Source organism: Thermobia domestica, chromosome 5, assembly GCF_964235325.1.
Source record: "Thermobia domestica chromosome 5, izTheDome1.hap1.1, whole genome shotgun sequence".
NCBI lineage: Eukaryota > Metazoa > Arthropoda > Insecta > Zygentoma > Lepismatidae > Thermobia > Thermobia domestica.
The window spans coordinates 274,900,212-274,972,300 of record NC_137458.1 but is presented as its reverse complement, the minus strand read 5'-3'; the positions used below and the strand labels follow the sequence as shown (position 1 = coordinate 274,972,300).

The following is a 72,089-nucleotide window of genomic DNA, read 5'->3' as shown; positions in this document are numbered from 1 at the left end:
TTACCCCTGTGTTTTGGTTGGTACTTAAATTAAAGATATGACATTAACTTTCCATAAAATAGTTCGGTTTTCGACATGTATTAACAATTATTTTTTGTATCGAAATCTGTCTACGGGTACTTAATTATATGTGAACGTAAACACGTTTACGATACTAGTAGTTGACGGATTTCCTAGCCTAGCTCCAAAGACTACTGAGTTTTCACATTCTACTGAAATTTACAGAAAACTACGGTAGAAGAATATGTTTTACAAATAAATAAATAAATAAATAAATAATAAGACAACAAGATTGGTACACGTATGTTGAAACTGCGTGATCACACATACACAATTATAATATACATCTGCCAATCATTCATGAGTTTCGTGGTATAGCTCCATGATCGCGGTGACTCTGTGATTCAGAGCTCACCTCTGGCACATGGACCTCTAGTTTGATTCCAGCTCCAGGCAAGTGAGCTGTGCAGCGGACAAATACAGTGTAACTAAGTGTTTTTTTTTTTCCTCAGGATCCTAGCATTACTCCTACTTTCTTCATTCGGCATTATTAACCATCTCATCATGCCCGCATCCATTAGCATTGGCACATAAATCGTAGAACGGTAAGCTTAATCGTGAAACGTAGAATGATACGAGCATATTCGAATGGTAAACTTCCGAGACTATGGTTATCTTCTTCTAACGAAATTTACGTGTAACCCAGGCCCACACTCAAAAATTTTGTTGGAGCGCGTCCAAGCTTTTGGAGGCTTCAATACTACAAGCCACTACGTCCATGTATAATTGAACAGGTATTATTGTACACCAAGGAAGATGATAAATAATTGTAAAATACTTTCACCTATATTTTCAGACAAAAATGCTAGATAATCATCATCATCATAGTTATTCAGCCAATATTGGCAGGTCGTTTGCCGCAGCTGAGAAGCTTGTATTCACGTACGACTTTTCTGTTCTGATTTAGTCCATTAACTGCAGCCTCCTTCGCCTTTTATGGCATTTCATTACATGGTATACTACTTAAAATGTTGATTTGCTCATTTTAAACCCTTTCCTCTTACACATGCAGTGCATATACTCAAATTTTTTACAACACATTAAGGTCTTGTAAACCGCAATTAATTAATCAATTGAAAGTTACTTGTACCGGTAGTTTATAATCAATTGGAACGTTCTCTTCTGTCTAGGAACAATTATAATTTCTTTAAAATAAGGAAACAATCACTTAATCATCAACGTTTAATTAACACAAATTGATATTTTATTGGTAAAGAAAGAAGAAATGTATATTAAAACGTTGAAAAGTGCTCCAAACATTTATTTACGTGTAAGTAAAGACTAAACACAACACACATTTGAAAATTGAGCAGCAATATCGTTAGAAGCCTAAGAAAGAGTTGAGTTGAGTTGATTTTTGTTTAGCGTCCCTTTCAGCAGCGAGGCTATATGAGACGTGGACCTACCGATTAACGTGGAATCCGAACCACATGAGCTCCCGAAGCCTAAGAAAGAATAGAAAACTATTTCGAAAAGAGAAAGTTAGTTAAAGGATCCTCTATAGTATAGAAAACGAAGTATAAGAAGTGGTTTACATTGCTGTATAGTCCTTCTACCGTTGACTAAAAATTTAACTTATTTAGGGGCTAATACGGCAAAAAGTATCCACGTTTTATCTTGGTTATGTTTTCGAGTGTACAGTGAAATATTAGTATTAAATTACCTTCTATAGTAGACAACTTCTACAAATTACTTAACTTTACTTCTATATAATAAACCTATCTTAATTGGAACGTAATAGCTTAAAGCAATAGAACCAAAGGAAATTGTAGCTACAGTATTTATATGGAACTATTTTTCTTTATCTTCAACAGGAGGAGCAACCGTTGCGACGTGCTACGAAATCCATTGAGCAGAGTACATCTCAATCGGGAGGATCTCAAGGAATACCCGTTCAAAGTCTACCTCGGATACCTGAATTTGTTTACCCCCAGGAGCTTATGTGGAATAGTGTGGAACAATTCTGGGAGGCTATGTCCAGAGCACAGAACGTCTTTGGAAATGTGGTGGAACGAAACGTTCGATTGTCGGTTCCTTTAATGGCTCCTCGAGGATAAATTAGCTTACAATGAGTCTGGATTCAAACGTTTAATTTATTCAGTTATCAACCAAAGTTCTTTCTTTTTATGTAAAATATACTTCCAAACATTTGTAGGGTCAAAACCTAAAAGTTTAAAAAGAGCAATAGAATTTCTGTTTGTCTTTCGTTACTAAAACGTTAATTTTCTGGATAACACAAAATTATGATTCCTATTAGAAAAAAAACACTAAAATTATAACTAAGAATGTTATAAAATAGTCTATGTAATTTTAATAATGTAGAATTACTTGAAAGATCAAATTATTCCTGCTGACCTTATACAAAAATGTATTTTCATAAATTACTATTATTATACATAGGTAATAAATATTACTGTAACCAATTTACACCTTCTGTTAATACGTTAATACGAAACCACTACTGATACCAATAAAAATTAAATATGCTCGAAAGTAGTTTAATGGCGCTCAACTGAAATGCTCGTTCGTCGCACGGGGAGAATAAGGTTTATGCAAAATAATTTAAAATAAGGAAATGAGTGAAATAAATACATAAATATTAAAGGACAGCGCCATGGACATTGACCCTGTCAATATGAGTGAAATAAATAAATAAGATTGCTGGGCCAGGTGAGAGCAGTTTCTTGCTTAAATTTGTTTCAAAATCATCGTGACTGTCAACAATCAGCTTACTAACCCCGGAAACTATAGATTCGACACAGATCTAAGTAATTTTGTACATTTTTTTTTCATTTCTTCTTACCACTAAGCCTATGGCGATGGTGGTTAAACGTGAACTCAAATGGAATCAGGATAGTCACTATTCATCTCAGAGATAATATATTAGTGTGATTGCCAAAGGATATCATCCTTCATACGTAACGAGATAAAATAACCACAGGTAGCAAAGGGCCAGAAATATAATTGATAATCCTAATTCTAATCTCTTGAATGTATGCTCAGGAATTATAACGAAAGAAACAAGTAATAATCAATTACAAGGCGAGTCAAAAGTCCTATTGCCCCATTTTACGTTTCAAATATAGATCTTGATGTGTCAAGTGAATAGGGAGCTTATAGTATCAGAAGAGTTCATAACTAGTTTATTACAGTATCTGTATATACATCAACATTTTCACAAAAGAGGAATATTCATCTCCAAGAATGATATGAAATTTTCTGCAGCATTACAGGAGAAATCGCAGTAAATTCATTTTAAAGCACTTTTTATATTTGTCAGTTTCGTAGCAGCAAATTAGACAACTTTCTGTTTTATATAGTCCTAGAATTTATTTACAAACCATGATAAATCGGGATTTCTTGGAGGCTAGTACGGAGATGCTGGTAACTGAGAAAATCCCGCCCAATCCTTGTCCTGGTAAACACTTTGTTGTTGTACAATTCAATGGTAGTTGGTCTTATTATGTATAGATTAACGGCCTAAACGCCAAATTTCTTATCAACGAAACATCTCTTCTGTGCTTATTTAAACCTTTTCTGAATTACGTATTTTGGAAATGAAATGAAATGGGATTTCTACTTTTACACTCAACGATTATACTCTCTTGGTTAAAGGAGACTGGTGAATAATGGATCTAAATGATTATGGTGCAATTTGTGGAATGAGAATATGGGAGGAAATGCGGAGAATTCAAGAGAACTGGCGAACATGATGTTGCTCACCACAAGCTCATATAATCTGGGATCGAACCAGAAACACCTCACTCCTAAGGAATCTACCACTAAGCAAGGGAACCGATCCTGGGGGCCGAGGGGACCTGGGCCCCCCAATGCTCATGTAGGCCCCTCACATTGTATTTATGAATATACAATATTTGCTAAATTTGAATTCAATTTGTCTTAAAATCCTCATATATCCCTTCTGCATCTGGATGGGCTCCCCCCAAATTTACAGAGAAATCAGAGCCCTTGACACTAAGTCATGTTTCCTCTCAAGTATTATGGAGTAAAGTTAATTAAAATATCAACAATTCATTTACTGAAGATCTAAGAAACTGATGATAAATAAACGTAAGAATAGGAAAGACGAAGGATTTACTTTAAAAGAAGAATATTTTGATTACGAGCTCCAAAGAAGAATTATCAAAATATGAGTGGTATTTTACATGATGAAGGAATGTGCCAGTTACCAAAATGTATTAAAATGTGAAAACTGTGCAAATATACATATGAAGAACATTTCAAAAAGCAGAGAGATAGAACTGAAAAAACAACATGGAAGAGTGGAAGAAAGGCCAGCAATACCAAAAACACTGTGATAGAAGCACGTCCAGCGCATAGTACATGTATAAACGAGTGAAATTTATTCTTTTTCTCCAAAATGAGGAGAAATCATCCCTGTACCCTTGGTCAACATTAAATTCCAACAATTGGGTAATTCTTAAGCCTAACAGTGAGATATGCCATGTTGAATGAAAATCCAATCCCTCTTCCCAAATAGTTAACCGAAATATTTCGTAACAAGAATTTTAGGAATGATCAAGGAAATGGATCCAAAGATTCTGATCTTGTCCAAGAATTTTAGGAATGATCCAAAAGATGCATCAAAAGATTACGATCTTGGATCAGGGTCCGCACTTGGCTACACTATATGTAATACTCCAGATATAAGGGCACAAGAAAATGTTTGATTGAATGAAACATATAGGATTTTTTGGATAAGGGACCACAAAATGTTCCATCGGCCCGTAAATCGAATTTTCATATTTTTTTCATGGAATATGCACGTGATATTGAGCAAATTGTTAGTTTCGGTTTGGCTACACTATCTGTAGTTCTCAAAATATGGAACGTCCAAGAAAATGTTTGATTGTATGAAATGTTTTGAATTTTGTGGATCAGGGGCCACAAATTTTTGAACTGTCCCTAAATCGAATTTTCGTATTTTTTACGAATGAAATAAGCACATCATACTGAGTAAATTATTAGTTTTGGTTTCGCTACACTATATGTAGTTCTCATAATATGGGGCATACAAGAAAATGTTTGATTGTATGAAATATATTGAATTTTGTGGATCAATGGCCATAAATTTTTTGAAAGGTCCCTTAATCGAGTGTTCGTATTTTTTTTACTGAATAAGCACATCATACTGAGTAAACTGTTGGTTTTGGTTTGGATACACTGTATTTGGTTTTCGAGATATAGGCCTACCAGAAAATTTTTGCCTGAAATATATTGGATTTTTTGATCCAAAAAGGGTGGAGCAGATTCGGATTGTATGACTGATAGACTTCAATCCCAAACATTTTCGATTAAGGAGTTTCTCATGAGTAACACGTCACGCTTACAAAACTATCTTTAAACATATTTCATAAAGATAGTGTGACTTCATTTTTATCTCTGACTGATTTTCATTCTCAGTAATGCACTAAATTGCAAAGCTTCAGCTAAAGTACATTTATTAAAACAGAGCCATCTATAGATGAATTATCATTAACTATTGTGTCTGTTTTAAAGGTAGGGTGAATTCATTCTCTTTTACTTGATTGTTTTCTAGGTCTAACTTTTTAAAAGTTCACATGATGTGAAAGTAAGTAAGTGCATATGGTGTGTAAGTAATAGGGATGTGTATGAGACAAGATTTGTGGCTGTCTCGTCTCGAAAATGTGCTGTAAAAGTGATGTCTCGACTCGAAAAATGTATATTTTACTATTGGAAGAGCCTTGTCTCGACTCGAATTTTGTCAGGAAAATCCTGTCTCGACTCGTCTCGTGCGCATCCCTAGTAAGTAAGAAGAATTTTTACCTTAAGTTTCAAAAAAATTCAGGCCCAAAATGTTTCACTAATACCTGTATCGAAGAATGTTTACAAAATTTGTTGCGAAATAAATTTTTATATACAGAGTGGTTAATTCGTTTCCTTATGCTTGACCAATTGCAGCCTCAGCTAATAGGGCGCAGAAAGCTTACGACTTATGTACTGTAATATTTGTCTTATTCTAGTTCTTATTCTACAAAAGAAATTCCGAAAATTACAACTACTAGACACATGAATATGTTTACAGCTATTATATCGTTGACATCTATTACAGAATGTAACGACATATGTAGGGTAACTGGGGCAATAGCGTACACCAGGACAAAAATTGAATACGACATTTTCTCCGATGTGGCAACGCTGACTTCAGATGAGTTATTGTCAGATTCAACGCACTTGTATGTAGGAGTATTTAATAATGTAACCAGCAGGGACGAAAGTGAATGTGAAGTTATTGCAGAAAATGTGTTTTTAGTGCCTTGGAGGAAAGATTTACAAGGTAGGTAATTTAGTTCATGCGTATAATATATGTATTATACGTAGATACATTATTGACAGTGAACGGAATTAGCTATATTATTATACGTTTCTGTTGGATTAAAAATGATAGTGAACTCTAAACCACTTTGTTATGACTGCGAAATGGTTGCCAACTGGTGCAAGAATGCAGGGATAAAAGAAACAGTCATTAAAGATAGTAATGTTCGTCCTTCTGAGATGTATCATACTATTACAACCCTAATATTTTCCAGATGATAATTTCGTAAATCTTGAGGGAGCTCCTTCTCTGATTTCGTCTTAAATGCTGGGAGGCGAAAAACAGGACTTGATGAATGATAAACAACAAGTTATCAGTTATTCTAATTTAACTTAAACCTCAAGTGTCAATATTTGTTCAATATCTGCTCAAGTATCTGCTTCCATTTATTATTTCATATGTCCACCAACTTTAGCTGAGCGTGTATGTAAAGAACCATTATAATACCGAATGCAGCTATTGAAAGAGTATTTGATTGATCAAATGTTAAAATGATGACATTTATGATATCTGTTTCAGGTCCATCTTTCTCCAATCTTTCTATAACATTACTTTCCCCACTTTCTTCCTTTAAACAAAACACGAATTCAAGGAGTGAATCATCAATCATATTCACGGCATCTCACATGTTAGAAACAAACTGTTAACAAAGAAGGTTGTTGGAAAATCATCAACACGTACCGTAACCTTTAGTATCTGGAGAGGACAACACTAAAATCCGAAAATAAAACTGAGACAAAAACTCATATATTGGTAAGGACATTCAGAAGGATGAGAGCTCGTGTGAATGTTATTTTCTTCTTGTGTCGAAAAGTTTATTGATTCTGCACAAGACGAACTGGATCCAGTGGAGGGTTTTCGCGCAATTTGGCACACGATGACTATACCAATATGGAGAAGAGAGATTTACATGTTTGCGATGTTTGATACTCGAGGTCTTAATATATATATATATATATATATTGTGCTGAATGTTAAATGAATATTTCATAGTTAAAGTGAGGAAAATTCGTTTCATACAATGGTATTCTTATGCAACAGTATTTTTTTTAATTCCGGTCTTGATTTGCTAAAAATTAGAAAGTAGAAACGAAATATAAAAATAAAATTCTCTACTTAATAACACTTTCATGCAAACGGAACTGTTCGAAAACTCATTTTAACCTCTTTTTGAGGTCTCCAAAAATGAAAATTTTGAAGATAATATCTTACATAATTTCATTAGCATTATATGTGTTTATTTCTTTAAATCGCAGTTACCGGCATATTCTATGTAAATCAGTAGTTAACAGTGGTGTTCAATTTTGTACCATTGCATTCACACTTATCTCATACAATAGGGTAAGAGTGAATTTTCGAACTTTTGTCCTAAATGTGCTATACTTATGTACTGGATAAAATAATAATACTTTAACAGGAAAATGTATTATAAGAATAAACAATCTTCTGCAAGATACTATCTATATTTTTCCATTTTCTACTCTTATTGTTCACGAGATATAGTACCACAAAAAAATGTGTATATTCTATATTAAAAAGAATCATTACACATATCTTGTATTTTTGTTTATGTTTCATTAGTTTATATCTAGTTGAAAACTGCTTCGTAACGTTCCATTTATAAAATAATGTGCGTGAATAATATACATAAACATATTGATTGGTTAACTAGGAATTTAACATTCCGTTCTGCAAAGGGGCTATATGAGTGGTTGAATTACAATTTACCGTACAAACCGAAACACATTAGTCCCAACTAGAAATCGAAGGCAAGATTCCCAAAACGGTAATTCCTGGAACCATTTGCAATAAGTCCCATTGTAAAACACGAATATTTATAGAGCACATAATATTTTCTCTGTAATTTCTTGAACCATTTGTGATAGGTCCCATTGTAAAACATGAATATTTAGATAGAACACATATTTCCTCTGTAATTCGTTGAACCATTGTGATAGGTCCCATTGTAAAACACGAATATTTAGGTAGCGCACATATTTCCTCTGTAATTTCTTGAACTATTTGCGATAAGTTCAATTGTAAAACATAAATATTTAGATAGAGTACATACATTTCCTCTGTAACTCCCTGATCCACTTGCGATAAGTTCCATTGTAAAACGCGAATAGTTAGATAGAACACATAATATTTCCTCTATAATTCCTTGAACCACTTGCGATGTGTCCCATAATTTTTAAGCCATAAAGCTTTATTGTGATATTTCGCATTTCCTGCAGTTTATAGCTCTAAAAGAGGCATTTCTCGATATATGTTCATTACAACTCTTTTCTTCTAATTCTATTCTTTGATATACTTAATCATCTCATTGTTTGCAAAAATGTGTCATCACCTTTTTCTCAGTGTTTGACAAGAAGAATTTTAAATACTTCCTACTGAAACACTATTTTCAGAAATAACTCGTTTCGGATATACGCAGAACACTTTTTGAATTTCATTTTCTCCTCAAAATCTGTTACAAAAGTGTTTCAATACTACTTTATTTTTAAAATGTATGGCAATTTGAATCAATGTTAAGAGCCATTTTAGAATTTATTTTACTAATAGAACATTTCAGGGTATTTTTGGACTTTTTAAACAACTCAACGGCCAAAAGTTGTTTTAAAAATTTACTAAATCATGTTCAAACACTGATTTATTTATTTTTTGTAGTGCACTGCCTACTAAGACGTTGGAAGTTAAATTACTTTTTATCAATTATAGGGAAATTTGTTGATTCATGGTCTATATCAAGCAAGATCTTCCAATTTAAGGATAAATTTATTTTTCGTTCTGAATTTACTTGAACAGTAACCTATATATTTGCCTATAAAGCCTCAAAAGAATCCCATACCAAGTTTTAAAACAATGAATTAAAATTTACAGAAATCATTGCTGAAAAAATGAAATGAAATCTTTGAGTTTTACGTCCCACGATCATGCCGGTTAGGCTAAAAGAGACGGTGATGATGAATAATGAATGAAATTTTGGAATGAAGAAAATGGGAGGAAACGGGAGAACCCCGAGAAACCCACGCAAACGGTGTTTGTCTACCACAAAATTAACTTGACGGGGGCTGGGATCGAACCCCGGACCCCATGCACCAATGGTGAACGCTCTACCGATGAGCCACCGCGGCCCCAGAATTCATTGCTGAATAGACAGACATACGTTAATGAATGTAATATTCAGTATTTAATCACAGTTAAATAATGTTTATCAATTATAGGGGAAAATTGTTGAGTCATGGCCTCTATTGTACAACTTTAAAGTATATATATAAGTAAAGCTTACTCAACCTCGCTTACAAAAGGAAAGACATTACTAACATAAGATTATTACAAGAATTCTTATTAAGTTTGTGAAGACACTTACATGAGAGCGAAATCAGGAGAAAAAACGAAGATAGAACTGAAAAAGGTGTAACGGTGATGATAAATAAATAACATTAAGAAAGAAATTGTGTAGAACATTTGTATCACGTTTGGTCACGTAATGAACATTTAAACCGGGATATTTTGAGCATCCCAATTATTTTCGAAGATTATTTTGAACTTTTATGGTGCTCCGTCTATTTCACGCACATTTTTTTTACCATACAATGAATTTTCCTTCCTTAAATTCGAATCCTATATATATATTCGTATATTGGTTCATCTGTAGGCTATTGTCGAATTGGATCTGGATGAACCGGTACGACGTACCGGTAGTAAATTAAGATATCAGAAATCATACTGAGAGTAAATATCTAAAAACAAGCACTGACGTGATAGCATAATGAACTATGTATTTCCCTATAGTGTACACTCGTACTGTATCCCGTTTTACTGCACTTCGATGGGAGACACACTGGTTCTATCTCTGGCCACATGTGTTTATGAAGGACAACATCGTGTGCGAGGGTTTTTATCGAGGTTTTTCTGTTTCCTTCCACATTCTTATTCCACCAATTCCTTTATAATCATTCATTTTCATTAATCATACATTTTCTTAGTTTACAATCACATACAATCAGAAATTTTATTTTAACACAGTTCAATCCCAGGACAAGCAGATCTGAATATAGTAACATAAAGTCGTTTACCGAACGTTTTAACAAGGTCAATTCTCATATTTTACGGTGTCGTTCATTTACTATTTACCATGGATACAAAATTACAGTAAATTAGAAACAAAAGTACTGTGTTGTTAATTTCCGTGCAAACTTAACATAATAAAGCCCAGATAAATACCCCTATTAAAATAAATAAGCGTACTTTACGCAGCCTGACTTTATGCTTGCCAGAAAGTATTTTAAAAGTGAGCTAACTTCGTGAGAAAATACGATAATGATTAATTTTAATCAGTAGGAATAAAAGCATTTAATGTAACCTTTATTATAGACATTTTAATCAGTATCATGATTACCATGACGATTTAAACCCAATAATGTTCTGATTTAATAGCAAATTATTTTTTTCTCTATTAACAATAATTACTCTAATTTCAAGGAGAAACATTACTTTCAACAAATTATTTATTGGTCGGAACTCATAAAAAATCCATTATTCTGCACTTTCAAAATTATTCATTCTAAGAAATTACAACTGTTGTATGTGTAATTAAATATGGAAATTTCATATCTTCCGTAATAAGACGTGATATAATTTTTCAGTGATAAGTTACAATTATGGTAAGAAGAAAGTGTTATGTGCTCAAAAAAAATTGATAAGTAATAACTATGCTTGTATTAGGTTATTCTAATGATATTTTCAGTAGAAGTTGGTGTCTCCTCGTATCCACATAAGCTTACTCAAATTCTCTTCTCAAAACACCTAGAAATTTGTGAGCAAATTTGAGCACAATATTAGAAAACTACCTTCTGTAAGCTAAAGGGCATTATTAATTGATGGAAATTAATTATTGTGGAATATATAAATGGAATAAGAATTGATAGAAAAAGAGAGAACCATGAAAAAATCGACGGACATGACATTTTCTACCGCAAAATAATAAGGCCTGGATTCGAACCAGGAACACTTACTACTAGTGATGACATCACGACTCTGAGCCATTGTGCCTCCATTGTTAAGAATGTAGTTAAAACACGAAACAATACTTGCCTTATAAAGTATTTCTATCTATACATGGATATTTGCTATTTATTTTTATTTTTCTTAATTGTTAACTGGTAAATATCAGCGTTTAATTTATGCTCTATCGCACCGCAGTTTGCTTCACAAAGTCAATTAAATAGAATGTAGGAGAAAAATGGGTAGTAAACTGCGATACTGTGATAATAATGTCTTAGCAAAATGAGCTATTTTCCAACACAAGACCGTATGCCATTGCTTTTCTTTCATGACAGAGCATACCTTTTTCAATCTCGCATCCACTTCAAGTTCAGTGGTGAAAGAAAACCCGACGTTTTTCTTTATATATCTGTTAGTTTCTAAAGAACGCACTCTACTAAGAGATGAAAACCTTACTATTGGAGACTTTGACATAGAATTTATGTCAAATTGTTTTCATCATTCTATATGTTTGGTGTAGACGAGTTTCCTAGTCTATTTACCATGTTCTCATGAATTTTTGATAGCAGCCATTCTTCCTTCACAACATATTTGATGACCGCTCTCACCTCAGACTTCTCTATTCTGGCATGTTGTCACATCTTCCCTCAGTAAAATCCCTGCAAAATTAAGACGAAACATTACTCATGCTTGAAGTTCATAATACAAGTATACAAAGACCCACTAAATAACAACAATGTAAAAACTCATTCATAGAATACTTTCTTCTATGTAAGGGTCGGAGCAACCTGATCATCTCTCAGATGTATATATATATATATATATATATATATATATATATATATATATATATATACAGGGTGCGACACGTAAAACCGGCCCGTAAAGTGAACACATATATAAAATTAGGGTAGTTCTTATTTTTAGACTCCCGAGTTTTTACGTATCCCATGCCTTAAAATTGTTTCATATTAATCAAAAGTAACCCATGAGAAAAATAGCTCAATTAAATAATATTGAATGGTACCTCCAGGTGACCTCAAATTGTCAATGCATTTATAACACACAATATGAGGCAGTGGCAAACTGGGGCCCTTAAGGCAAACTGGGGCCCGGGGCCAGTGAAGTAGGTTGGGGCCCCTTTTTAAACAATCGTAATTTATACACTTCTATTTTTGACATTCATTTACATAATCATTCTTTCTGTTTGTTCCTCCCCCTTTCCCGTTGGTGTGTGTGTTTAGATCATTATAATCTGGGATATATTAAACAAATAGGGCTGACATTCAGCATCCCTGTGTATTTTTTAAATGCTTAGTACCGCCTTCAGGCTTGTATGTACAAAAGAACTGGACAACGATTATCATGGCATATTTTTTTATTCCTTTTTAAACAAAGGACACGATAGAAAAAGCATTAGGGATACAAGTGTAACGGAAACTACAACCCACAACAGAACGTAACAATCAAGAAACAGAATTTATCCTACACCTATAGCATCGTAGTATCAACGCGTACTGTAATTAGATGGAATAATGGAAGTAATGCTCCTAATAATACAGTTAGAGACAAGTTTAACTACAAAACGTAACAATGAGCTGATATTGCAAAAATTGCAAATAATAATATAACCGATGCGATTTTTAAATGTATGCTCCATGTTTTCTAAAATATGTTTGTTCGGTTCTCACCTTTGGTGTTTCTCCTGCGCAATTTCTCATATGGTTAAAATTATTCATAGTTTCTTACCTGTCTGAATTTACGTTAGATGGGTTTTATTTGATTAGATATTTCTTCCTACAATTAGAACCATTCACTTTAACATTCGGTTTCTCTCCAGTGATAATGTACGATCTATTTAGTCCCGCTGATTTTGCCGAAATATCAATGAGTAGTTAAGCACTCGAATATTCCTCTCCTGCTTGTCTTTTTTTACAATTGTTTCTAGATTTCGCACTTGTTATATGATTATATTATTTTGTATTTAATAATTCAGTCATGTTTATATTCTGTCACTTATGACTATTTCCATTACCATTTACTAACGTACTTAGTATTAGAATATATTAGAACAAAAAATTCTGAATATATTGAATAATTGGGGATATTATAGATTAAATATGTGAGCACAGAATTCTACTACGGGTTATACCATCCTACTTTTCATTACCACCTATCATCAGTCAATTGAGAAATCTTGACAGTTTTAGGTAAACAGTGGAAAAAGTACAATTCTTTCATTATATATTACATCCAAAGGGAAATGAGTACTAATTTCATTTTATTTTAATGATGAAATGTGTTAAGAAAATTTAAAAGAAATAAAAAATACTTTCTTTGGCTCGGGTTTGAACCCACGCTATAACCGATTTTCTTACTAGCCCACTCGCAAGTATGATCGGCTACGAGGACCGAGGGCATCTGACCTTTGATTTGTGCTATATGTATGCTACTTGGCGAGAAACCGATAAATCGAACAAATCAGAACCGTGCATTTAGCTCTTGTAGCTAGGATCGAGTGTAATTAAAATATATGCTAGCGAACAACACGAAATGATAGGCGGATTGCAAACCTCTTTTGTTTTGTGGTAAGCAGAGGTGCCAGACCCATCCTTTTATCTATAGCTCCAGGGAAATATAAAGTGTTTGTGTTATTGAAAGTGTATGGAATATGGAATCACAAGAGGGACAAAAAACCTTGAATTACTGGGGAGATATGAAACAGAATCAGTAGTAGGGAAGAAGAATAGGCACAGGAAACTGAACAATGGACTACGATGAGAATCAGAAAAAAAGAGCATATAGCAAAAGATAGGGGAATATGAACAAATTAGAAAGAAGAAAATGTCTATTTTTTTTAAAAAAAAAATCTTCAGTAAAACATCCCACGATACGTATTTTACGATAAACGAGACAAAAAGATAATTTGAATGAATGGTTATAAAAAAGAAAATGCCGGAATGAGAATATGTCACAACAACAAGGAAACACACGGAGTTGACATTGTTCAGACCACATTTACATAGACTGCAATCGAATCAGGGTTCCTTCGTGCCAGAGGTAAACACGCTACCATGGAACCACTCTGCACTACAAGAAATATAAATGCAAATGGTAGAAATTAGGGAAAAGAAGAACAACTGAAGAAACGAACAATGAACGTTTCTTGTTTCTTCCTGCTTATTGCCAACCTCTTCACTCCTATCCTTAACACATTATGACAATGTTGTACAGGTGATTGGTCCATTTCCGGATGTTCTTCCTTCTTCGCATAGGTTTGTTGTACCTCATTGCCTTGCGTCGACTATGGGTAGTATTTCGTACATTTAAACTTTTCCGATATGTCTTCTCGTTTTTGCTATATTCCACATAATATCACTTTGACCCTATTTTTATGTCCCTATTTGGCCCTTTCAATGCGCTTGTTGGCCGATATAAAACAAAATATATATGTCGCTTCTTTTTCAATGTTCTCTATGTTTGTGCAATCTTGTCAAAATCTGTGTGTTACACCAGGGTACCCTGCCTTGTTAGTTGGGCCAGTGGAAAACGAATGAGAGGGCGTTAGAAATGGTGGGGGAGAAGAGAATAAGAGAAAAAGGAACTGTTTGGGACATTGGTAAGAAGGAATTGTATCATGAGAGACGTGCTAGAGAGTATAGTGGCTGAAAACAGAGGGAAGGGGCGAAGGGGACTACAATTGATGCACGATATCAAAACAAGAAAATCTTACCAAGAGATTAGCGGAAGACCGTGGAGCATGGGAGCTTCTCTGTTGTGGCAAGTGACCTGCCAATAAGGGCAGAATACTTATGATCATGATGATGATGATTGTAGGAGAAAGAAGATAAGCGTAAACTAAAAATTATTTTCTGATACAGATATAACGTTTCTAAGAGTAAGCTGTAATTTTTCCTCGTGACGGGGCCATATCTCCCTGTTGCTGACGTCCCCATTAAACCCCCACTCATTCATTCATGTTTATTACAATCTGGAACAAAACTCACTGGTTTCAAATTTGTAATTTTATTAAATTAATGAGTAAATAAATTTACATTGCTCATACTTTGAGTATGTAATCATGATACCTTGTAGAGAGTAATACACTACGCTAATGCACAATTTACTTCCTTGTAAAAGAAACAAATTGTTCATTAGTCATAATAACTAACGCTCATACTTTACGAAATAAAATTAATGTACAAAATTACTTATTGCAAAAGTGCATATTTAAATCCTATTTAACCTTGACGTTCATATAAAGTATGTGTCATACCGGAATCTGGTACAGACGAAATTAATTTAATGTTAAATCCATTATTTACACTAATTACTCATGTAGAACACTCGTGTATAAAAGGAATAACTACAAAAATTATATAATCAAAGTGCTACATACGTACCAATTTATACAAACGATAAAGCACAACTATGAAGGCTTTCTTGGTAAGTTATACTTGTGTTCTACATTGTAGATACGAAGTGTGAGTATATTGGTTAGTTTGTCTGAATGGTTCGCAAATGTCAGGTTTTAATTTCGTTATCTGAAGTTACGTAAGTACTTTACAGATAACATCATCATTTCTGAACGTTTTCTCAAAAATCAAATTCTAGCCTCTTTACCTAGAGTAAATAGTAGTTATAAGTGCTACACAGGAGAGACTAAAGTTTTGTGATTGAGATTTCGGCGCTCTAAATTGCGCATTTATTCAAGTTAATGAAGTCTTTGAACAATGTTAAGACATGTTCAGACAAGCTTATGGCACAGGTTTACCTGTTTTTGTTCACAGAAGCCGTCTTAAGTGTATTTAAACGGTGTTGTGTGTGTGTGTGTGTGTGTGTTGTACATATGAGTATCATTTGGCTCATATTACCTTTCCCACAACTTGTAACGTGTAACGAAAGCCACAGCAAATGAAAGTTACATGAGCTCAGTGGCAGAACGTCACCTCTGGTACGTGGGGTCCTGGTTCAATCACAGTTCGCTCCAAGTGGGCTTTGTGGTGGACAAATATCGTGTGCGTGAGTTTTCTCTAGGTTATCCCACTTTCTTTATTCCACTATATCATTTATTTTTTATCACCGTCTCCTTTAGCCCACACGGCATAAAACCCAAAAAGATTCCATTTCATTTTTTCAAAGTTATATGAGTAATCACATGGCATCCATTTTGTGAGTACCCTGCAATTGTTTCGAATATATTGATTTGCTAATCATCTGTTTGAACGTTTCTTCATTTGCCGTTCCAAAATAGGTTCTCGTTACCCGTATTACTCGCACAACTTCCATTTACTCTCACCGAAGTTAACTTCGCATGCCATCTACTGTAGAATTGTGAACGAAAACAAAAGCGCGCTAAGCTAGTTGCTGTGCTTGAGAGCTTTTACCATCTTTTCTCTCAGTCTACGTCATAAATTTCTCTGGGCTCTTTTATGCTTCGCTGCACACACTCATAACATTAACAGTTGAAAATGTGTATATTCCACATTATCATACACGCTGGCTTTAACGTAATATCAGGTTAGAATCATCAGTTTCAAAAGAAAAGACAATGGCACAATTTATTCCGTATGTATTTCTATGCATTTCATCGTAGTATATAAGTGAAGCAAGTTAAGTAACATTTCTTCTTCTACAGGACGTTTTTTTCCCTCATGGATTGTCTCAATTTCTTGATTGATTGGTTGAGATAAAGTTTCAACATTTGTACAGAGAGACTATTTATGAGACTGGACTTATTTTGATTTGAATAGAGAATTAACGGCGAAGTTATAACCTATTCTTGGGATCCCAAATCGATTCCAAGGAACCGGTTCTCGATATCACTTGTCGTCTTTGTTCTGATTTCTGTTTACAGACAGATAGATAAACAGACAGACGGGCATAGTCGTTCTATAAACCTTTCGATACTTACGACTTTTGTTGGAAGTTTAAAAGTTTGGGTATAGTTTGGCAGTGTAAAAAGGATAACCTATGTCACTGTACTTAACTTTGCAGCAACAGCTGTAGAAAACTTGTTTGACAATTCCGTATAATGGACTGATAAAACGATAATTTAAACACATGTGATGATAAACGTTATAATTGTTTGAAATAGCTTAAGGATATCAACTGGTTATCACTATTATTATATACGTATATTCCAAGCACAGAATAAAAATAAACTACCTCCACTTCAACTAAACCTAGCGTTACCAAGAAAATAAAACTGAAAATGGAATTTTTGATGCACAGAAGACACAAACATGAACAAAGATTGCGATAATTTGTTAAGATATCCTTGTTTCAACTAAGATATCCTCAGCTTGAGTAACAGTTCATAAGAAGGTACTGTACAAGAATCTTTTAGTAGATTCGTAAATATATTGTAAAGAACAGTTCTGTTGTTTAAGTGGCTTTGCTACAATGTAATACTAGTTCTGATAACAGTATAGTGCTAACCAAAATTCATGTATCCCTTTTCATACTGACAGAAGAGCGGTAAGCAAAAGACACAGAATTCGCGAAAAAGAAGTAATATTTGCTCAAATGTTGAATTTACTTTACGAACAATTTTATATTAGTGTTTAAATATAATGAAAATGTTTTACAGACTTTTCGCATTTAAGAGCCAGTGTCAATTTCTGATCATAGAAGAATTAACTCTGTAATTTAAGGTCGAATTGTTATGTCTTTTAAGCTGAACAAGATGAATATTAATGAAAGTCAATGATTATGAAATGATTGATGAAATTGGAGTGGAAGGAAGTGGAGAATTACGGGGAAAACCACGGGCAGTCGACCACAAATTCACGAGGAATTCCTTGCACGAGAAGCAGTAACGCAACTACCAGGGGGCAAAAGGGGCTTGTGTCCTGGACGCCGGATTGGGAGGGCGCAATATCGGGCAAATGTTTGGAGGAATGTTTTGGTTTGGTTGGTGGGTGGGGCTCTAAGGCGAGTTCTAAGGGAGAAAACTAGCGTGTTTGTCTCGCTGACTAGAAATAAGTACACTAACAATTTTCCCTTTGTTTAAAAGATCGCCCTGCATTGATCAAGTATAACATTCTAGTTTATGAATTTATTTGCTTCGACTTTTCCAGGCTCGACATTATAAGTAAAATGACGTTAAGAACAAATAATAAAGAAACTAAGGCTACCTGTTTAATAACGATAAGAAATGATACAAAATACAGTGAGCTGATCAATACGGGACTGTATACCTACTTTTGGGCTACCCTATAGATTTTTGTATTTAATCATCTTTTAATTCATCCGCTTAGTACTATATTTTATATAATCCACTTATTTCTGTGCATTGTTTGCATCTATAGCCTTAAGCCGGTCACGTATAAGGGATGACATTCGCGAACTGACTATCCGGCGAATGGGGTGTGAAGGAAGGAAGTAGCCTAGGACGAGTATATTAGATACCATCCCGGCTTTCGCCTGGTGTGAATAAAGAAAAATTAAGGAAATATCTCGCTCAGAATTGCTGATCTGGAAAAGCCATCATAACTTTTAGACCGAGTGTCCCCACCGGAAATCGAACCCAGGACCGCTCTTTATATAATATAGTGCGACAAGGACAAGAACATAGAAATTTCGAGGACAGTTGAGAACGCCTATGTTCTTTAGAGGGACTCAAATCCCAGATAAATTTCGCCTGACAATCGTAGCCCAATGCCTGTCCGTTAGAGCAGTGGTTCTCAACCTTTTTCGGCAGACGACAGATTTTACTGAACGTCGAGGACATCGCGACACACGATATTTTTATTATAAATAATAATAATAATAATAATAATAATAATAATAATAATAATATCTATTATAATAATGAAACATATTAGTGTTTATAATGGTTCTATAGCACTGAGCATTATTCCTACAGCTAGAGGACTTTAACTAATTATTATTAAATTCTTCATGGTTTTTAAATTCTAAAATTTCGTGACACACCTTAGGAGACTGCGTGACACACCAGTGTATCACGACATATGGTTCTGTACCACTGCACTAGAGTACACTACACTGAGTAGCACTGAACTCCAGAGCTCCTCTGCCTTTCTGATTATCTGAATATACAGGGTGTTTCAAAACAACACCGACAAAATTTGGGAGGTGATTCCTGACACCAAGATAAGACAAAAAGTATAGACCAACTTGGGTGCACAAATGCTTCCTTTCAGAGTTATAGGCTGCCGAAAACTTGAAAAACTGAACTTTAAAGGTACTCATGCAACAATTTTTATACAGGGAGTTTGGCTAAGGGCATATAATTTGAATTACTCACGAACTACCTCTGTAAAAACTGTTGCAGAAGTACCTTAGGATTCCGAAACATGGATATTTTGATGGAGCACATACTAGTTCTTAAGTGAAGTCTTGACCCGACTACGGTAGGTCCCATAGTATTGGAGCTATGGACCTTTAAAGTTCATTTCTTCATGTTTTTGGCAGCCTATAACTCCGAAAGGAAGCATTTCTGCGCAGGTTGGTCTATACTTTTCGTCTTATCTTGGTGTCAGCAATCACCTCCCAAACGTTGTCGGTGTTGTTTTGAAACACCCTGTATAGACCCTGCCTTACATTATTTCGTAGAAGTGTTGACGATATCAAATATATAAATATTAAACTAAATTAAAATTAGGCTTTAAGCCATGTGCTGGTTAAAATAATAAGTTGTACACAATCACAGTTTAGTTTAATTTGTTTATTACTCATTTTGTCATTTCTGTTTGCTATTGCAGATTCTCGTAATTATTGCAGTTTTTGCTGTGTTCTCGTCTCAGGTAAGTTACCTCCTAACCCAGCAAATTTTGTCCATATTATTATGCACGAATAATTTATGTTGAAGATAGCAAATTAAGCACCAAAAATTTCTGTTGTATTTATGAATGTATAATATAATCTAATATTTTCCATCTTTAATAAAGCGCCATATCAAATAATTCTAATTGAAACTTTTCGGAATTAAAAAAAAACGTAAATGAAAAAAATCATTATTTCACAATTTGTTGGATTTTTCTTATTATTATTATTATTATTATTATTATTATTATTATTATTATTATTATTATTATTATTATTATTATTATTATTATTATTATTATTATTATTATTATTATTATTTCCAGTGGTGGATATGCTCCTACCAACTGCAATAGCTGTGGGAGGGGGGAGGACAAGAGGGTGTCTATTATCAATTACTTTCCTTTACAATGTAATTTTCAGATGTTTATTTATTATAGAATTGAGTTTTTGCTACATTGCGGGGTTCACGTTCATTTCCTGGTGAGGAGGGATTTTTCTGGTTCTACCGTTATTTTAATACAGGTTTGAGTTTCACACGTCCTCTTGAAATGAGCATATCAGGAAACCTGAGAAGCCGAAGAAAACTGTAGAATAGAACTGATTATATAGGAAATCAATTGGACAAGTGCCTAATCGCACCAAGTGGGCTTTGTGGTAGATGAACACCGTGTGCATGAGTTTTCTGAGGGTTCTCCGTTCTTCCTCTTCTTTCTTCATTCTGCTATTCCGTTCATTATAGTCTTTCTTATCCTCCTATCATAATAGTTGGATGTTAAGCTAAAAGCAAAAACAAAAATAAAAAAAATATTGTGATTAATTTTGAAGCTTCTACCTCTACACGCAGATATTGAATGTTCCTAGCCTGTTCCAAACAGAAGGCGGTACTACTACTTCGTTTATTTAATTTGCTTACTTTTACTTACTATTTATTTACTTTCCTAATTCTAGTATAATTTCAAAGTTTGAAGAATTTTTCTTAAAATAAACTAACTCCATGGTCTATGGAACTCAGAGGTTCAAGGCCGCGCCTTCAAAAAAGCGTTCCATTGACTTCTGTTCTCTATCAACTCTATATAGTTTCTATTTTATGTTCCTGTTTCTGCGAGATTCATCTTAATATTGTCCTCCCATTTGCACCTACGTCTTTCTAATGGTCACTATCCGATTGCATTTCTACTTTGCTGAGGTCGTGCCAAGTTATCAGTCCTGCCGTGTAGCGTCTATAAATGTTTATAACAGGATAAGGATTTTAGCCTCACGCCAAACCTCCAAGCTAGAGGACTACTTCTTGTCGTCTTGTCGTCTATCTACGATTGTTTATTCAATATATTCGCAGCTAACCTCTATATTAGGTTAGCCATGGTGATAAGAACTCACACGGATTTGGTTTAGAATAGCTTAAAATAATTAAAATACAAAAAAGGGTTGTATATTAAGAGTTGGAATTCATACTAGAAGCAATTCAGAAACTCAAATGATTTAATAAGGAAATTAACTCCCATGTACAAAAATAATTTTGTTTAGTAAATTATCGCGATAAGGAAAATAGCGGACTTCAGGTTTATTTCATTTCATTTATTTATTTATTTTTTTAAAAATAAAGATTTTGTTTTGTAAATTATCTCAGATAAGGAATACAGTGCAATTCAGATTTATTATATTTACTTTAAAAAAAAAAAGTTTTGTAAGTCATCGCAAGTAAGAAACACACTGGATTTTAGGTTTATTTTATTTATTTATTTACTCTAAGTCGTGCATAAAAGCAGCTTTGACTTTTTGACAAATTGATAAAATAATACTAAGTACATTTTAACTAGGGCAACATCGTTCAAGGTTGTCAAAAGTGCTTTCACAATAGATTAATGTTATTTTACATAATGCTATTATTACATAATGAAATTACAGTAATATGTTTGTCATTGTTAGGATAAAACTACCAACAATAGAAACAATTTGCTACTTACGGTTCATATTTTACTTATACTGTACATAAATAAATAAATAATTAATTTTTTTTTAACAAATAAAATAGTATAAATTGCTTATATAAGATTGGCAACTAACACCATAATTTTAGTGTTACAAAAGTAGGATTTTCTCACTTTTTTCGAAATCTTCTCATGAGAGATTTTTCTTGAAGCACTTAATTTTGTTCAGCTCGATATGTGCTATTAACTAACCTGTTTCACTTATACAGGGTGGCGCGCAGTGCACTCTTTAATTTCAAAGGTTTATATCGACTATAACAAGACGCGTTCAGGAAAACAAGAAAGATACCCGCTAAGAGAACATATTTTGTTTTGTTGTCATTACTTACCTGACAGTTACAAACTTACTAACGGAATACATCAGGAAGATGTCGTCCATTACAGTCAGTGGATTGCCACAATCGCAACTTTCTCAGAGGAACATTCAGGACTATCATCTCACGTTTTCCAGACATTCTTTGGCCTCCTTGTTCCCCCGACCTATCCGTTTCCGACTTTTTATGGGGGCCACCTTAAAAACAATGTGAACCATTGAAGCCTGACAACAATTTCAGAGTTAATGGACGCCATTATAGAAGAGGTTGCGATCATAAATGATGCATTGCTGGAACGTGTTTTTGTAAATTAAAGAAGAGATTGGAGCAAGCCATTGAATGTAATGGACGCTTCTTCCTGATGTTGGGTTCTCTAAGTAAGTTGGTAACTGTCAGGTAATTAAAGGCAAGATATGCTCTCTCAGTAAGTATCTGTCCTGTTTTCCTAAACGCCAACTGTTAGCAGATAAAAACCTTTGAAATTGGGGATTCGCCCTGTACTTAAGTTAAACAGAAAAACAAAGTTATAAGTTAATGAAAATTTTGGGTTAAATCAAATTAACCGTACTGTAGAATTTCGTTTTAGTGGAGTCATAATGGAGAGGTTAACCAAGGTATACTTCAGTGTCAGGATCTTGAACTGCATTAATTTTCAGGATCAGAAAAACTTTAGTTTTTCTCGAAAACTACGCATGAGCTTTTAATCTGACATAGACTTATATAATTTTATTTAGTTCAATTATATCTATAGATTGACATACAGGGTATCCCTGGAGAAAGGAGCAATATTTTGGGAAATGGTATTATGATTGATTCTAAGCAAAAAGTTCATACGAACATAGGTCCTAACCTCAACGATTTGAGAGCTACAGGTTGTGAACCATTTTTTACTTTACATTGCGTATTCCTCATCCTGTAGTTATTCTACAGAGGTGCCTCATAGCGAATTTGAAATGTGATGGAATAATGCATCTTTATTATTATTATTATTCCAGGCAAGCAGAAGGCAGCAGTATGAAGATTTAATAAGAACTAGATCTACAAGACTATTGGAAGAACCAAGTGGTTCCTCCTTGGATAACTTATATTCGTTGCGTCTGTTTGGAGAGCCTATGGGAATCTATAGAATTCAAAGCGTGAGAGCTGATGGCGGCAATCCATTAAATCTTGTTCTTAAGCAGACTGGACCTTACCACTACGGCTAAAAGATGTTTTCTTTTGCCCCAAGACACTCAAAAGGATTAATTCAAGGAAATGTTCATAAATAAATTATTAGAAATTATCATATAGTCTTGTTCAGTCTGCGACAAGAGAAGGTACCATATTCTATTTATCTTCTGTGTAGAAAATATGCTGCTTTCTGTTCATTATTATACCGTAGAAGTATACAATATCTCAGAAACGGTAATAAACTAGCAATTAATCAATAAACTAAGATGTAAATTACTGAAACGATTATTATCATGTGCTTACTTTTGTGTAATAATCAGTAAATTTGCATAATATATTTTTCAATAAAATTATTTATATTTAAGACATCCTGTGCTTTCTCCTTACTACCATTAATCCTTTCGGGATTTATGATACATACATATACCATACATGTATGTTGTTTTAAAATGCTTATTTACCATCTATTACTGCTGGATTTCTTTTATAGTTCATGATTAAAAAACAGGTCACATGTGTTTTGAGAAGGAGCTCCTCAAGGTGGTGGGGTCATGATATCATTTGTTTGGCCTTCAAGAGTACAACACAAAGGTCTTATTTTGTTTCCTCGTAAATCCTGCCTAAAATGTTTTGGGGGATCCAAGAGCATGTCGGTGACATGATCCTCAGACATGTCTTATAACTTCTTCCATCCTTCTTCTCTCCCCTTTCCCAGATTACAGGACGAGGAATCCAATATAGAAACACAGTTTTAATTGCCTTAAGGGGAACATGATCTACATACCAGCGATGATTCACGCCAAGATTATAGATCATGGACAGAAATAGAGTGTTCTTCCGAGTAAAGGTTTGATGATTGTCAATGACCTAGTAAGGATTTCATTGTTTAAAAAGATCACTCAACACTTCCCTACACTATAACTGATGTTTATTAAATGAACTCGTTAACTTTGTATCAAAAGTATGTGCTCTAAGTCTTAGTGAGTAACAAGAACTTACGTTTCTGAAACTTGAATGAAGCATTTACTGACGTTAAGTTATCTTTTCTGGTCTACCTAAACTGAAAGATGCTTGAACCACGTCCTATAAAGGTAACCAAGGAAGTTCTATCGCTTTCTCTGGAGGTCTGTGTTCAATTGGCCCTCACACTGTGAGTTGAATGCAAATGGAGAAAAGGTGAAGGTCAGTCGTTTGTTGTGGGTATATTCAACATACTGTGGCACTTCAGTTACACCGTGAACTTGCGTAATTACAGTAAATATGGGACCCCCACAGAGCGTCAAAAGAGGGTGAATGCTGTACGACTTCCAACTGGGGTCAAACGCCGCTGCAGTGGGGTGAAAGATATGCCAGGCTTTAGGTGGGGGTACCGTGACTACGTGGACAAACGGTAGTTTAATAAGTTTAAGAACGGCGACGAAACACTCAAAGACGCACCAGGTGCCGGAAGATCAACACAGGTAAAAAATTAAGACCTTCAGCAACAATTAAGGCGAACAGTGGCCAGACATGTGAGGAGCTGGAACTATAATTCAATGTGAGTGGAGAACTATTCGGCAGCACCTCCATCAACTTGGGAAGCACTACAAGTTGGGTCGATGGGTTCCAAATGATTTGACTCATGGCCAGAAGGCAACGCGAGCAGACACCTGTGTTTCTTTGCTCTCGTCTAAGGAAGGAGTCATTTCTGAACAGGTTGTTGACATGTGATGAGAAGTTGGGTCCTGTATGAAGTTCCCAAGGTCATCATTGGTTAGCATCCCATGAACCGGTTCCAAAACAGCGGAAACCAGCATTGCACCAGAGGAAGGTCCTCGTCTGTGTTTGGTGGCCTGCTCGCGGCATCGTGCATCAGAAACTGGTACCAGCTGGTCAGAGCATCAATGCAACTGTGCACTGTCAGCAGTTGATCCGTGTTGAAGAAAAACTCAAAACTCTGGAGCCAGCACTTCTGAATCGCAAAGGGGTCCCCCTGTTACAGGACAACGCTAAACCCCACGTGGCTAGGATGACCCGGGTCACCTGTATGCTTTGGATGGGAAACACTATTGCATCCGACGTAATAAACGTATATTGCACCTTAAGATTATCACTTGTGTCATTCCTTGGACAATCACCTTAGAAGACGCCATTTCAAATCGCTAGTAGAGGTGCAAAATGCACTTGATACCTTCTTTGCTTCACGGACCACCAAGGTCAGTCGCGATGGAATCCATGGCTTCCAGAACGTTGGCAGAAAGTCATTGATGCTGATGGGTACTATTTTTGATCTTCGAGATACCTCTTAGGTGACATATCGATGTTCAGAGGTGATGGGTGAAAAAGCGACAGAACTTTCTTTGTTACGTTTATAGCAAGAAGGAGGTACAATCAACAACTGTGCTACAAATCACTCGAAACAATTATTCACAACAGAGTACCTCCACATTCATAAAAGTAAGTTCTGAGTTAGGCTTAAGCATGTGTACAAAACTAAAATATCAACACACAATTTACTCAAGAGGTATTTATTGTTCTCTACTTCCACATTCCGTATATGATTATCCGATTGTAATCATGCTCCAACTAATTCTCATATAATTATATTAACATAAAGAGAGATAGAGATTTTACTACATGACGGAAGATACGAGATTCCATGAATCATAATCCATCTTGATCTGCAGCATAAATTTTAATAATGCTCGACCCTAGCCATAGGAGCTAAATACACGGTTCTGATTGGTAGGCGTTATCCGATTCTTGGCACGAAGCATACATATAGCACAAATCAAAAGCCAACTGCTATCGGTCCTCTTTGCTCAGCATGTTAGCGCATGATCTAATAAAGAAAATTGCTTTTGGTGTGAGTCGAAATCAGGCCCAAGGAAAGATTATTATTATTTCTTTAATTTTCATAACATTTTATCATTAAAATAAGATTTAAAAACAATGCTCATTTGCACTTGTACATAATACATAATCAATAAAAGTTATGTATTTACGTTAGGAAACATAACTGAGCGAGCGGAAAGGCGAAGAGGATCAGGAGCCCCGCAGGGTTCATTTTGTTCCACCTTAACCTCCAGAATACTTGGGTGGAGCAACTTCGATGTAAATCAACCTTCACCCATTTACTTGTGACCAACTTAAAACTGTTGGCTAGCGTAGCGCGTGAAGAAAATATGCTGATCTGTATGTGATTCTCCATGATTTGTTTATACAGTATCTATCCTAGCAACCCATATTCTAAATAGAGTTATGTACCAAGTATTCCCTAAGGCTGTGTGTGCGTAGCCTTGTAGCCTAATTCCTAACATGAGTGGATGTGATAGGGTGAATATTTAACGTTATTCGGGAATATAGTTACATTACAATTACAATTACAATTATAACATTTAATAATCACATAAATCACATGATTGACCAGGCGTACAGAAACCTTGGATTTATCATCAAGATCAGTAAAGAATTTACTAGTATTACCGCCATCCGAAAGCTATATGAACACTACGTACGTACAAAACTCGAATACGCAGCCACTATATGGAACCCTTACACAAAAACAAATTTAAATAATATAGAAAAAGTTCAGAATAAATATCTAAGGTACTTGACATATAGGGAGACACAAGTATATCCGAAAACATATAATAGTCAATCTTTAAATTTAAACTTTAATACATTAAGTCTAGAACAGCGACGAATAATGCAAGATATGTTGTTCCTATATAAGTTATTTAATAATAAAATCGACTGCACCAATTTACTACAAGAATTTAAAATACGCACTCCTACAAATGTAACTCGCCTTGAAAATTTCAATTTCTTTCACTGCGACAGATTACACACAAATGCAAACAAGAGGTCACCAGTATGGAGATTGAGTACAACCTACAATAGGTTAACAAAATGCACAATGGATTTGGATATTAATAGTAACAGCCTAAGTCAATTCAAGGAAGTCCTTTGTAATGTAATAAGAAATAATTGTAAATGAAAGAACATCAATGATATTGAAATCACATTATAACTATGTATTATAAGATGAATGTATGAATGTGTTATAGTCGCTTAATACATGTAACGGACACTGTAATTGGGTTATATAGCCTGTTGTGTCTAGCAATAAATAAATAAATAAATAAAACCAATTAAAACATCCACATGCAGGTTATTCGAACATATTGGTGTAAATGGATTTATTTATTTATTTATTTATTTACGTAATAGTTATCTGGCTGTTGCCGCTACATACTGTGAAATGTTCCGGTTGTCCAACTGAGTGATATGTGGCTTTGATTTGCCGTGTAAATCCGTGTTAACTTCTTCTTAATTCAAATGACATTCAAATTTCCTAATGATTTTGGGTCACACTGAAACTCTTTGCCCACACATAATGGCTATTTTATTGAGTAATACAAGAGTGATAAAAATAATTTAAAATACAAAATTTCATTAAATCTCATTTTACAGCAAAACGATGTCTTTTAAGAGATCAAACACCCCTTAAAAAATATATTGTAAAAATCCTATTAAGAAAAGAATGCTTTTCTTTTAGTTTGCACGAATAACAAAACTTGTAGCTTAAAAGCAGCGATCTTATAAAATAGAGGATCTGCCCTTACAACAAAATCTTGAAGCCATACGTCACACTTTCGCCACCCCTACTCTGCCCACTCCGCCCAATAGTATCGCAATGTTTTGAGCCAACAATCATGGCGGAAACGAAAGTAGCCAATCAGACGTACCGATGTTCGGTTGTTTTCTGGCTTCATCGATTTTATAGGTTGGAGATACATATGGGCAGATCCTCTATTTATAACATCCTTGTTTAAAAGAGTCTGTGAGCCAAGGTTAACACAATATATCTTTTCATTTTAAGAATTATTCCAGTAATAATAATACTATCAAGAAAATGTTTTCATGGATAGACATTTATTTATGTTTTATTACAAAAGATGATACGAAGGCCGTCCAATAAGTTATTTAACTAGACAGGAAGAAATGCAGATAGATTCACCTGGTCATTATTGTTTTTAGATGTAATCCCCCTGGAAGTCTATGCACCGTCACCACTTTGTGGACAGCGGAGAAATCCTAGAGAAAAATTTGTCTTTATCATGGCTTCCAAACCACTGGGAAACAACCTGTTCGACCTCATTGTCCGACAGGTTCATTCCCTGTCACCAGTTGGGTCAGAAATTTGTCCTGGTCCTTCTCAAACAAGTCCAACAAGTCTTGGGACAGCTGCATCCGAGTGGTGCTCCAACTTCTGCAAATCCATTGTTCGCGCAGCGTCACACAAAACATTCGCTACGCGGCGTAACACAAACCCTCTAATCACGGCCACTGCATTGCTCGGACTGAGCTCAAATTGAGCAGGAGTTCTCTACAATGGCCTTGGCGTGCATGACAAGCTGCATTATGCTTTGAATCTCCCTTATAGCGTTGCCAGACTCACAGCTCGAAATTATTCCAAAACCTGATCGAAATTATGCTAGATTTGGTCAAATTATGCTAGATCCTCATAATTACTAATTCAGGAGTTTTAAAAGGAAAAAAAACTAAGTTGAGATACGATAATGTAACTTAAAATACGCAGAGCGCAAGAATGCGTGGCTAGAACTCAATACTTCACGTACCAAAGCTTTAACTCAACTAAACTAGTGCAGTCGTTGCCAGACTCAATTGCGTATATATCGCATAAATGAATGCAAAGTGTTTGTTTACATATTTTGAAAGAAAATTACCTCGCAGCATAAGCGGAGTTGGGAATTGTCTGCTGGGGGCAGATTTTTGGTCGGTCTCGGATCTTTCATTTCAGGAATAAAGATGGCCATGAAGTCAGAAATAAAGATGGTGAAGTTGTCAAAAAGTTGGGGGGAGAATGGCCCCCATAGCTTCGCCCATGCCTCGCAGTTAGAGGGGTAGAAAACCCTGGGCGGAGCCACAAAAAAAAGCCCAAGGCCGTTTCTAACTTACTTCGGAAAATGAGACTGCCTGTATGGTTTACCGATTGTATGAATCAATGGGAGAGGATACATTTCTGCCGTTCTTTTTCTTCCCACGACCAACTTCTTTTTCATCTTCAGGTTTTGCTGCTTTTTTATAAACTTGCTGAAATTATGCTAGATTTGGGCAGGATGCTAAAAGCAAGATGCTAAATGCTAAAGACATGCAAATTATGCTAGATCTAGCATCATTATGCTAGATCTGGCAACGGTGCGTCCCTTCCTGTCTAGGTAGATAACTTATTGGGCGCTCCTTAAAGAATTTGTGACCTTTATTAGAGAAAGAGATCAGCCATAAGGTCAAGAAGGGGAAGTTTCTCCTTCAACTGAATGCTGTTCCTCTTCTAAGAATCTCCTAAAAATAAGAAGCTTCTAAAACTCTTTCGTTAGAAAAATATATTCAATTAGAATAATATTTAACGTTATTCGCATACAGAAAAGTAATTCAACGAAATACAAGAGGAAGAAATAGTGACACATTATATCCAATCATACACTGTATAATTATTAAACCAATAATACTGTGTGTAAATACATTCTGCAACACGGAAACGTACTGGGAGATCCATGTGTGGCTTGCGATGGGTGTGAAAATATTTCTGGGTAGTGGTACGTTAGGATAAACTACATGAGAAGGAGTAGAATGGCAGTGTCAAGTGAACTAAACGGGAGTAAAATGGACGACTTCTGCGATTTCTAAAGAGGGCCAATGGTTGGTGATTGATTATAGGCCTATGATCCGAATGTGCCGGAAATGGCAGGTGTGTTGGGTGTCTCGATCCAAAGTAAGGACGGAATGCAAAATTCAGGGCGAAGAGGAACAGTGGTCGCGAGAAAATCCTCAGCGACAGGTAAGGCCAAGCATTTTAGTGGAATTGTCACTCGCGACCGTCGTGCGACTGCGGTAAAAGTGAAGTATCTCTCAAAGCCTATGTTGATCCTCCGTTGGCCGCTAGTTACGACGTGGGTAGTTATATGAGATATTTCCTTTAAAATGATAATTTTTGACTTTATATTGCGCATTGCTCACTCTGTATTTTTTTGCTACGGAGGTGATACATAGCAAATTTGGAAGGTGATGAAATTACCTTTCCAAAAGTATGCAAGATGTGCCAGTGTTGTCTTTGGAAGGGAAGCTATTAAAGAAAATTTGGGAAAGTTAAGGTTATTTAAAGAAATTGGATGGCAACACTGATTCTCAAATATCTCTCAATAACTTCTATTCCAAAGACAACACTGTCACATATTACACAGTTGGAAAGACCATTCCATCGCCTTTTAAATCTGCTATGTCGTATCTTTGTAGAATAAATACAGGGTGAGCAATAAGCAACTTGGAATCAAAAATCGTTCACAACCCGTAGCTCTCAAACCGTTGAGATTAGGACTGATGTTCACATGAACCTTTTTGCTTAGATTCCCCATACTATCATTTTCCGAAGTATTGCCCCTTCCTCCTGGAACACCGTATATACGAGTTCGGTGTCGAAAGAACATGTTGAACTCATCTCTCTATTCAGTATTTAGTTGAAAAATATATTTACTGGAACTCGCCTTATGAATTTTGTAGTCTTCATATGAACTGGTTTCAACATTGTCTGACAAATATTTTCCGGAACGACGTTCTGGAGTGTTCCTATCCCACGAAACCACTGCCTTTATTGCAATTGCAACTAATAATCCTTCTACTTCCGGTTTCAATAGTTAATCATTACCTATACATTGTTCGGTGTAAGCTCTAAACTGCCATAAACAAAGCCACGTGAAACTAAATCTCGCTGATTTGCTGTTGTTCTACCGACGCTTGTACTCTTCCGCAAAATAGTTCATGTGATTGCATTATTACTTTTACTATGAAACTTCATAGGAAACTGCTATATTATTATAAATGACAAAAATATAATACGGATTTTCTAATAATACTGCAAACGAGAGTGACTAATGAAACAATAGAAATAAACACTAAGCATGCGCAATAATTATGGCGCCAACTCAACTGTGGACGGGTGTTCTGCTTTTAAAGTCTGAAAGATGATTGGCATGAATCCCGGTTCCGCGAGTGTTGTGGTGAAACACCAACAAGGTAAACCTTTACTCACTAAGCAACAATTGTTTACCAGCGAAATTCAAATACTTTTTTTTTAATCTTTCGAGTTTCTTTTCTTTCTTTTCTGCTGCTGCTGTAAGTATCTGGACAATACGAGACAGTATTGTCAAAATGCACGTGTATAATTTGCTCCTCCCCGTGAGGAGTGGGAGTGATACATCACTAGCCAATCGTATTTGTGACAAGCGGAAGGATACAAATATTTTGTTTATCGGAGTTTAGAGCTTACGCTGAACAATGTATAGGTATATGTAATTTGGAAGCCTACCGTAGTTAAACAATGTGAAATGGGACCAATTTGTTGATGGATCGAAAGATATATATACTGAAGGGATTTTGGAGTGTTCGGAGATTTTTAGATGGAAGTTAACTAAAATAATTTCGATATATTAAGTCACAAACTTCTTTCCAAATGTCTAACAACATATCTCCGAAGAATACCATGAATAAAATTGGATAGATAGATGAAGAAACATATTTTGCTGAATATGAATATCAACCATTTGGTCTGTGAGAATCTACATTGACATTTCCTTTCCTCGATTTCGGAAAGAGTTAGTTCTTTGGTTTTTCATTCTATACGATGTTATGACGTTCACACTATATGAAAATTCTACTTCGTTCAAACGGGTGATAGCAACTTTACATCTATGTTGTTTCATGTTCACTACTTAATACTGCACTCACTAGGTGACAGAAATTATGTCTTCTTTTCCAAACAATTCATAAAATAAGATTTTGAGACTATTACTCAAACTTGCTTTAAGTAATTAATATTCTATTTCTATTATCTTGAAAATAATCCATCTTCAAATTTTTAAAAATCCATGTTAACCTCTATCAGATCCGATATTAAAGTTTCTGTTGACTCTTCTTAATTAAAAGACTGATAAATTTGTTTACAAATCTCAATGTTTTCAAGGGAGGTCTGTTACGAACTCTTGCGTCATTTATGATATATGATCACAGATGTAACAACATGTAAAGTCAGTTAAGTTGTTCTATAAATGTGACACATTAAAAAAATAAGTTTCAATGTATGATTCTAGATGTGGCAAAAAAGAAAGATACTTCTATAGATTACAAATACTATTGTCCTGTATATATTACGCTTTATCCCTAGAAAGGCAAACTTCACTATCAACCCATTAAAGGTAAACATACGTAATATTTACGTACACACTACATAATGATGTATAGATGTATGATTCATATAGAAACTATTATTATTGGTTTGCGTAAGGTTCCAAAATTGAAGCTTTATTGTTTGAACAGTAATACAGCATAACTATTATCTTATTTTTTTAAAAAAAGGTACATAGAAAAAGAGCAAAATAAACATTATTAACACTCAAGAACAAACCTCTGAGAAAGTCTAGATATATCACTGATTGTTTTTGTTACTAGCAAATATTGAATTCATATTCAATAGTTCTATCACATTACATGCCAAATTGGTTCATATGTCACACGCAGTTATAACACATTTTGATCAGATGTTCACCACATACTGGTTTGTTGCAGTTACGGCAATATGTAGTTGTCATTCTCTTCTTTCTATAAACACAGTAGGAACAGTATTTTCTTGCACCCTGTTGAGAGGGAGCCTTGGCACTTCCTTCTTCTTGGGAGGTACTTCCTTTCCCACTTTCTGATAACACCGTTGTCTTCTGTGCTTCTGTACTCTTTTTTTCTGAAAGCAGTACTTGTATGGTTTCCTTTAGGCTGCGTCTGATAGTAGGGATCATCAACCGATGTTTCTGCCATGATGTAGTCAATTGATTATGCAGAGCAAGCATGAAATGAAGTCTACTAAGAGGCTTTCTTTCGTCTCCATATTTCTTTGAAAAGTTGTGAACATAGATAACGTAGGAATTGATGTTTGCTATGTTTAACATATTATAGAAAAAGCATAGGGGCCAGCGTTTTGTTTTTCTGCTGCAGTTCATCTTATGACACATCTGGTCAAAAGTGTCCACCGCTCCTTTTGTGTCATTGTAGTTTCTAATTATTTCCGGTTTTCCTGATGCCTCATGGATAGCTGCATTTGAATGCATAGATGAAACAGCAGTTACGAGCTTTTCAGATTTAGGTCGAAAAGAAACTGCTGTAAGATCTTCGTGGTGTAAGAAGAAACTTGTTCCAACTTTCCGTTCCTGGAAATTTATGTTGGTGAATTCTGCAGGTAATTCTTTCTTGTTTTTCTTTATGGTACCTATTACAGTGAGGTTTTCTCGCAAGAGTTCCTGTACTAATGGCACACTAACAAACCAATTATCCATCGTGATATTACGATTAGATCCCTTAGTGGTCGATATAAGCTTTCGAACGAAATAATCAGGTACTGGGATTCCTGGAGGCGTTGTTCCCTTTCCAAGATAAGGATCAGCATCTATCATGTATTTCGATTAATTATCACACATCATAACTATTTTTAAACCGTACTTATCAGGCTTCGATGGCAAAAACATGCGGAAAATACAGCGCCCTCTAAATCACATTAGCTGTTCGTCTATTGTGACGTAAGCACTTGGTTTGTAGTGTTTCCGGCAGTTACACAAAAGCATTTCCCAAATATCTTTTATTGGAGCAAGCCTGCTTTCTTTTTTTCTTTCTTCTCTACTTTCTCTGGAATCGAAACGAAGATAATTTATAAGAAATTTGAACCTAGTCTCTGACATAGTAGCTCTAAATCTGTCTCCACAGTAGGAACCATCAGACAAAAGTTCCGTCGAGAGGTGGTTGTTTTGTAAAGCTGCTGCTAGAATTAATATTCCGAATAGAGCATGTAATTTCTCAGAGGTGACATCTGAGATATTTGGACTGGTCTCTTGTTTGTAGTTTTTTCTCTGTCGGGCTATCTCTTCATTCGTATGAAGAAGAATCCAATCAATAATATCCTGTGAAAAGAATAGATTGAAGCAATCCCGAGGTTCGAGCACACCAGCCGCAGTAGGAGTAGGCCCAGGCCTAAAATGAAGAATATTTCTTCTTGGGATCTTTCCACTTGAATCTGTCACTGGATTTGTCTTCCAGGAAAAACCATTTTTTCCTAGCAATTCAGTAACACCACTAACTGTCACTTGCATTTCGTTAATTAGAAGTCTTTCATTTCCCTTCTCAGCCCTAAAATATACTGCCCTCTTTGTCTGATTTTGCCCAGATTCTTCTCTTGAATGCGTGGCTTCACTGCTATTTTCGTTTTTACTACATTTGGCAACTTTCCGCTTTTTGGTTGGATTTGGGGTTTCACATTCAACAGTTCGAATAGCTGACACAAAATGTTGTTCAATATCACTTTCACTGGGATAATAATCTGGATCTTTGTCAGAGTCATCTGCTTCTTCTTCTGATCTCACATCAAATTCAACGTTATCTTCCTCCATTTCTGAGTCTGAGGTCTCCTCTAATATCCGTAAAATAGCTTCCTCGCTATGTATTGCACCACACTCGTCCATTTTTGTAGTAATAATTAAGTCTTTACGAATGTCAATGGTCGATTGATAGTAAACATACGTAAAAGATGCGTGCAAGAAAACGAACGCTAAAGGTAAACACACGCTAAAATTACGTGTAAGATATTACGCTGAAAGGTAAACATACGCCAAATTTACGTACAAGGTTCTAAACTCAATCGTTTGGCACAGAGAACATAACACCTGTCGAAGCGATTAATGTGGGAACTTCAAGCCAACTATCCCGCGATAGCATATCTAGAAGTTGGTGCTTCTACACACAGTTCGTGCCACGTCACATCAGTGTTTCCAACTCGTATACGTAAAATTTACGTAGTTTACCTTTCTAGGGATATATATATATATAATGTGATATTTTTCAATTAGTATAAAATCCACAAACGATAGTAGATTTCTATAACTTCCCACTTTACTAAAGAGATTTTATTTAGAGTGAAGATGGAATATATTCTTGGGATCTTAATTGATTACAGGAAACCATTTTTCGCTACCTATTACCGATTTTACTATATATAAATCAAAGTTAAAACAGGAAGTGGTTGATTTCTGCAACTTCTGGTTTGAATAGAAGGCTAATGGAGGAGTAGAACTTATGTTTTAGAATGCTAAATCGATGGAAAAGCACTCCTAAATTAATTCAGAACCACCTGAGGACGGGGTGCAAGTATGGAAGGAACTGAAACAGCATTTCCCATAGCCTATTTCGACAATTGAAGAGCTTGTTTCCAAAATGTACTATATCAACTTTGGGATTTTTTTTTTCAAAAAGTAGAGAAAACAAATATGGTCATTAAATCTTGGTGTAGAATGGTAGTTTTATTTTATTTAGGTAGGATATTTTATAGTTTATTTTACTGATACATAGTTCGGTACATACATGTGCTTAGTAATTTTTATTAAAATATTTAAGATTTTAGAAATTATTCATATGGTATGTTTTGGGTTTGTATGTAGACCTAGATATAGTATATTTTGGTACTAGTATGTTTTGAAACTAAAATTATAGAAGACGGTAATACAAGCTTATACTTTTAAAATACTTACTCCTAAATAATATAATAAAACAATACACTTTGACATTATTCTTTATTACATGAGATAAATGCATACAAGTTCACAATCTATTCGTACCGTTTCCGTGAATTCTGGTCGTAGTTCAGCATAATAGTCCCATGCGCCTTGGTTACTATATTCTTCTTCTGCACTCGATAACATTATGACATTCACTAAATTAGCTTCAAAGAACAAAAGTATTACAGAAACAAGTCGAAAAGTGTAATATTGACGGCAGTGTTGCCACAGTCCTAGCTCTGAAGTGGGCTGAAAAATAGTAGGCTACCAAATTGAAACAAAAAGGGCTGAATTTTATACCAGGGTAAAACACGGCTTTGTAACACGAAACTGATAAAGGTAATGTTCTAAAACAACCCCCCTCTTCCAACAGCATAAATCAACGTGTCGATATATATATATAAAACGCAGAAATGTTCGGATATCTTTATATTCGTCAATATGGCGTCACTAATAAACAACTTAGCCCTGTAAGCCAGAAATCATGTCAATGTATTTTTCGTGCTATTATGTTTTGGTGTAGAATCTTTGCAATGACATAAATTATAGACTTATTTGAGCACACGCTGGTCTTCTTCAGAATATTCAACACTTGATTCAATGTGTTTGTGTGGTTCTATTTCTTTATAAAATTTGAAGATAATACAGGGTTTGTATGATAAGTAATGAGACCAGGTCTGGAAACATTGTTTTATTGATCTGATCTGTACAGGGACTTAAAAGCTTTCGAAGTACTCTCCTCTTGCGTCGATGCACTTCTGCAATCGATGTTTCCACGCTGCAAACGCCCCCTGGAAGTCAGCAGCCGGCATGTCCTTTAGAAATGTGGTCACGGCTGCTTGGATGGCTGTGACGTCTGCAAAACGGGTTCCTTTCAAGCGTGGCTTCAGCTTCGGGAAGAGGAAGAAGTCGGCCGGGCTCACATCTGGGCTGTAGGGTGGTTGTGGAAGGACTTCCACCCCAATCCGGGTCAAAAAGGAGGTCACTAAGAAGGCGGTGTGGGCAGGGGCATTGTCGTGATGCAACTTCCACCGGCTAGCGATCGCCGGTCTTTTCCGCTTGACGCTCCTGTGCAGTCTCTCAAGGACTTGTTTGTAGAAGGCGGCGTTGACGGCTTGTCCTTGGGGTACAAACTCCTTGTGGACCACCCCCACATTGTCAAAAAAAACAATCAACATTGTTTTCACCTTTGACTTCGACATTCTGGCCTTCTTGGGGCGCGGGGACGCAGGAGTGTGCCACTCCGCGCTTTGACGTTTCGTTTCAGGGTCGTACTGGAACACCCACGACTCGTCACCTGTTATGACGTCATCTTCAAAGTTAGGGTCACTGTTCATGAGGTTCAACAGTTCCTGACAACAATCAACACGTCGTTGCTTTTGTTCGTCAGTCAACACTCGCGGCACCAGTTTCGCACAGATTTTTCTCATTCCCAATTGTTCCGTCACAATCTTGTGCACAGTTGTGTGGTTCATATCGAGTTCATCAGCAATCAATCTCAACGATAATCGACGGTCTGAGTTCAGGAGATCCCTCACTTTTGCCACAGTTTCGTCCGTAGTCACTGTTGTCGGGCGTCCAGCCCTCTCCAGATCCTCAACGCTTTCCCGGCCGTTCCGGAACGCACTGTGCCAACGAAACACCTGGGCTTTGGATAGGGCTTCCTCTTTGTAGGCCTCCGTGATGAGAGAAAGCGTCTGAGTAGCCGTTTTCCCCAGGCGAACGCAAAATTTGATCGCATAACGCTGTTCGATGGAACCCTCCATGTTTGTTGATTTTCCGCCGTGACAAGAATGTTCACAAGGGCTTTGTCCAAGGCTTGTCCGCGCTCCACTAAGGCTCGGAGCCAACTGACGCGCGGTGCGTTGCTTTGCTCGGACCCCCCCCTACATCCTCCATCACCGACAAACCCGCTCCAGCGACACGCGCGCCGCGGCGCGGCGAGTCTCATTACTTATCATACAGACCTTGTATTTCCACCACACTGCTTCCTTCTCGTCTCCTTCATGCGTGGCGCGCATGCGCCCACCTAGCAGCATTTGAATCCCAGTATAGTTCGAATTACGAATTTTCTGCACATAAAGTTCCTAAGTGTTAAGCGGTGCAACGCTACAGGTTCAACAGCATTCTTTAAGAGTCCAACACGCAGTATAAGTAACGTGAGATGCAGGAGAAATCTTACCGACACTTTAGAAAATGTGACAAGTGTTTGTTAAATGGTGCTGAATTGGGTAGAATCGTACCAACTTTTTCACAAAAGGGGCTGAAAATGCCAACGTGGTACCAACGGGCCGATGAATGACAAAAAGGGCTGAATTTGGTACAATTGTACCAAGTGTGGCCACACTGATTGACGGTAACTAACGTGCAAAACTAGTTAAAAACGAGCACTGCTAGAAATAAGATTGACATCAAGAATGATCTTAACAATAAAGCCCACTGCGGTGTTATAGCGACGTTGCCAAATACGATGTTCTCAAATGAGAGCATGAATCCTTTTAGTACAATCTACAAATTTAAAAAAAAAATCATATTTCCCACTCAATAATTAAAAAGGAGTCTAAAAGAACTGGTTGGTTGTTTTAGTTGGATATAGTACATTTTGCTATGAAAAGGAAGACATACGTATTAAGACAATACTGGATACAGTTCACTATGGAATTATGAAAGGATATAGTATGTTTTGAGACAAATAATTGCTTGATATAGTAGCCTAGATATTTTAACAAATGTGTTTCTAAAGTTTGTATTTTAACACGATTTCAGAGCGTTCTGGCACAAATTATCATCATATTTAGGCAGAAGTGCCACTAACCCTTCTGTTCCCAATAAAATTTCAAATTCCGAAAAAATGGATACAGTATCGTTTGGAAACAAGCTCCTCAACGCAAATTACATATAATGAACTCAGGAAATCGGGTTGGTGGGCAAATCCGTTGACAAGGGACAATAATGATTTAGCACTACGCTAATGGTATCAGGGACATTCAACATGTACAACTGATAACAGAAAATGTGTGATGTAGTGTACCTACACGACAAATAAAACTACTGTGCTATATTCTTTGGATATTCGATAAGCTTCGAAATTCACTGTAGAATTATCATGTTATGAGCCCTATTTAGTCCAAAAAGCATTTTTTTTTTTTTTTAATTTAAAGAATGAACTTACAATGTTCGAGAAGAGACAAGATTTTTTAAACATTACTAATCGTCTCGTCTGAAATACAAGAATTGTCATGTTTCAGGCTTCCTCTGGAGTTTTAAAATGTACTCATTTGTTTTCGAGACGAGACGAAAAAGAACCCGGCTCAGAGCTTATGGAAATCTTGTTTCCGTTAAATTGGCTGGTATTGCAGTATGTTGTGTATTTTTGGTCCCCTGGTGAAAAGTCTCAATGGGCAGAAGCCCGAAAACCCCACGCTTTTGAGATATCCACTGATTATTATTGTCACTTAAAGGCACACTTTTAAGTCCGGTGCTAGGACATTAGATTGTTTTGCACATGTATCCAGTGTTCTATGATTTTTAAGATAGGCATCAACAACAATTTAAATACCCTAGTCGAGCTCTATTGGAATAATGCAAGATGCTGTCGAAACACTGGAGGTTGAAGTTCAAGAATGATGAGATATGAGATGCAAAACAAATCTTTACTGGAAAGGAAGACACTACAAATGACTGACTGAGAAACTAAACGGACAATATTAATGGTAAATTCGATTAACAACGACCTCGGATTCAGAATCAGCTACCCTAAAAACCTATCTATGATTTTTTTTAAAGATTTTTCTGACCGATTTTAAAGTTTCAACTTGAAATGACCCTGCAATGACTTTAACATGAACTTTTCTGGTCAAGAAAATAACACAATCAGATCTCAAAAAACATTTATGAACTTTTTATTCAGATTTTTGCAACTTTCCTCTCGATTTGATCTTTAAATTACCTTGAACCTGATGCAATGATGGTAACTGCCTAGGATTCGAAATCAGCAACCCTCAAACCCTACTATACCTTAGTGAGACTCCTTCATAGATCATAGATGAAAGGTCGAGCTAATTATTATTTTCAAGTTTATGAGGAAGCGTATGCTTTGTAAAATTCTTTTCATCCTATCTAACAAACCGTAAACAATCCGTCGTGTACAGATTAAACAAATCATTCACATTCTCGCCAAGCTTAGGCGTACCTCAGGGACCACTCCTATTTCTCATTTATATCAACGACCTACCAGATCTACATCACATAAGCAGTTGGTGTAAAAATAATTATATTGAACTAAATGCTAACAAATGTAGTGTAATGTCATATACCGGAAGACAGTCCTGTATTTCATTTGAGTATGTAATTAATGAACAGCCACTATGTAGAAAAGATGTAGTCAAAGACCTGACTATTTTGATCCGAAACTAAAGTTCAGTGTCCATATTGAACATATTAAAAACGAGCATTTCGCAATCTAGGCCTAGTCATAAGATTATTTAAAGAATTCGAAAATATCAATACTTTGAAATCATTATACTATGCGTACGTACGCTCAAAGCTGAATATGCGTGTACAATTTGAGATCCTCAAACCAGTAAGGATAAGTTCATGCTCGAAAAACTTCAAGCAAATTTCTGAGATTTTAACGTTTAAGGACACAGGTTTCTACCCAAGTAAATTTAGCTCCTCTACCTAGGGATGTAAAATACCTGGGTATTTGTGTCAGCGGGTAAATACCCGGGTATTTACCCAAAATGGGTATTTTAGTGGGTATTTTTTGTTTCAATTAACCATAAATGGATTTTATTGTTGTCAATGAAAAATATAATGATAATTTGTATCACCTGCAATGGGAATACTAAATAACCACTTAACAAATCATTTTTTTTCTAGTAATTAAAGAATGAATTTGATATTTATTAAGTAACAGAATACGGATTTTTTAGTTACTCACCATCATTTTTCTTTCTACTTATACTAGATTTTCTTCTATTACCCTTCGCGGAAAATAATTGTCCATTCTACTCCATGAACTTTTACCTTAGTGTGCCCTGAGACGTCCAATTAGCTACGCGGTAGAATTCTGTAGTGGACCAAACCAACACGAAAATATAAAATTTATGATAGAACATAACGATGACTAACAAAAGTGAAGTCAGTTGTCACCAAACCAATCACTATTATTAAGTATTCTGCCTGCCAGCAGCTCCTGGTATTAATGACACGGAATTTAGGTTCTTCCTTAGGTTCATGTCTGATACAACTACTTTTTCCATTTTTCTCAATCTGGTGCATCTTTTTTATCTTCCAATACCTTCTCCAGTTTTTCAAATCATCGATGAACACACTAACAAGACTATTTAAATAATATTAGGATCTCTATTACTAAAATAAACAAACACGTTTACTGTTGGCTTGCCAAATATATTAATGACGGAAAATTAGTTATTAATAATTACTTTCCTATTTTGAGGATCTAAAGTTCGCAACAATTTTATTATACATATATATTTTTAACATTATCTTAAAAAATTGAATAGTACAGATGAAAAACAACTTTTTTTGATAATTAAGAAAACTGAAGTGATATTCCAGATACAGCTGGTTATTTTCTTCACGCAAAATAATGTTATTTTTGGTATTTTATCTATAGATAATGAGATGTACAGAATTGTCAATTATGCAAAGAATTATACCAATAAGTTTCTTATCTTTTACTCCTGGTTTACTCAACTAATAAATTTAATCTGTTTAAGAAATTACATTGTAACAACTAAATTGTTGATATAGTTATATCAAAGTAAAGAAACTCGGCTTTAGTAAGTAATAACCTAGAAAATGCTTAGAAACTAAACAATTTACACATTTACCCAATTTGCCATTCTATAGACGTAATTGTATGATTACGAAAGTTGCAGAATAATCAAAGTAACTAAATTTAATAAATTGGTCGATTAAATTATTTACTAAATAGGGTAAATGTGCCAGTAGTCGACCATTTAAGGAGATTTTCAACTTTGTTAAAGTATAAAAAAATCATTTTTTACTAATAACTTTTACTGCATATGTCATTAGAAAGAACAGTGTTTAAATTTTACGTTTGTGTAGCTCGCATGGGAAATCTTTTATACATAATTACACAGGAAAAAGAAAATACCAGAAACCCTGAAAAAAAACAGTAGTCGGCCTATGAAAACCAAAGGTCAGCCATTACTTTAACCAGTACTCAGCCACACTATAGAATTGACTTTTTTAGTGGAATATTAAAGATCAATTCCTCAGTAGCAAATTAAGGGACAAATATATTGCACTCAGAGTTCCTACGAAGAAAAACTACGTGGAAAACAGGCCCGCAACTAGAGGGAGCTAGGGGGCCTGGCCCTCCTAAACTTTTCGTGGCCCCTCCAGACCTCAACGCAAAAAACACAATTTAGATATGTGTAAGAGATTTTTAATGACTTCCCCCCCTAACATATCTATGCCCCCCAAACCTCTGTGGCTAGAAGCAGGCCTGGTGGAAAATATATTGCGATACAGGAAAAAAGACTTCTTGTATGATATTTACCATAAACTAAGAAAAATGTGCCTCGGCCTAGACTAGCCTATTTAAAACTAATATATAGGCCTATTTATATTTACATTGATATTTATATTTAGCTATGACATTAACCCTTTAATATGAAGTTCATTAAGCACATTCAGGACACATAAGCACTTGTTTAGCAGGTTCCTCGTACGATAATACACTGAGGCACGTGCATTTTAAGTGGTACCAGTGATCACAAAAGTGACACCCAATATATTTAAGCGTATAGTTCTCAATATCACTTATGAATTCTTTTTCAGGCCTTAGGCGGCATTTCAACAACTTCTTGCGTCTCGTCTTTTTAACTACTAATGCTACTTGGCTTGACAGTCCCTTTTTTTTTTTTGTTTGACTTAAAATCTTTCTTTTGTATTCTCTCCCTTTTTCATTTTAGACATTCCTCTTCTAGTTTTCTTTTCTTTTCATTCTTTACCATCTGATAATTTCTCCATGCTTGGGAGGATACTGCACTTTGAACTTTTTCTCTGGGCACATGTTTGGCAGTTTTGTTTTTGATTGGAGCTAGCCACTTCTGAGATCATATGGAGTTATTTCTGGCTCTACTGACTGTCGAAACAGAAGCAGACCTTTCACCTTGCGTCGCTTCAGTACAAGATGCCATAACGGATATGTTGTTTTCCTGGTTTGAGTCAAACGTAACGTCTATTTCTGATATCGAAGATATATTTGTAGGCTCTAGACGGCCAATTGCTAAAATTTGGTATGTTCCAGGACTAAGATATCGAGCATTTCACTAGCAAGTATCTACTGATAACAGATCGATCCTCTTCGGACAGAAAAATAGCCTTATATGTGTTCATTAGTGTAGAATAAGAAGACTCTTTGGATAAAGTATCCTCAACGCACCTGATTGCAAAAACATCTGACACTGAGTCTATTCCAGTAGATGTCTTTGGACTGGTTGAAAGAAACGCTAAATCACGCGTTCTTAAACTGTTAGACATATTTTCCTCACGCTCATAGCGAGTTAGAATGTAAATATTTATGATTATTCTGTATTGTTTCGGCAATCAGGCAACTCTAGGAACAGAGCAGATAAGAACAGATAATAATAATAATAATAATAATAATAATAATAATAATAATAATAATAATAATAATAATAATAATAATAATAATAATAATAATAATAATAATAATAATAATAGTTGAAGAGCAATTGCAGCCTTGGAATTAAAAACGTGCAGAAACGCGACATTGTGCGGAGTAATTTTAAAAAAATAAATCAATTAGATATGGATAACCCTTACTTCCTCATAGTTACCTTAGATTAAAAGACTAAGCTATGATCAGGGTCAAGGGCGTCGATCCTGCTAGGGCCGGGGGGCCCGGACCCCCAAAGCTTATGTAGGGCGTATGCTTAGGGTAAAATAAATACTCATTACCTGTCCTTTTTAAATTTTAGAGAAATAATTCAGACCAGCCATAAATCCTTAACCTTTTTTCCCTCAGTTCTAGAAAAATACAAGAATTGAAATGGTTACAATACCAGACTGATATTAAAGTACGGGACAAAAATAAACGACCAACATCGTCATAAGTTTTAATGGCATTTTCGATCGTATAATTTTGTCTCGTACTTTATAACTGTATTATACTTGTATGATGCAATTAGTGACATCATAACAGTTACTTTTTCATTAAATCGTTAGAAAAGTCTTCTACGTATTAGTTAAGTGTCTTAGTTGTATGTCATGTGTCATTTAAATTGAATGAATGATAAGTGGATGACTACTGGAGTATATGTATCCAGTAGTCGTCCGTTGAAAGTAATGGGGGCTGACCATTGGAAATTGAAGTGAAGAGTCATTTCCAGTAGTCAGCTCCTAATGGCTGACTACCGGAAAATGTTATCAAAAATGCAACTTGTAGTCAGCCCCCCTTATTTCTACGCAATATCTTGTTTTGTATCATAAACCACGAATTTTTGATAAGCTACGATACATTCATGCATAGAAGAAAGCAATAATTCGTACTATTTTACAATAATATAATTTTAACTTAACTTTGAAGTAAAGCTTCTTCCTTATTTTTTTATTAACAAAATGCGCACTTGGCTCACTTGCATCAGCAGACCTCAAATGATAATTTTTCTTTTCTGCCACGAGGAGTCACACCAGGCCAGAACAAATGAGGTTGAATACTGGAGCTCTGATTTAAGTTGTAGTTGATTATTTGTTTGATAACAAGCTACTGTATGGTTATTTAATATGCTTTTTACTGAAAAATGGCTGACTACTGGAGACGGCTGATTTTAGGCACACTTACCCTATGCCGTTGAGAGAAAATTATCCATAAAATGAGGAATAACAGTTCGTAAAACACTTAAATAACGAATTCCTGACTTTTCGAGTGTTTACTAAATGGGTTTTAACACTAACACTAATGCTTTGTGAAAGTATTTTATTGGATAGCATATTTAAAGTATTAATATGATGAACAACGTTAAGCTGTATAGTAAGTCAGTGAAGGTAATATTTATACTTTAACTTATTCAGTATAGAACCTCTACCATATTTGGAGCACTATAAAACGACCTCAAATTTTACCGTCCTACTCAGAATCAACCCTAAGATCAGAGTCGGAATCATCACACAATTCGGTATCATCGCAGACTTTACATTTAAAGTCATCCTAAGGTTAAACAAATAGGGTTTATACACGATTTCTACATATGTATACAAGCTAACCACCTAACCTAAGGCTTGAAGTCATATTATGATTTCTTCATTTTTTAGGTCTTGGTGAAACGAATCTAAGTTTAAAAGCCGTTCACACCTTGGTGAAGAAAGTGCATAGGTGGGTAAGATAGTAAAATGGCCCCAAATCAATCTTTAGACGACAAGTCAGTCCCCTTGTAGGTACTCCCAGGAGTCATTAATTTCTTATGCTTCAACTCTGATTTTTTCGTGAGCAATGACGTAAAATCGGAAAAGTGATGTGAATTATTTCTCAAGATTGTCTTGATCGATGTTGTTAAAACTTAGATGTATGTATAGGTGTACACGAGGGCTTCGTCTGAAAAATGTAACAGCTAACCCCCACAACTTCCCTCTTTCAAAAAATTCGATTCAATATTTTGATCTCTTTACCTATGAAGTTCTTCGAGAAAAAATATGAAAAAATAGGTTTTAAATGCCGCGTTAACCCTAGAATAACATATAATATCCACAATTGTACCGCGGGTGCGCCATGGTCAAAACTGTCTGTAAACCTGTACCGCATCTGAACGGGGTTGATTTGTTATTATTTTGCGGTTTTACTCATGAATGAATAAAAAAATTACATTCGAAAGACACCAAAATCGTTAAGACTCCGTTTAGTCGCCTGTGGCATTCCCATCCCCATTTTGGGCAAAGTGAAACTTGATATTGGTGTCTATTTCGTATGAATCTAACATCCTGCGCATGAATATGAAGTTCAAGTTGCCATTAGTTCCCCGTAAGTACCCCATTTGATGGTACCTGAAGATTCAATGTGAGCTGACATATAATAAAATAAATGTTATCTACGAAGTATACTTATAGTGCCCAATCGAGGTAAAAGCACCTCAGCTGCGAAGAGAATAAACATCAACAACAATACTCAGTGTAATGTAATGTAATCTTTGTTGTAATCTTTGGTGTCCGTAGCAGTATAGAACTGTTTGCATTACATTTTCTTATATTTCTTGGATGAAATATTTATTTTATACAAGTCTCAATTTCATTCAAAGGCTTTATTAAATTAGACTCTTGTTGATGGTTGTTCTTTTAGCATGTGTTATCACATCGATTGGACACTGCCCTATAGGTACATGTAACATTAATTTTTTTGTATGCCAGCTCACATTGAAGCTTCAGGCACTCTCAAATACATGCCTTACCAACGGGGAGAGAGGTTCGTGAACCCATTACTATTTGTAGGTTCTGAAAGGTAAACTAATAGCAACTGACAAAGAAATGCAATTGAATTCTGTTCTTAACATTCCTTCTGACAATGATGATTTTTTTTTTTTTTTTTTTTTTTTTTGTTTGTTTGTTCAAGCCGAAAAGCAATTGGTTGTGGGTTCCACGAACACCCCCTTGGTACCGTAAGGGTTAATATCCACCTTACTAAATTAAGCTATACTAAAGTGTTTCCAGCTTACGTTTGTGATTGCATCCATATGGTTCACAAATGGTGACAAAGAACCCAATTATTTATTTGAATGAGTACTAGTAGTTGTATTGCACATTAACCCAGCGATAGAGGTGCAGGGCTTTCTTTTGACACTGAAACATCAGGAATGTCTATTTCTAATAATTCAGCTATTTTTTTTTCGCAGATGATATACTTGCAACGGTATTCGAAAAAGTAATTACTTCAAACCGTTTTACATGAGCTGGGCACTTAAAACACTTTTTCAAATAATTTGTCATTTTATTGGCATTCGCATGTTTATATTCTTTATTACAGAAATTGCAAACACCACCTTTGTTTTTGGCTTCTTCCCCATGTTGCATTTCTAGTCTTTCAAAACACTGTTGAAATAACAGTGAAAGAATATAGTTTAGACAGAAACTGATGCAATCCCATCTTGCAGAACAGTCAGAGCACAGTACAAAACTAGTATTGAAGGCAGAGACCAACTGCAACGCTTATCTTTCCTTTTTGATATTCAAACCAGTGCTGTGGTCTTGCCAGGTCTTGTACTTCTGCAACAGTACAAAGTACTGAACAAAATCTCTATAAAACTAACGGATGTTATGCATTTTGGTGTAAAATATCCGTAGTGTAATACTTGTAACAATTTCAGTAATTAATAAAATACAGAAAAAAGTCACCGTATGGTTAATTATTCTTAAAATTTCATAATAATTGAGTTTTTGAAAAATACCCGTTTTTTTGGTAGGTAAATACAAAAAGGGTAAACACCCGGGTAAATACCCATATTTTATTTACCTACCCATTGGGTATTTACCCGACCCACCTCTACCCTGTCTAGTAACTATAACATGTTAACGTTGGAACAAAGAAGACTGCAAATACTCTTTTATATTTATATAGTATTTTGCATTCGAAAGTCGATTATCCAGAAATTGTAATCAGCTTAAGTATATCAGTTCCGTCGACTAAGGAATATGAATCATAATTAAAATTTCACGCACTGACATAATGACTAAGTCACCGATAGTAAGAATCAGTGCTGCCTACAATAACACAGTCAAATTATGTCCAAAAATTGATGTATGCACGAACAACACCCGAACATTTAAGAGAGATGTTCTAGATATAATGAAGCAATACGCCAAATAAGTAAACAACTAATATTTGTAATCAACACATTATTGGGAATATTATATTTTTACTGTAGTAAGAATTATGTATAGTCCGAACACTGTAATTGGGATCTATCCTGTTGTGTTCTATTTAATAAATTAATTAATTAATTAATTAAGTGACGATAATAATCAGTGAATATCTCAAAAACGTGGGGTTTTCGGGCTTCGTGCCCGGTGAGACTTTTCACCAAATACACAACATACTGCAATACCAGCCAATTTAGCAGAAACTGTAGTTCCATAAGCTATGAGCGGGGTCCTTTATGGAAAACTCTTGTCCATCACAAAATCAACTTAGCAAATTTCACTATCGAGACATGCATGACGTAATTGTCTGCGAATATGTTAAAGAAAGTGGAGAAACGTAAATATTCTACATCTTCCCAGTTCACCTTGGCTGTTTCAGATTCTTAAACAAAACAAAACAAAAAAAAAAAAAAAAGCTAAAAGATAAAACAACGTTTAAAACTATTCATCGCACTTGTCACAATAAGGATAAATTCAACGTTAAAGTGGGAATTTTCTTTTCGTCGCCTGAAACGAATGAAAATGAAAGTTGGTGTACAATGAAAGTTTCTTGGCAATTTTCATAGGAAACGGCTCGCTTAAAATTGATATTTCCCTAATACAAGGTATCCGACACAAACACTGAAAAAAAAATAACTTTATAAATCAGCACGTAATAAGGTATTTCTTCTTCTTCTTTTTTTTTTTCTTTTAAGGTAAAGTAACTCCCCAACAAGTTCGTATGCTGATCAGTATGAATAATACGTGTTGGCCTATAGAATGTCCATACAAAATTTTGTACCATGCCATGTGTTTTCAAGCATCTGAGGTGTAATGCTTTCACAAACATTCTCCGATGAAATAACGAAAAAATCCAATGGAGCAGATCAGGGGGTCTTGGAGGCATGATATGACTAATGTTATCACCAGGGATTTACGTATAAGCTAAGCAAGTTATAGCTTAGGGCCCCGTTGGCTTGGGGACCCCAAAAAATTTAAAGAAAAAACATTGATTGTAATGTAACTTTTCTAATAACAAGAAATAGCAAATAAGATAAAACGCAGATACAACAATGGTGTTTTGTATTATTATTTACTAGGCTTTTATGAAGCAAGTAATAGGGCTCTATTTCTCAGCCCTACTTGTAATGAGGCCAGTGTTATCCAACCCCGTTTATAATGGAGCCTCTGTTTCTCAGCCTCGGACCCTTCTTTCCATTTAGATATTCTTTAGGTCCATAAATTAGCATAGCATATATTCAAACCTAAAAAAGGCGACATTTTATCGCTGAAAAAGAAAGCCAGACGTATAAAGGGCCCCTAAAGCTTGACGTATAAAGAGCCCCTTTCAATAGCTTAGGGCCCCTTCAAACCTAAATCCGGTACTGGTTACCACACGTCTCGATTTTGTCAGGACAACCCCAAGTTCGGAGAAAATGTTTCTCTTCCCGACGTGGGTGGGTAAGAACTTTAAAATGTCCCAATTTCCAATTTACTGATTAATTTATTATTATTATTATTATTATTATTATTATTATTATTATTATTATTATTATTATTATTATTATTATTATTGAAAATTAGTTTCCAGATTATTATACAGAACCTTCAAAATAAGAAGAAACATTACAACAGTGGCGGGTATTTAGCAATATGACTGGCAACAGGAAATCTGAGCTTACTTTATAATTGATGAAAATATACTTTTCAAAGCAACATCAAATAACCAGAAATTTACATTTAAGTGTGCTTGTATGAGCAGTTGACGCCGGAGAGGCAGCAGCTAAAGCAATTAACAACAAACGATATTGTTCCTACAACAAAATTTATATTGAAGTACTGGAATAGTGAGCTATTTCTATTTTTTCTACTTTGCGTGTATTTAAGCACAAAATATATAAGCATATACATAGACTACATACTGCTCAAGTTGGCCATATTTGTGTTATATATTTTATTATAATGTAAATTGTCTCACTTTCTTTTATCAATCAGATACATATAATACACTTTTCATTATAGAAAGACTTCTATTGCATTATTACAGAAAAAGGAATACTGATAAATTTTCCCTCTTCCCCTGAATAACTGAATAAAATTATCCTCATTTTGATTTGGAAAGGTGACCAAATTGGACCCTCGCGTCAGATCCAACGATGATTGAAAACCTGATTTGTACAATCCCTAACGTAAATTGCATAATGTAGAGAAGAAAGGTTGTCAGCATAAACACTTTCTTTGCTTTCTTTTAAATAAAAATAAAATAAAATAAAACACATTGAAATAAACTTATCGTTTGCTGAGTTTTATATACATCTATTAATCGAAATGTTGATGCCTGTCATCCTGTAGATCTATATTTAGAAATTCTGAAAATAGATATAATAATCTTGGTTTACCGAAGAGCAAGGGCGGCTAGTGAAGGAAGTGACATATGTAAAAATTGCAGTTTTATTGCCTCAAACGAAGGAGATAGAATTTATGTAAAGATAGGTTTCCATTTTACATGAATCTTGTAGCTGTCATAAAAAGAATCTTGCAACCCGATCTTACTATTTACTCTTTACACATTACAACTTCCTGAAAGCAAGAAAGATAAATCTACCCATGCATTATGCACTCTGGTGGACAAATAGTGAACCTCCTCATTAAAAACATGTATTTTGGCGCACTTTTCCTCTCTGTCCAAAAGATTTCGTTGTTTCGGAAGCAAACAAAACTGGTTTTCTCTTTATGTCAGCAGGACGACGATAGCAGATAGCAAGACGTCCCAGAAAGTTGTACATGATTTAAGTCCTTGCAAGATGGAAAAAAGTGTTGTATGTTTCTTTCAAGACTATGTTTACATGGAGAAATATTATAGAGTTTTAAGATTGTTTTATGGCAGCTACAAGATTCATGTAAAATGGAATTGCCGTTTAATATACTTTTTTTTTTTTTTTGTACGTGAGAATTATTACATTAGATAAATTTTGTTCCCTCAATTTAAAGGTATAAGTTTTAATTTTTAACGATGTCACTTCTTCCGCAAGCTGAAAAGAAAAATGGTTCTATCTTGAAAATTGAGGAGATATTTTTTGATCGTTTAAATGACTAGCTCGGTTTTGTTTATTTAACACGAGAACCTATACTCGTATAGAGTGAAATTCGGATCATATGTGGAGGTACCACTGGGCACCGAATTCGGGTTGTTCCAGAATATTACCGTTGATGGATATATTGATCATTTAGAAAACTATACATAATTCGATTATCTATTACGGTTACATAAATTAAAGAAAATTTTATTTGGTCATATTCTCCTGGAGGTAACAGAAACGTAAAAGCAGAAATAATTGTTAGCAAGTACTACATATTATGCAATTTGTCTAGAAATTATTTTAATTGATCTTTATGCGTTATGAAAATAATTATTCTGTCATTAAAATGTGATTATGCATACTACTCGCAGACACTACCAGTCCCCTCTAGATTACCACTTTCCCAAAGCCTTACTCAACCAAGAAATATATTAGGTGTGGTAATTAATATTTTAAAAATCTTGTTATAACACGATTTTGTGTTAGTGTGTACGTAATTTACAAAATATGGAAATGACCTTGAGTTTCCATGCTTGTATTACTTCGTTAAAACCGGAAGTCATTTACACATTGCTTATTCCATAATTGTTGTTAATTAGTTAAGTATAACTGTGTGTAATATGTATATATAAATACCAACAGCAGATATTAGTCAGGTTCAAAACTGTAGATTTGTTGCTTTGGTAAGAAAGGGAAAAAAAAAAGCCAAAATGAAGCTACTTCTGGTAAGTTTAACTTGTAAGCTATACATATGAGTAGCATATGTAATAAGGGTGAACGGAGCCCTTATGATTTAGTTATTATTGTTGTTATTATGAGAAAGAAGGACGAATTCCATACAATTTATTTCCATGCAAATGTGGATTGCTACCCTATATTCTCAGGGCAAATAAATAATTAGATATGCAAGAGCTCATAAAATAATGACTTTTTCATCTTTTTTGTCAGAAATTTTGGGCTTTCTTTTACATTTCAATTTTAATGAAGAAATAACAGCATGTTCTGCTCTTCTTTTAACACGTTAACTGCAGGCCAAAATTAGCTGGTTGGGCACCAGGTGCCATTGATGCAGTATTATGTAACTCTCACTGAAATATTCACTCGTTGCTATAATCCTCCTCCCATAAAGTTAGTAAGCAAAAAACTTTTTCACAGACCGTTAGTTCCGGTATACTTTCGTGCGTCGTATTGGTCCGACAGCACGAATAAGTAGCTTTAGTTGTGAGCCAACGGCTGGGGATAGAGTCATAAACTCAATATTCCAATGTTGGTCCCATCGGACCAACGCGGCGTAGTACGAAAGTTCACTGTTGGGCCCATCGGCCAAATACGGCAGCCAATGAGAAAGCATTCAATTTGGGCTTTTTTTTCCTATGAATGATTGATTTTCCTTGATCGTTGAACTTCATATATATATATATATATATATATATATATATGAAGTTCAACAATCAAGGAAAATCAATCATTCATATAAAAAAGCCCAAATTGGTGGACGCAATGAGTTTCCTAAAGGGTGGACGCAACTTTTGAAATGCCTACCTTAACTACCCGGCTATTTGAGGCGATCGCAAAGCGTATTTATTGCTCATGCGTACTCTTGGAATGCGCTGACCATGTATTTAAATGTAGATGGCTAAACATCAACGCGAAAGCAATAAAATCGCTGAGAAAACGTATGTTCGAGCGTATTTGGTGCGGGTCGGAACAATAGACCGCCTGCTGTTTAAAAGATTTCAAAAGGAAGGGAAAAAAAAGGAAAGACGTGTTGCCAGGCAAAGGGATCGTAGCAAGAAACAGCTGCTTGGAAGATGGTTTGTGCAGAGTATTGGAACTCTGCTATTACACACCTGGACCTGGCAAAAAGACCTGGAAACCCTGACTGGCTCACAGTATGATTTACACATCTGGTGAAAGTAAAATTACTGAATAGCCACTTTGGCCGCGTTCGCTACAGGGGGTAACGCTTTCTCGACTAGCCTAGGACTTATAGTCACGTTTCGCAAAATAGCGGATGATTGTCATCTGTTTTCTATACCGGCAGGAATGGAGCTTTTTAGGTCGGAACAGCGTGTTGTCTTAGGAAAAAAGTTATTACAAAAGTGGTGAATATTTGGCGATAATAATCATGCGCTATTCGGCGCCCCATGAGTACTAATTACAAAGATAACAGATTAATATCATATAACGTTCAGTGCTGCCAACTTATGAGAACAGAAATGGCGGGCATTTCGAAAGTTGCATTCTTTATGGGACACTCTTTAGTTCGGATGAATTTCTTGTAGATGTACTAGAGTAATGGCTAATTGTTTAGTAATGGCGGACAAACACTAACGAAGACAGGAAACAAAGTTCCTGCGAGGATCTAACCCGCCTTCACTCGCTAACGCTCGCTCGGCAATACAGTTAGAATTAAATGTTATTAACCTAACCTAATCGAATGTGAATACAATATCGAAAAAAAAGTCGGTTAGAAACCTGGCCACCCTAAAGCTAAATATTACCCGATTAATGTCATATAACAGAAATATTTTATTCAAAAATGCTGGCAGTTTTTCTTCTGAAAAAAACAGTAGTCAAAACGTAGTGATACAAAATTATCATTTAGAATCTATGCATAAATCAAAATTTTATTTATTAACTTATTTATTTTTTAAGTAAGAGGAGGTCTTTTATGCAGGAAACAACTCGTTACAAAGTGTGTCTATCTTTGTACATAGCATTTATTAAAGCCGTTAATATTCGATCGAGAAAAATATTTAAAACGCTATACCAAGAGCTATTTCAAACACCCGGGTTTGAGTCCCGGTGGGGCACTCGAAAAAGTGTAAAAAGCTTTCTTCAGGCCAGCGAACTTGAATGAGGTTTTCTTCATTCACACCAAGCAAATGGCGGTGTGATACCTTATTTATATTGGTCCCAGGCTGCTTCCTTCCTTCCCCAATCCTTTCTTCCTTCCCTTTCCCTGGATAATGTGCTCACCGAGAGACGTCATCTCTCATACGTAACGGGACAAATGGCCATAGATGTCGACAGCCCAGAAATCTAAATCCTAAATCCTATTTTAAACATATTGTCACGATAGAAAGAAAGGAAGAATACATTCTGTAAATAAAGAACTTTGTACTGCCGTTGGACTAAAATATTTAAATATTTATCTAAATATTTCGTTTAGATAGAGTCATTTCAAATATTAGAAAGAAAAAAGGAAAGGAAATTTCTAAAATATTGGAGACAACATCGCGGCATTAGGTTCGACCTCAATAGCTACGTAGAATATCTATTAAAATTAGCAATAAAAATAATATTATTCAGAATTTGATTGTTTTAAGTTCAAATGATGTATAAAATTAGAAATCTAATTAAAAATTGAATATTCGTAACTATAATTTGCGCATATATATATATCTATGGATATGTTTCAATAATTGATAAACATTTTTACTTAGAGTTCTGTACACGAATAGTGGTTTATGTATATGACGGAAGTACTAATTTAATTTGGTCAGCCACGAAAAGTTATGGCTTACTCGGGTTAAGTGCAGGGAACTGGGGTTCGTTTCCCGGTGGGAGCTCATATGATTCGAATTCCACGTTAAGTTGTAGCCCATGTCTCATATAGCTTCTTTACTAAAAGGAACGGTGAACTCCAATTCAAGTAACCAGATAACGAGAGCTGAACCATTTAAATCCGATCCTGTTATGTATTTGGTATAATATAATTGTATCTCAGGATACAGTGTTCTAAATTTAGTAACATTCAGATTTTATTATATATTTTTGTTTACTTTCAGGTCTTATTCATAACTGGTAGCATGCTCATAATAGCACAGGTATGTAATAATATTTAAAGATTACCATCTTATCTTATCCAACATTTCTATTTATTTGATTGTTTTCTTCAGTTTTCCTTGGATAATTATCGCTGTTTCAGTAGGTTTTTTTTTATTTATTTTTTTAAGCGATATTTTGTACTCCATTCCAGTGAACACTTCGGACGATTTATTCCGGAGGATTTCAATACATAGGAAATTAAAGTAGTCGTGCGAAAATACTGGTAACCCTTATTGAGCACAAGCGGAACCTTTCCCAGGGTCAGGCCGGTAGCCAAACCCAAAAATGTAAGGGGGTGCCGGTTGAAGTTAGGGCGGACCCGATCCAACCATATTATAGTTCATCACCATATTATAGTTCATTTGCAAGCCTACCGTGAAAATTTTAGGGTGGGCCAGCAAAAATTTCGGGGGACCGCCCCCCTAGACCTTCTCTGGATACGCACCTGCTCCGGGGAGAATTTCTTAGCTCTAGGGCGAAATTCCAACTTGGGTAACCCCCTGAAATCATCTTGGTTTAAACGACTTTGCTGAAAAGAAACCATTCTAAACCAACGTAAACAATGATGAATTATATTATAATGGATAACAAAATACAGGATGAATTATATTATAATGGACTAGCAGCGTTCACCCCGCTTCGCTGCGGTCACCCCGGAACGCAATAAACTTTGTTACTTAGATAATTTTTACTTTTTCGCTTTCAAGTGATATGATAAAAACCATAGAAGATTGCAGTAAATCTTAACATTATATCGCCTGTCATTTATGTTAACCCGCCCCGCTTCGCTGCGGTCATCCCGGTGCTGGCATATTGTAAAAGTGTCTGTAAAAATAAGCAAATCAATTAAAAAATTTTAAACAGAAGATTCAAGCTATTTTCCGCTGTATATCGCCTGTCATTTATGTTAACCCGCCGAGTGACACGGTCATGCGGGTTGCATATAAATACGTTTATTTTTACCTATGATGAACTAATAACAAAGGATTTGTACGTTATGGACACCTGAATGGTCAATTATCTCAAGACACTGGTAATTAAAAATTAAAGTGATATGATAAAAACCATCTAGGGTCCAAATCCTAATAACCCCCCAAAAATGAAAGAAATTGGTTCAGCCGTATTAGCGTGATGAGCGGACAAAAAATTGTACGTTCTCTTTTATATATATAGATAACAAATAAAATTGCAGGAAACAATAAAATTAGGAAGAAAATATCTCTGGTAGAGTATAATTGATCACGCACAAGAAGTTTAAATCTCCTTCGATAGATGTCAACGCTGTAGAATGATTTTTGCCACCTAACGTCGAGTTCGGTAACTCGCCGTCAACCGTGAAGATATTAACAGATTGACTCCATTAACAAAATCAACCAAGAGAATTATTCTAGCCATCTATTGCAAAAAGAAAGAAAAAAGAATTCAAAAATTAGCTTTCGCTCAAGAGATATCGTGTGAAATAACAGAGCACGTGATCATTGTAACTCCTTAAAATGTTAAAGAATTTCCTTCAGTAACGAACTCAGTCGAGATATTCCCACTATCTTTTGCACCCCAAAAAAAAAAAAAAAATCTAAGACTCACTTTCGTTAAAGAGTTACCGTGTCTGGTGTATGTGACGTCATTTGAGGAGAGCGATGGCGGATAATGCCCTCCCGCTGAGTTTAAGAAATACATGCTTTTTTAAAGAAATGAATTGTGTACTAACATAATTCGTACTAGTATGTGTACTAAAATGTGTAGTAATATTCGGACCCAAGAAGAACGGGAATGGGGAATGGCGGAAACATCACAACGACGAACTATATCATTTATATCGTTTACCAAACGTTGTTAGGGTAATCAAGTCTAGGAGGCTCAGGTGGGCAAGTCATGTACCTAGGATGGAAGAAAGTAGAAACGCTTTCAAAGTCTTGACTGGAAGACCAATCGGAAAACGGCTATTAGGAAGACCTAGGCGCAGATGGGAGGACAATAATGTGGATCTCGGAGACATAGGAATACAAAGTAGGAACTGGATCCAGTTGTCTAAGGATCGACGTCAAGGAAGAACTTTTGTGAACGCGGCATTGAAGGGTCATAGAGTTAGTTAGTTAGCACTAGTATAATAAAGAAATATGTGAAACCCTTACATAGGTAGACAATCTTGTCTCCCCTGGAAAAATCTGAAATGACTCTTGAAGACGCGGGTTTGATTTCCGCCGGGAGCTGATGTGGTTCAGATTCCACGTTAGTCAGTAGGTGCCGTCTCATATAGTCTCGCTGCTGAAAGGGGCGTTAAAATCAACTCAACTTTGATATGACGCTATTGTATTCTGTGCGCTAACACATCAACTTATATCACCGCAATCCGTTGAGATAGTAACGGATTCTCTCCATTAACAATTCCAGCCGAAATAATCGTTCTATCTATTTATTAAATAAAAGAATGAAATCGGAAAGTTAATCTTCCGTTCCACAGTTAACTGTGTGGAGAAACGAACGTACGTGCTAGACTACAATATTATAAGGCCTATTTGCTGATTCTAATAAAAAGAAAAAGAAAAATAGAAAGCTGCATGTAATCGTTCGGTACTGATTAAACTGGTGGACACAATGCAAGAATAATTAAATGTGAGGAAGTTATCATCATCATTTTCATAGGTATTCTGCCATTATTGGCAGGTCTCTTGCCACAACTGGGAAGCATCCTGCTCAACGGTCTTCCACTAACCTCTTCGTCATCACGTACGGTTTCTGTTTTGATATCTTCCATCAGCTCTTGTCTTTTTCGCCCTCTCCTTCTCTTTCCTGCCACCATGCCCTCAATCATGTCCCTCATGATACAGTTCCTTCTCACACAAGGTCCAAACCAGTTTTTCTTCCTCTTCTTAATAATATTTAAAAATACTCTTATCTTCTCCACCATTTCTAACACTGTTTCATTCGTTTCTCTCTCCACTCACCTAATTTTCTCCATTCTTCTCCACACCCATATTTCAATATCTTCCTGTCTTTTTTCATGATTTTTGGGTGGCTATTTATAGCTCATATCTCATATATGAAAGGAAATATATGAATTATTTTTGCAACAGATACCTAAAGCTCGTCAATGGGGCCAATCTGTTAACGTATTAGCCGATAACGGGAGCTATATGCATCCCATTTCCATGTATGTGATGTTTTATTTATTTATTTGTTGCAATAGATAGCTAGAGTGATTATCTCGGTCTAATTCGTTAATGCAAAAGATGCGTTAACATTTTAACGGGCAACATTGATTTTAACGGTGGAAATCTGTACCTCATATCCCATATATGTAAGTGAATTTTTCAATTCAGTTCTTTGCAATAGATCGCTAGAGCTATTGTATCTACCGAGTTTGCCAATGGAGTGAATCTATTAACATATTAGTGATACCGGACACATTACTAGCAGTTATCTATAGCTGACATCTAATAGACCCTATCGTAGACGAATTTTTAAGTTCTGTTTACTTGGAATATATTGTTAGAGCAATTTCTTTAGTCCAGCTTCGTTAATGGAGTAAGTCAGTTAACATACTAAAGGATTACGGAGACTTTAACGGGGGCTATCTATAGTCCATATCTCATACATGTAAGCGATTTTCTATTTTTTTTAAGTAGATAGAGCGATTATATCGACCGAGTTCGTTAGTGTAGTCAATCCGTTAACTTATTAACGGATAACGAAGGCTTTAACAGTGGCTATTTACTATAGCCCTTATCCTATACACGGAAGGGATTATTTGCTATAGAAAGGCAGAACAATTACTCGATCCGCTTTGTTAATGAAGTTAACCCGTTAATATATTTAACAGTGAGTGACTCTCTATTGCCCATTCCTCACACGTGTAAGAGATATTTTAAATTTATTTGCTCAATAGATAGCCAGAGAGATTATATCGACTAAGTTCGTTAATGGAGTAAATCCATTACTTATTAACGGATAACAGAGATATTAACAGATAACAAAGACTTTAACGGTCCTATACATGTAAGAGAATTTTTGAAGTTTTTGCAATAGAGACAGATTGACCAATTGTCTTGACTGAGTTCGTTAATTAAGTCAATCCGTTAACATCTTAACATATAACGGCGACTTTAACGGTAGCTATTTATTGCCTTTATCTCATATATCTATATGTAATTGTTTTTTATTCTTTTTTTCTGAACAGTTAGCTAGTGATTAGCTAGAGCATGTTCGTTAACGGAGACAATCTGTTAACATATTAACGAATAACGGAGACTTTAACGGTGGCTATCTATAGATCACATTTCATCCATATAGGATAATTTTTACTTCTGCTTTTCGTCATAGACAGCTAGAATAATTACCTCAGGCCAGTTTCGTTGATGGAATCAATCTGTTGACATCTTAACTAATGTTACTAATGCCGTGTTGTAGGGCTATATATCTCATACACGGATATGGTTTGTATGATCCTCTTCACCATCTTTGTTAGGCTGGCCGATAGCCAGCCCAAAAATGTAGGGGGGACGGTAGAAGTTAGGGGAGGGGGGCGATCCAACCATATTATAGTTCATTTGCAAGCCTACCATAAAAATTTTAAGGGGGCCAGTAAAAATTTATTGGGGCCAGGCCTCCCTAGGCTCCCCTTGGATACAGGCCTAGGCTCTCAGATACCAGGGTCTCAAGTGTAATGACCCTGACTGGTAATATCACACCTTCATTCAAAAGGGAGGACCCATTGATAATAATTTTTATTTTCTAGACATTCTTCCTTATGTTGTAACTTTATAGTGTCATGTAACACAGATCAGTGAAATTTTATTACGTCATAAATTTGTTTAAAATTGCATATTTCCTATGTCCTTTGGCTACTAAGTACCTAAAAAGACGATTCTACTTTAAAGGACTTCTATTCTAGCACACACGCGTAGCGAGTAGGGCGGAGTATGACTATGTAACTAGCCTTTAACAGTGCCAGTACATGTTTTTGAGGAAATATGTCTGTAGGAAGGCACCAGCAGATCAGACAATTACTGACAAAGTCTTGTAGGTCACTTTCGCAAATATGAACAGTCGCGTTCTGTTCTATTTGGACAGTGGTGCCGAACATTTTCGCATTTCTAGTAAAGGTGTTCTTGTCATTAAGCAAGATATGTAGCCACATATGAATGCTAGAAATCTCATAATAAAAGATAGACGAAACTCATATAAACAGACGAAACCTATATTCACGAAAAATTAAATGTCGACTAAAAGCAAGGAATTGATGTTATTACTCAGTCCAAAATCTCTTGTCGTCGCGAATTCTGTCGGGGAATTTGAAACTTAAAATATATATAAAATGATAATGTCTGTTACCTGTATGGTTGCGAAATGTGGTCGCTTGCTATGAGGGAAGAACGTAGACTGAAAGCATTTGAGAGTAAAATTCTGTGACGAATATTGGGATTCAAAAAGAACGGGAATGGAGAATGGCGAAAAATTCATAACGAGGAATTGCATAATTTATACTGTTTACCAAACATTGTTAAGATCATAAAATCTAAGAGGCTCAGGTGGGCAGGTCATGTAGCTAGAAAGGAAGAAAGTAGGAACGCTTTGAAAGTTTTAACTGGAAGTCCCATCGAAAAACGACCATTAGGAAAACGTAGGCGCAGATGGGAGGACAATATTAAGATGGATCTCGCAGAAATAGAAATATAAAGTAGAAACTAGATTCAGTTTGCTAAGGATAGAAGCTAGTAGAGAGCTTTTGGAAAGCGACATTGAACCTCCGAATTCCATAGACCATAGAGTTAATTTAGTTAGTTTGACAATCAGGAAGTTATTAAGTATATCCGTTCGACTTCATGTTAATTAATACTATTTTTCCTTTCTTGTAGGCATATCCTGTTTATCCATACGATTACAACCAACAAGAACGTTTACAACAAGGAGAGAGCCGTTTTCGCCAAGAAACTCCTCTTGAGACCCCCGGCAGCACACCTCAAGAGCGACAATTTGCAATCAACGTCTTTTACGAACCAGACAAAGTCCTTAGAATTGGAAGCGTCAGAAACGACGGCTCTACTGCTCTCGATGCTACTTTCCTACAAACTGGACCCTACAACTATCCTTATGGATAGAAAATAAACAAACAGTTTACAATAATAATAATAATTCTGGGCTGATATTGTGGTTGTACATGTATTTGGTGATGTTTGTAATCTATTTAACATAAATATTTATTACAAGAATTACTAAAACTTTTCTGACCAGAATATATACACCCATTTATTAAAACTAAACTACAGTGTTACGGTTTCTACAATTTAACGTTATCTTCATCAGACACTAACTGTAAGAAATATCTCCAGAACATAGAAATACCCTATAAATACTAAAAACATAAAGGTCTAACACTTCTTGTTTGTTTCTGAAGCCATCTGAAGTCACCTGTATCTTTCTGTTTCGGATCTCCACCTGTTAAATCGTTAATTACTTTAATTACCTTAATTACTCGTCCATCTGTGTTTAGGATATATATTTCTATATTCTGGAGATATTTCTTTCAGTTAGTGTCTGATGAAGATAACGTTAAGATATCGAAAACGTAACACTGTATTTTAGTTCTAATAAATAAGTGTATATATTCTGGTCACAAAAGCTTTAGTTATTCTTGTACTAGGATTCAGAGTCATGATGGATAGAGCTAAATATTTATTGCAGAAGTTTAATATACTTCCATTCTGAAATTAAAGATATAGATTCAAATTAGATTTGAATAATTATTTTGGAACATATCAGCCCATCCAGTCATCAAAACTAAGTTATTTTAATATTTATTTAATATATGTGTATACAGGGGTAAAAGTGGATCTGAAAAGGTGGGGGGACGGTAGGTAGCGGCATGACCGTTCCCCTTGTCTTAGTTTGCCCATTGTATTTTTAAGGAACTGGGAGGGCGCAGTACATTATTTTCTATGTGGAGGACGGCGTGCCCCCGCGTTCCCCCGCACTTTTACCCCCTGTATGTATAAGTAAATACGTTCTGTAACACATGACTATGTTTCTTCACATTAGGTGTATTGTAAGTAGTGTTGTTAGTAATTTAAAAGTCTGTATTTAAAAATAAACATTGAATAAAAGTCAATAGCTATGCTCTGCTGAGCAAGCGACTTCTCAAGATCATATAAAAATAATATATTATTTTGTATTATTGTTATTAAATAAACTTGAGTTCAAAAAAAGTTTGTTGAATTTTCATTAAATCACAGAATATTGTTTAAAATATGTAGCTTTCTAATATTTCCATAAATTCTGTTTCTCGTAACAATTGAAGAGCTTGCTGTAATGAGGGGTCAGATCCATTTTCACAGTCATTTTGGGAAATAAATATAAACCTTTTTAAAAGTACAGTTTACTTTGTAGTTACACTTTGTACACTTAGTTTCTTAAAAACACCCATTCATCTTCACCATTGCCATTTGAAAAAAAAATGTTCCTCATAGAAGGATTGGGGGAAATTTGAAGTTTGGACCTAACTCCCAGTTGCACCAGTTAATTTTTTTTATTTGTGGAAACGTTGTTAAAAATTAGAAAAATAAGTTACATTTTGGTTACTCAGTTTATTCAAACTTGAACATATGGCAAATAGTAAGAAATAAAAACGTTGTATAAGAAGTTGAATATTTCAAATTTGGTTGATTCAAACATAAATATAAGAAAATATTGAACAAAAAATTGGTCTGAAATTCATCAATCATCGAAGCATTCATCTTCAATCTCCTCAAGTTCTTCGTCATTCGTCTCGTTCGAACGTAATCCGTTGTAATACCTCATTTCGTTTTCTTCAAAGTATTTTTTCGGGATCTCCATAACACCTTTATGTTTCTGAGTCTTTAAGGGATGTGGGTCATCATAAAGGGACGCAGAACGTGCACAGGTATTTTTGTGCGGGATCTCATATATTCCATTCGTACACGTCACTCTACCAATAAGGCAACTGTCTCACTACAGTTGATAGTACGTTCATTAACCAGATCAGCATACGTTGTTCCTAATAATGAAAACATTTGTGGTAATTAAAACTTACGGCTATTTCAAAAGTAGACATTTTAGGACAAATGAAACATTTTAAATTTTGTTCCTTTCAACTTCAATAGTGGAAAATTTTCTACTTTAAAAAAAAAAAAATAATAATTTGGACGTATTCAATAGGTAGAAAAAACTCGGTCAGTTTCTTTCCGCCGGTGTTCAACAATCCCGAATGCTTTGTCACAGGCCATAAAGTTGTGGCCTGGCTTGGGATAATGTTGAACGACTTTGTTAATCCTGCTATTTTGCACGAGATTATAAACATATTCGGTAAGAGATCGGTTCTTGTTTCGGGAAACGCAATTGTCGGAATATAAGTAGAGGATTTTCATCTTAGAATGTAGAGTATTGTTAATGTAATGATGAGGAAAGCTGATTGGTTAGTTAGATCACTCGTTTCAACAGTTTCAATATACAGGTAAAACTGATGAATGTTGTTCATTCTAGCTTTGGATCTACTTTGCCTTAATTGAAACTAAAATCTGATCAAAGTAGATCATTTTTAATAAATAATTGTGTTACAGTTTCGGCAAGGTATCATTGCATTCATCAGACACACTCCTTAAACTTTTAATAAATGTTACCGTTTCGGCAAGGTATCATTGCATTCAAGAGATACATTGATATTTCGGCAGTAACACATTGCCGAAACTATAACATTATTATTTATTAAAAGTGCACTGAGAAAAAAAGGATTAGGATTTCCGTGTGGATACATCGTATTTACGCGGGTGCGCTCCTTAAGTAATGTAATTTCATGTATAAAAGTACAGCAGGTGGGAACACCATGCCAAGTCTGGAGTTCGGCGTCGAACTAGACTCGCTGTGATTGGATAATTTTTTCACATGATTGATTTCGTGTTAAAAACTATTACTCTCGTAAGGTAGAGAGTCACAGATTTAGAAAGAACCAAGAGGGGACACTCGTAGGAAGGTAGTAACAACATTATATACCTAAGTTACCACCGTCGGAATGGGTATGGCGTTAATTCTAGATTTGAAATGGTGGTCCCACAATACAAAATTTTCGCTCGACGGTGGTGCAGATCGTACTACTGATGAAACAACATTACTTAATGTGGTGACGCGCGTAACCTGGTAAAAATAGCATTTACATGCCGACTGGATTATGCATTTTTCTCCGTGTGATTTTGCTTTGGTCTTTTTTTTTTTTTTTTTTTTTTTTAGCTTAAAGTAAAACTAAAGAGAAATCGATATTTAATCATTAATGTTGCTATATCTTAATTAAAACTAAAATCTGACCAAAGCAAATCACTTTTAATAAATAATAGTGTTACAGTTTCGGCCATGTATAATTGTCTTCAACAGACACATTATGAAATAAAATCTAAATGCTACAGCTTACATATCTGAGAAAATGAGAGGAGGTTATTTGTAGAAACCAATGAGATTCAAATAGTTCCTTTTAGTTTAAAAAACCTTTAATTGCATATAGCTCTCAACTTTTAATGATGAAACTTTCATCTAAAAAAAAAAAAAAAAAAAGGAACTCATTAACACACTTTTGTTGTCCTTTTCTTGTTTTTGTTTTACCAAAATCTTCAAATTTTCTGGGTTCTATTTTACATTTTGTTTCGTTTTCGTATAAATAACATGTTTATGATAGTCTTGTTTAGTTGATTACGAAGTATTCAGTGAAACAAATTAGCCTCCAGATGTAAAACTTCCCTCAGGAATACTACAAACAATTATTTGAAATGAAATGAAGTGAAATTTATTTTTTTAAAAAAATTCAGAAAATAGAACTCCTTTCACTATAAAAATTCAGGCTAATGAAAAAAAAAGTGTAAATTTATCAAATCTTCGTCTCTCTCCCTCATCTCACTGCTGATAGTTGAAGCTCCTCTGCGTATCATCGTCCTCGTCTAGGATGATCGAATGGTTTTCACAAACCTCACCAACACAATACTCACACATCTTCAAACAGTTTAAGCCACTTCTGCGACATTCACTGTTTCGTTCGCAACTGAATACACTCTTCAAAAAAATATTGTTCACTTTTTTTTTTTTTTTTTTTTATGTGGTGTCATTTTCATTTGGAATAAGTTTGTAATGACAACATGTCAGCATCCATTTTCATTATGTTGGTAATTAATGCATGTCAGTCCATTGCTGAATTTAATGGGTAACTGAGTATAAATATTTGCTTGTTGTGGTTGATGTTTGTGGAAGTGGAAATAAGGCAAACTTAGACTGAAAGTCTTCTCTTGCCACAGTTCCCACGTACAAACGAAACGTAGCTTCGTTAAGATTGTCATTGAAAGGAAGGCACGTAAATCGGTAATGAAGTATGCTCGAAAATTTGCAAATTCTTCGTAGTTTCGTTTAAAAGAAGACACCTCGATAATTTTTGAAAGCTATCTCTCTTCCTTTCCAAACGGCGAAAAAGTTGCATCACACCCAGTAGCAATATAGAACGAAATAATATAAGAAAATATCTTCGAGGTCAGCTTGAAGATTTTACTGCTATAAGTTTTGTGAAAATTGTCTATTTTACAGGTTTAGGGATCCTACTTTATAATCTACATTACCATGTGCAGCCAAGAGGATTATCAAATCAGTATCATCTTCAACAAGAACTCACAATACTTGATATTGAAACAGCCAAGTAGTTTCGTCTACTGAAACTTGAAGTACGTTAATTTCCGTTGATTAAACGTCATTAGTAAGATCTTCTTTAGTTGGAGATATTCCCCAAAAACAATTCTTGTAATATAATCGAAGATTTGAGACCGACGATTATTGCTTCAGTCAGGGACGTACGCAGGGGGTGGGTCCTGGGGGTCCGGACCTCCCCCGAAATTTCGACTTTTGTGTAAATTTAGTCTAATTTTATGGACAATTTTAGGAATTTTAATATAAAATACTCTTATATGGAATTTGGACCCCTCCCGAAATAAATTCTTGCGTACGCTACTGGCTTCAGTCCTTGGTTCCTTGCTTCGTTATCTCTCGTGTTTCGTCCTTTCGAGCTTGGACCTAAGTAACCATCGAAAAGAACGTTAGCTTAGTGCTGATGAATATATTTCACATATCTTAAACTAACTAACTCTATGGCCTATGGAACCCGGAGGTTCAATGCCGCGTTCACAAAAGCTATTTCACATATCTTATAAAAGTTAATTCAACGCACCAACAGATCACGATCCAATAGGAAACCTACGTTGATTGTACCGAGTGGCCCACAAAAAAACAGCCCTTCTGCATGTTTGCATTATGAAACTCCTTATTGTTGTCGGCTACTCGGCGTGAGTAATTATTGCTATTGATTATATGTAGGAAAGAGCCTCATCGTTGTTACATACCCACGACAGTATAAAAACGTGAAGATTAGATGTAAACGGGTATGTGACGGTTGTTTGCAAGATATATTTCCTTCAGCAGAGAATAGCAATAGTTGTGGCGTTTGTCTACACCGATTCTTTTAAGGAAACAGAGAAAATTTTTGTAGGCCAGTTTCTGGTAGGGTATTTAAGGTTTGGGGAAAAATTGGCGAACAGAATCAGTTACAAACGCTTAGAAAAAATTGAACACCATACGTACGTACACTTCCTATTGTAAATGATATCAAAGTACGGATGTCAAGAAGCCCTCTGAAGTGAAAACGTAAGTTATCACAAGAAGTAGGTATTTTACACAGTACATGTCAACAGCGTTGCCAATGTGTGTGTAATTACACAAAATGTGTGTAATTTTGTCCTGTGTGTGCATTTTGTGTGTAATGCCAATCTGTGTGCATTTTGTGTGTAGTTTGGCACAATTCAAAATTTTGATCATTGATGATTTTTGTGAAGTTTCTTTCATTCAAACATTCATTATTTCCATTTTTTCTGAAAATTGCTCTCTAAAAACTAGGAGCACCAACGCCTGACTTCAGGGCGACGCAATAAAACCTATATTTCTTCATTTGTACCTAACTAGTTTTTCAGTTTGTACCGTTGGCCCTCATCCCCAAAAAAGGGCGCTTTGTTCAAGCAAAGCAATATGAATGAATGTTGACCGTCGATGTTGGCCAAAATATGAGGCGGAGGGGGATAAGAAGTCTTTTTTTGTTTTCTTATCTCTTTTGTCAAGAAAAATACATTTTGCAAACAGATGAACGACAGGATGAACGAGAAGGATGGGAAGTCATTCACTGAACGAAGGACAAAGATGGAAAATAATGAGAGAGAGAGAGAAAAAAATTACCTCAAAGATTCAACCAAGTTATCGTACTGAATCAACTGGTGTTGCTTGGTTAAGGTAAAAACTTGTCAGGATGACTGGCCGATGTCCAATTAAAAACATTAAGTACATTAAAAGTAAAAAGAAACTGGCAATGGGCGGGAAGAAGATGACGGTTTTACTATAGTAATAATAATAATAATAATAATAATAATAATAATAATAATAATAATAATAATAATAATAATAATAATAATAATTCGCTGAATCTTTGAACAATGACTGGTCGATATCTTCAACCATAATGTACACTCATGTCCAAAATGATTGTCGCATATCTATAACTATCTTCTTGTAACAATATAATTTGATAATGATGCTGCCGGGCACTTTTAATACTGATACTATGTGTATAATCGGGAAATGTATATTTGTGGTAAATTTCATACGGAAAAAATTATAAATACGAAAATTAGAATGAATAAAACAAAATCTTGATAAATGGACAAAAAAGTTATTTTTTCGTTTCATTGTTCTTATATACTGTTCTTTTGACATGAAATTTGCCACATACATGTCTTTGCCGATTATACACATACTAACATTATAAGAAATGCCGGGCGAATTCGTTATCAAATTATATTCCTACAACAACATTTTTATAGACATGCGACAATAATTTTGGACATGAGTGTACATATAGATAGGTTGTTATTTATTGTACAATTTTGTGTGCACTGTCTTCCAGTTTGTGTGTAAAATTGTGCAATTTGGACGGAAGGTGTGTGTAATTTCTCTTGCTGTGTCTGGCAACACTGCGTGTCAACGTGTTACACAGTCTACAAACGACATGATTCCAAGACAAGATCAAACATGTCAATTACTGTACGTGGCTTCTTCAAAAAATTGCAAAGGTTTGATGGATCCGATGCTGTGTTTCATGGGTCATGGAGCACAGTTTTATTCTTAGGACATATAAACTCACAGAACACCAGACATTGATTCGTGGAAAATCCTTACATCATTCATCAAGAGCCTCTCCAGACGAAAAGATCAGAGTCTGGTTTGCTGTGTTTGCCGGTATGATTGTGGGTTCCACATTTTTTAAGTCAACAGTAAAGACTGAGGTGTAAATTGGATTTTTTTAAAGAGTCTTATGAGCAGTTGACAGTCTCGGAGTTATGCCTTCTTTCGCTAATTCGAGAGAAATTCACAGAGGAAAGAACAATCAGTAAATGGTTATGGCATGATCACCAGATCAGCTTACTTATAATTTTTATCCTTAACGTTTTAAGGATAACGTGTTTAAGGATAAAGCAGTTTTAAGGATCACGTGTACTCAAATAGACCTAAAATATAAGAAGAATTGAATTGTCGTAGGAGAGTTGCATATAGTGTACAACATGTTAAGGCGTGCATTGATACACAAGAAGAACATTTGAGTACCTTCTGTAATTGTGATGATTTGAGATCTGTCTCTCAACCTCATGAGAGTCGTGGACCATCATGTGTATACGGGAGGTGACAGTAACATATGTTCTTGCAAGGAGCAAGTATCTCCAAAATAGACATTTAATTCGCACCTAAAGTATTCAGCCATTTCCTTCTCGCTTAGAACGTTACACAAAATCTCTTCCTTTACATTTTATTGTTTTGACTACACTTGCAAGTAATAGAACATTATATTTTCGTTTAAGATGAACGTCACTGAAGCTTTAACCGACAACACTTGTCACAATGCCATCACCCACTAAGCCTGTATAGCAATAGATATCACAGTGGTGCCCACCACCTCCTTATGTCCATGACGCACCCCCCCCCCCAATTGTCTACCCGTAAGTGTTCTTCCATGAAAAAATCTTCTTTTCAATTAATTTTTACACTCCCTGAAACATATTTATACAGATTTTAACCCCCCCCCAATATTTCAATGACGCACTTTGCGTCATAGCCCCCCCCCCTTGTGGGCACCCCTGGATATCAGAATCATTTGATGAGGTGAAAAAGCGAGTGCAGCCAGATCATCACTTCCCGAAGATCCTCATTATCCCTGGTTTTCCGAGATTTTTACAGTTACACTTGCCGTGCGGATGTTGCAATGAAAACACTGCCGAAGTTTCCGATGGAGTCTATAATATGTGCTTATGAAACGTTGCATACACCAAGCGTGACCATTTTATGTCATTCCTAATCCGTGTGTTAATTGAGCTGCTGAGTCATTGAAAATACTAGCAAGTAAGTATTATAAATACACCACATTGACTTGATTCCTAGTCTTCCGCTGCAAGCGCTGCTGTCGGCTGAAGGAATTCCACTCGCTTTCTCTCGCTTAGCAACAGCTGAACCCTTATTGGCTCAACGCGTGGGTGTGTGAGGGTGTGAGCTTTAGTTCGCATTTTTGCCACGGCTCAAGACATTTTGGCAGCACAATAACACCATTTTTGCCCTGTATGTTCATATTCCTGATCTAAATTTCTTGTGTCTTCTAATTTTGAAATAACTATGATTCACTTTATAATTCATTATTATTTCTAGTTTCAGTAATTGTGGACAAACTTCCCATGAAGAGATCACTTACACAAAAGTGAAAACTAGTTTTGCTTATAGTTAGTACACAAAATCACACAAAATTAAAAAAATTGAAATCAGTTGAGCTCCTGCTCTAATTAAAATACGCATAATGGTAACCATTTGTAAGTGATGCGCCACAGTTTGCCGATTCGACTTAAGACAGATACGTTATGGAATGTTTCGTGTGTGATATTTTAATCGTTAAGTAGATGTTAAAATGTGCTTATAGTTTTTAGTGACAAGGACCTCGAAGTAAATCTAAGTGTGTATTTTTTAGTCTACGAGTAAAGTCTCCATCTAATTTCATTATTTAGTAACTTGTTTGCAAAATCTGCGTCAGAAAATGTACACACAAGTAGCTCAAGTATACGTACGTTCAATCATCATGTTAACTCAGCGTTTCCCAACCGGTGTGCCGCGGCACACTGGTGTGCCGCGAATGGGCCGCTGGTGTGCCGCGAGGAAATCGAAACAAATTATTAATTGTATAGGAACCAAATTGCAAGATATAGAGGAAAATGTATATTTGAATTTCACATTACTATGAACTTCTACTCTACTATAAATATACAATTTTAAGTTTCATACTGTGTTACTTTTATGTACATTTTTAATGTTGAAAAATGTGTTTATCATTGTCATGACCATTATTGCTTCTTTGTTGTTGCAGATTATTTTGTAACTTGAAATTTTAACATATCATTCAATAAATTCAACAAAGCAAACATGCGTACAAATTACCTGCATTTGTGTTTTAAAAGTATAGGAAATTTGTTTATTTGTTCGTTATTTAGTGATCTTCCCTTTTAGTTAAAGGTTAGATACAGTTTTCGAAAGAGAAAGTGGATTTTTAAAAACCGGAGTCCTATATTTCATTCCAATTGTTTTCTATTTTGAAATTAGAATGAAAAATAAGCATAATGATTTACCACGGGGCAAAATCAGTGAACCAGCTTTTTTCTCTTTAAGAAGATCATTAATCACAAAAATACCACGGTATTTTATATTTACAAATAATAATAGTAATTATATATATATGGGTGTGCCGCGAGAATTCAAGTTACACCTGTAGTGTGCCGCAACATGAAAAAGGTTAGGAAACGCTGTGTTAACTACTGTGTTCGATGTGTAGATGATACTCACATACATCTTCTAAAGTTCTACGGCTAAAATTATTCCAACAGCATCAACAAGTGGCATAAATACCACCAAGACGCACAATTTTGAATACGAGAAAGCTGTACTCTCCTCTGGTTAGAACCATGCCTATGGATTTAGTGTAAAGTTGCTGATCAAATGAAATAATACAAGATTTTTTATTATTCCTTTTTATCCATCATTCCGCTGCGTTTATGAGAGAAGTACAATCTACTTGGATTTCCTGGGACAAGATACGCAAGAGTTAGAGATAAAATAGCTCATGCCTTGCACTAATTCAGACTTGTTTTTTACTCATAGCGTCCATATATTCATTCTAACAAGGGATTGATGTTTTTCTTAATTATAATTTAAACTGTTGGGCCATCTACAATGCCAACACAACAAATAGTACAGCAACACAATAATTTGCGGTGCTAGTTCTACATAAACTTGACTAAAGAAAGAAAGCACTTGATGTTATTAACGATTACTTCAGAACATTTTCCCCGTATATGAGTTCGTTTCAAAGTTATTCACAGAGGATATTAAATCACACATTCAGAGAATGGCGATAATCAATGGCGTATTTAGGGGTGCTATCGGGATAAAGCCCCCCTTCCCCGAAATAAATTTGTTAGTTTTTCAAATTCCACGTATAATAATAATCTTTCTTACCATTTCTAAGAATTTCATTGACTTTCCATTTTCTTGTGCTCTTTGTTCAGAAATAATATATACTGTTTGTCAAATTTCATTCCATGTAAGAATTGCATTCTTTTTTCTTTCGTCCATTCTACTCTTCTGTTTCTTTTTCTTAGTTATTACTTTCTTTCGTTTCTCCTACCATACTCTCTACCGTTGTTAGTTGAGATTCAAGTCGGCCATCATCAGTAACACCAAAACTAAGAGGAGCCGATAAGCGAAATTGTTGTTCCACACCAACTTGCACGGATATCAACATAACGGGACTTCAGTAATTATAACAA

The 72,089-nt window shown here is 35.3% G+C and overlaps 1 protein-coding gene and 2 long non-coding RNA genes across 3 annotated transcripts in view; all 3 read left to right on the top strand.

The window, feature by feature from the left end:
• Positions 1 to 2,476, top strand: part of LOC145684861 (uncharacterized) — an 11,691-nt gene extending 9,215 nt beyond the window's left edge. Inside the window, exon 3 of the mRNA XM_081757223.1 lies at positions 1,875 to 2,476. Coding sequence (XP_081613349.1) covers positions 1,875 to 2,117 — 243 coding nt within the window. The 3' untranslated portion in view covers positions 2,118 to 2,476. The remainder of the gene's footprint in view (positions 1 to 1,874) is intronic.
• Positions 2,477 to 15,823: 13,347 nt separating this feature from the next.
• LOC145684860 (uncharacterized) lies at positions 15,824 to 23,956 on the top strand. Its single transcript, XR_014131415.1, has 3 exons — positions 15,824 to 15,874; positions 20,158 to 20,199; positions 23,519 to 23,956. It is a non-coding gene; the product is annotated as an uncharacterized LOC145684860 (long non-coding RNA).
• Positions 23,957 to 51,995: 28,039 nt separating this feature from the next.
• LOC145684859 (uncharacterized) lies at positions 51,996 to 62,360 on the top strand. Its single transcript, XR_014131414.1, has 3 exons — positions 51,996 to 52,049; positions 55,119 to 55,157; positions 61,014 to 62,360. It is a non-coding gene; the product is annotated as an uncharacterized LOC145684859 (long non-coding RNA).
• The last annotated feature ends 9,729 nt before the right edge of the window (positions 62,361 to 72,089 follow it).